This window comes from Miscanthus floridulus, chromosome 6 (genome assembly GCF_019320115.1).
Source record: "Miscanthus floridulus cultivar M001 chromosome 6, ASM1932011v1, whole genome shotgun sequence".
In the NCBI taxonomy this organism is placed as follows: Eukaryota; Viridiplantae; Streptophyta; class Magnoliopsida; order Poales; family Poaceae; genus Miscanthus; species Miscanthus floridulus.
Genome location: NC_089585.1, coordinates 9,149,855 through 9,221,943, shown reverse-complemented (window position 1 = coordinate 9,221,943; position 72,089 = coordinate 9,149,855). Strand labels below are relative to the sequence as shown.

Sequence of the window (72,089 nt, the reverse complement as noted above, 5' to 3'; positions counted from 1 at the left end):
ATGGAGCTCTTGGAGTTTTGACCAAATTTCATGTGCTGTATTTAAAGTGAATACTTGGTTAAAAACATCCACACTAAGTGATTCAAACAAGCAATTTTTAGCTCTAGCATTGAAGTGTATTTCTTTTTCATCACTCTTTGTGGGATTTTCAAGATTCTTGATGGGTTTCATCCTGTCACGAGTGACTCTCCATACACCCAAATCAACTATCTCAAGGTGGCAATCCATTCTAGCTTTATAGTATGGGAAGTTAGTGTCGTCAAAGTGCGAAGGCCTAGCGGTATCCATCCCAACCACTCTAAATAGCGTCGGCTCAACGACGGTTAAGCCAAAGGTCCAAATTGAGCCAACCAGCTCTGATACCAATTGAAGGGACCATGACGCCTAAAAGGGGGGGATGAATTAGGCAACTTAAAATTCTAACTCCAAAACTATGGCCTCTTTTTCTAACTCTAGCAAAACCTATGCAATAGATGAACTATCTAAATGTGCAACTATGGTTTTGCTAGTGAGTTGCTATCTCTACCACAAAACAAGTAATATAAACAATGTAAATGCGGAAGCTAAAGAGCAAGGTAGAGATATGCAAACTCCCGTCGACGACTCCGGTATTTTTACCGAGGTATTGAGAAGCGTGCAAGCTTCCCCCTAGTCCTCGTTGGAGCCCCTCGCAAGGAATACCTCACAAGGGCCAAGCTCCCGGTCGAGTAACTCCGTGGATAGCTTCAGGCCTTCCCCACGCGCAAGTGGGTCTCTAACGTGCCTTCCGGCAAGCCTCTCCTGGATGCTCCCCGCCGTCTTCACTATCAAGCTTTTGGCCAAAACACCGTGGGCCTTGTTCCCTCCAGTACACGGTGGCGGCCACACCACAAACGCGGTTGGTGTGATCTCACAAGACTTCAAGCCCCTCTGATGTACAACAATGGTGCTCGCAAGCACCGAGTGGTAAGAGGTATGCAAACCTCACTAAACACTAGGCGTAAACCTAGAGCAAGCGCATGAGCGGTGTTCTAATCAACCTAAGCACTTTGCAAAGCACCTACGCTAATCACCTAATGAATCACTAAGCTCTATGCAAGTGGAGATCACTAAAATGGTGTATCAACACCCTTGGTATGTTTCCTTGGCTCCACGCTTGCCAAATGGCCGGTTGGGGTTTGTATTTATAAGCCCCACTGAGAAAGTAGCCGTTGGGGTCGAACTCCTGCAATTCTGCTACTGACCGGACGCTGAATCATCTTGACCGGACGTGTCCGGTCGTCCCGACCGTTGAACCGCAAACCACTAATCGGACGCTGCCAGCGTCCGGTCACCTACCACCGGACATGTCCGGTCACAGTTTCGCCATTCTAGAACCTCTCTATACTCGATCGGACGTTGCTTCCCTACGTCCGGTTGGTTTCACCGCCCGTGTCCGGTCGTCTCGACTGTAGAGCCACCGGTCCAATGTTCGATCGTCCTGACTGCCGAGCCACCGGTCTAGCGTCCGGTCATCTCGACTGCCGAGCCACCAGTATCCGGTCCAGCGTCCGGTCGCCTCTACGAGCTCGTTTCTTCACGATCTTGCATATGGCTTGGTTCCAATCTTCATGCTTGGACTTTGCTTGATCTCTTGGGTCTTTTCTTGTGCTCCTAAGTTCTTGCTTAAGGTGTTGATCATCGGATCATCACATCGCCTTCGTCCAAGTCACGTCTTGCATCCTATTGAACTACAAAACAAACACTTGCAAATTCGTTAGTCCAATTTGGTTGTGTTAGTCATCAAACACCAAAATCCAAAGTAAATGGGCCAAGGGTCCATTTTCCTTACAATAAGGACATGAATACCCTCCTAACTACTCAGATCCTTAGGCATATTCTGCTTCTTCGAGGCACTTTTGGTCCACCTAGTCCACCTCGATGGACCTCCTTCTATGGGTCCACTGTCGGCCCCACCCCTTGGACTCTTCTGGCGAAATACAGGCCACGGATGATGACGTCCCTACAAAACAAACTTCCAACCAATGACAATTAGCCGGCTACCAAAGGGGCAAAAGCGTCAGTGAACACTCAAGAGCCTTTCGGCGGGGCGGAGGTGATGAAAGCCTTAGAGGCCTTTCGGCAGGGCAAATTCGATGGAAGCCTGGAGGCCCTTCTGGTAGGATGAAAGCATCGAAGGCATCAGAGTCCTTCTGGTAGGACGAATGAGTTGAAAGCACCGAAGTCCTTCTAGTCAGACAAATCCTTCGAAAGCGTCAGAGGCCTTTCGGTAGGACGATTGCACCGAAAGCATCGGAGTCCTTCTGGCAGGACAAATGTGTCGAAAGCACCGGAATCCTTCTGGCTAGACGAATCCTTTGAAAGCGTCAGAGGCCTTTCGGCAGGATGAATGCACCGAAAGCATTGGAGTCCTTCCGGCAGGACGAATGCACCGAAAGCATCAGAGTCCTTCTGGCAGGACGAATGCATCGAAAGCCAGAGCCAAAAGTATGGGGGAAACAAGCCCTAGGGTATCCCCCAATGGTAGCCCCTTGGTGTCCCCTTTCGCCATTTGTGCCGATAGGGGGCACCATGTTTCGCCTGTTGCTTCTGCCGCGGGCTCCTTCCCCCGAGGCACGAAACGTCTAGCGATTTGATTTCTTTGTTTTATTTTTTTGTTTTTATTTTATTTATTTGTTTATTACTATTATTATTTGTATATATATATAGGGTAAGGCTATTCTGCAGCTGGCCATAGAATAACTTATTCTATAGCCACCTTGATTTACGATAATATTTATACCAATTTACGATAACATGAATATGCATTTACGATACTCGTGTTACTACAACTCATGGTGATATTTACGATAATGTTATAGTAAATCACTTAGTAAGGAGTTACTGTAATCTCGTAAATTAGCATGGTAATTATCGTAACTCAAAGTGGCCACAGAATAAGTTATTCTATGGCCAGCTGCAGAACAGTAGTTCTATATATATATATATATATATATATATATATATATATAGGGACGTGGGCGAAACGGCTAATTGCACGCTCCCCTTGGGCTTCATGCCGCGCCCCTTGGGCCGCGTCGGTTGTAAAAATGGCAACGGGTAAAATCCGCGTGGATATAGGAATCGCAAACCCGCACCCGCGACAAGATATCTGTGCCTGCGCCCGCGCCCACCACCCACCACGGGCAGCACTATGCTCCCGCGCCCGCTATCCGTGGGCATGTTTTGCCCGTGGGCATACCCGCCAGAAGTATAAATAGATGACAGCTAACACAGAATGACAAAAGTATAAATAGATCACAACGTTCAATTATTCATCACACGTTCATAATCTCAATTTATCACAATCACAGATGACAAATCACACAGCACAGTTCAATAGTTCACCACGGTCCACACATTCAACAATACAGTACAGGGACTACAGGCCTACCATACAAGATTACAAGTACACATTGTTCAACTGCAAAGTCTTCCAAGTGATGCAAATAAAAGACATGAACAAGTAATTAGTTGGAATCCGCTCTAGTGATGCAAGATTCATCTTTCAGATCTTCTTCATTGTCTTCAAGGCATGACCAAAAGCTATTGAACCTTCCATCACCCTCATCTACATTCAAGTTCAAACATTAGTAGCTGCAGTATAAAGTCCATGTATTAATGAAAAGAATTCATTGTAAATGCACATTTTTATACCTTTGAGATTGTGACGAAGCCAACTTTGGCTGCACATCAAAGCTTCCAACATTTTAGGAGTAAGACGACTGCGATGCTCACTTAAAACCCTCCCACTAGTACTGAAAGCCGATTTAGAAGCTACTGTGGTGATTGGAATAGCCAAAATGTCACGAGCAATTATCCTCAAAGTAGGATAACGAGCTCCCTCTAACTTCCACCAGCCAAGGATATCAAAATAATCATTCTCATCATGAGGAAGAGTTTCCTCTTCCAAGTAGCGATCAAGCTCATTCTTACTTCTAACAAAGCTTGTAGTCTTCTTATTTGTAGCAAGGGGTTTTAATATGGACAACACAACAGCTGCACTTACTGTAGAAGGGGCACCACCAGAGGATGTAGCCACAAAGTCTTTCACATGATAATGTTTCATTAAACTAGTAAGCAATTCCTGGGCTTCTGTAACATATTTTCCAGCAGCCTCTTCTCCAAAAAGGGCAATATAGCAAGCATGTAACTCAATTTTGGAAAGGTCTTCTAAAAGGTTAGGGACAATTTTCTAGGATGTGGGACTTTCAAAACAAGAGATGTCTCACAAACTAAATTTCCAAGCCTATATAATATAGTTCATTACCCAAATGTCACTGTGGAGACTGTCATGAATCAAACCCTTCTCAATATCTCTTTTTGCAGTTATAAATTAGGTTTTGCTAGTTGGGTCTAGGTCTGGTTGAAGGTTCTTGTGTTGCAGCTATAAATTAAAGGATGAATGGTTGATGTTTAAAGACTGAAAATTGGACCATTAAAGAACCAGGAAGCAAAACAAAACATAGTTTGTAACCTCTTGCGGTCTTGCTATTCCTGACTGGCATGCATACATATTCAACTAAATGCATATGCTACTTGAATATAAGTCCTGATGAAGTTATTAGGAGCTTGTTTTACAACAAGAACAACGAGTCGCTTATCACCATTTCAGTTTATGAATCAGACCGTTTTAGTTCATTGAAGTGTAGATAGCAGATCTGCAATATGAAGACAAGCACCAAAAAGCACAAGATCTGCTTGGAGGCATCAAGAACAAGTGAACTTGCCTTTTGAAGTTGCTTGTCGGGGAAGATGGCAGCGGCCTGCGGGATGGAGACGGCAGCCTGCACGGCAGGGATGGTGGCCTGGGTCGAAGCCTCGGAGCAGGGAGGATGGAGGCTGGCGTCGAAGCCTCGGAGCAGGGAGGACGGCGGACAATGAAGGAGCCTCGGTGCGGGGAGGCCGGTGTCCGGCGACCAGCGTCAGAGGGGGGAGGCCAGCCGCTGTGGGGAACTGGGGGAGCCACGAGTTGGTAACTAGGGGCTGGGGGGCTGACCGTCTAAGGGAGGCCAGACCGTCAGAGTGGAGGAGCAACGGCGTTGGGGACTGGTTAGGCTAGGATCACTGGTCGCGTGGCCACGTGGGTGAGCTCGTGAGGGTGACGGTGGCTGATGGTCGCCTAGTCAGCTGGTGGGAGTGGGATGGGATTGGGAATTTGGGACGACGGATGAGTGAACTAAAACCCTAGAATCTAAAGATTATATAGCTCTTACGCAGTGGCCCCACATATTAGTGCGGGTTTCGTGGGTTTGCGGATGTGGGCATGCTCTTTTTTACCCGTTTACCTTTGCCCATTGGGCACAACTCTATGCCTGCGCCTGTGCCCGCGGGCACAGGTTTGCGCCCGTATCCGTGCCCACCTGGTCGGGTGCTCACGTGTACGTGGATTTTTTTTTGCCCGTTGACATCTTTATCTTTAGTCGGTTGGTCTTCCGATGTTGGGCTATTTATAGCCGCCCATCGACCACCGTTGGTGTGCTCTCGGGCTCTTGACCAGTCGTTTTTGCTTTCAAGCGCAAGGGTCTTCCGCAGTTTTCGCTCTCGTTTTGCACCTCTATAATTGGCTCAGAGCTTTTGGTGTTGTTTGCTTTTGCTCACGTACTGCTTTTGGCATTGTTTGCTTTCGCTCAGGTACTTTCTTATTGCTTGCTTGCTTTTCACTGGTTTCGATTTTCTTTTGTTTCGCTTGTTTGGTGATTTCACCATCTGTTTAGATGGATGGCTCGGTAGAGATCGTGTCATCAACGGAAGCGACTAGTGGAAGCGAAAGGGGTGCTACCAGTAACTCTTCCAGCAGTACGACAAATACGTCTTTCTCTACTAGCTCGGACGGATCTAGTGGCTCTTGCGATAGCTCTCTCGGAGCTTGGGGAGGGATGCATGAAAGGACAGACGCCGTACCGCCTCCGACGCCGATACATCCGAATTCGTCAGACGAAACGAGGAGCGTGTCTATAACCGAATCGATTGGAAATTCAACATCTTTGGCTCCAGTGGAGCATAGTTTCATCTTGGGCCAATCTAGAGTCAACCATAAGTAGATACAGGAGTTCATGAACAAGGGGTATCTAAATCCCAACAGCTTGGCCCGAAGTCTATTTCGTCCTCCTGGAAACGAAATCGTTCCACAGCCCTAGCCTTATGAGGCTGTCATGTTTCACGACTTTTTTGTCGCTGGCTTGAGGTTTCCGTTGGAACCATTCATCGCCGAAGTACTGGCCTTGTTTGAGGTGCAACTTCATCAACTAACTCCAAATGCCATATCTTGGGCCCATAGACATTGTGGTTGTGGAAACAGGAGGAGACTTGAGGGCACCCATTATCTTAGGCCGACCTTTCCTATGCACTGCTAAAGCCATTATCTACGCGGATAGTGCCAAGATCTGTTTCACCATCAATGATAGAAAGGAGAAGTTCTCATTCAAGAATCATATACACCACTCTCCTGTACATCCACAAACACCGTACCAGTCAACCAAGAAGAAGAACAATAGGAGAAATAGAAGAAACAAAGCTAGGCAGACACAAGGAGAATCAGTCAACATGATCAACACGCTCTGATCTGAGTACGACCACCTCCTCGCTTCACCCTTCCTTGAAAAGAAGGATGATTCTGGCGTACCAACGATCGAGTGCACCATTGGGTAAAGAATCTTCCACAAGACCTTCTACGACATTGGATCAGGGGTCAACATCATGTCCAAGGTAACGTATGAATACTTATTTGGTGACGCTCCTTTGTTCCCTACATACATGTAGCTGCAGATGACGGACCAATCAATCTGATTCCTAGAGGGGATAGCAAGAGACGTCATGGTAAGAATACATGACCAATTTGCCCCTGCTGACTTCATGGTTCTGGACATGGGTGAAGAAGATGATGATACACCCATCATCCTTAGAAGACCATTCCTCAACACCACCAATGCAATCATCTACATCAGATCTAGACAAGCCCACTTTCAATTTCGTGGAGAAAAGTACGCTGCTATTTTAATAGTTATACTACTTATGAGCAACCAAAGAAGTCACGCTCTAGGAGGAGACGTAGATCCCACAAATAGAAGGATCAATCTCCAATTAATGAGTGGGAGGAATACAAGGATACTGGAGCAGTTTGGAATGAAGCAACCTGGGAAGAAGAACCCGCTCCACCGGAATCAAACTCACAAACAAAGCAAGTATGGAAAGAGAAGGTAACCTCGTCGTCTGAGTCACAAGAAGTGCAACCACTAGAGTCTCCATCATTGAGACCGGATGATGCACCCGAAGAGTGAAAGATCTCTCTCCAAGCCAAGTCCTGTCTGGAGGACTTAAAAATCCGAACCCTAGCCGTGAGGTAACATTATCCATATTTACTTTCCCGCATTGCATGAATTATTTTCTTTTAGCATATTTACTTTTCTGCATTGCATAAGTTATTATCACTTAGAATTAGCATTACATTTAGAAAAGAAAAATAAAGAGTTTCATTACTACATCATTGCATGGCACCATCATTAGAAAATCTAAGCCCCATGTGAATAAATCTGCGGTGTGTAAAAGCCCGAGGGAATATTCACCGTGGTGGCATAAATATATATATATATATATATATATATATATATATATATATATATATATATATATATATATATATATAGCATGCATACATGTTTTCTTTAAAGTATTCTTGGCGCCGCATTATAAATAAGAAAATTAAAAAAATATATAAAAATATATTAATAGACATCCTGATAGGACTCTGTCAATGATAAAATATGTATAACCTCCAAGGACAACACAAATCTCTTATTGGCTGACCGCTAACCTCTTATCAAAATATATGCCTCGAGTTTTGGTGTTCTTGTTGGAATGTTTTGCAGGATGATCAAAAGTAGAACCATCCATCCGAAGTACGTTTCCCGAACCGCTGCTACACGAGGAACCCTACTTCTGGAAGGATGAAAGAGAGACCACGACAACATCTAGCTTGGGGGAGGAACACCCCCCATGTATCTAGCTAAGTATTTCTTTTCCCTTTTCAGCTTTATTATTTTTTAGTCTTTCCATATATTTATTAGAATCATAAAAAGATGCATAACAATTAAAAACAAAATAAAGATTTATGTTAGCAATATAATAGTAAGGTGTGATTTTAAATGGAGAAACAAAATAAAGTATGTGTCTAGTGTCTAGGAATAAATGGACTCTAAGGATAATCTTGCGGTAGAAATAATGACTAGATGTTCTGTCATAATTCCTTTCAAGTACCTGGTCTTCAACCTTGAGTTTCCCCGAGTTTTGGATATGACTGTTTTGACATGAGAATTTACTCTGAACTTGAAACTCGTGGGTAGCATATGCTTGACCTAAGTCTAGGTAATTGACGGAAATGATATGAGAAAGTCTGAGCTGCTATTTATCTTGTTTATAGTGATACTAGAGTTCTGGAGATTTATCTTTTGAAAATCATAAAATCTTACATGATGAGCTCCTGTATGACAAAGCTTGAATTCCTATCAAAGCCATATGTGATATTTAGATTAGAAAACCTTCCACTCATATATGCTGCTTGTTTTTGCATTGAGTTTAGTCAAGCTTTGTTGATGCCTTATGAGAGGTTTGTCATACTCTTAAAATCAAGATCACATACACACCACTCACATATGCACTATTCCTACACTGGGGGTAGGCGCAACAACATGCTTTTCATCTAGTTCCACCCAAAAATGTTTTACTCCTACACTAGCAGTGAACACCAAAAATATTCCCTATAGGATCTTAATCAAATAAATGCTCCAAGTTCTTGTTACTATCTCTCAACTTTTGTTGCAGAAAAGAGACATAGGGCTATGCAAAAGTTATTCATAAAAAAAGAAAAAAGTGAGATGAATAAGATAGCCCCTGTTCTCTAGCAAATGTTTTTCAAGTTACAAAAGAGAGGTATGTTTTCAAGGAGCATAGTAGAATTAGGTTAGCCACCATATATCCACTATATACATCCACACATATGCACATCTTGATTTGATTGTATGACTTAACTCTCTTTGGATCCATTGTTTGACTTTACAATATATGTATTGCAAGTATGCTCTTTTTATGCTTTCTACATACCTATGAACTCCACATAAGTTTTAGCTATAGGAAAGAGAAAGGCATAATATTGCTATTGCCTTGGTAAGGATCCACAAATACCACATATATTAAGAGACTTGAGGGTGTCATACAAAGGAAAGCTCTGAGTTTTATTTTGAAAATCTATCAAAACTCTAGAATAATGGTTGAGCAAAGGACTTGAGACATAGTGCTTGACTTGATTGTTTTGTCTTTCAATCACTCAAGGCCCAAGTGATAGCTAAAAGCCCCATGGTTGAAGGTAATATGAGTAAGTTTGAAAGTCAGATCAGTTTATTCTACTCAGGAGGAGGATTCTTGTTTGAACATATAAGTACTTAAGAGGAGTTGTTACAATATTTTCAAATTCTTGATACTCTTAGTTAAGTTTAGTTTTTGCTAAGAGACTAGTAAAAGGTAATCTTGGGGGAGTTGTTGACGGTAGTTAACAACCAATATAAATGGTCAAGTAAATATGAAAAAGGGCATAAATGTAATCACCAATGAAAGTCTAGGGTTTAAACTAACGAATTCCATAAGTTTTGGTAAATCTGTGTTTCCAGCAGGGTTTAATTTGAAAACCACCATGGACTTAAACATCAAAGGAAAATATGGAATTCCACCGCGGCACCTACGTGGTAAGCCTGTAGAAGGGTCCAGAAGCCATGTCACCAAAGCGGGGGACTAGAGGCCACCATGTGGGGCCTGCCGGCCTCCCCTGGTCCCACCTACTAGCCGTCTTGTGAGGTCGGTCTCCCACCGCCTTTGAGGACGCATCTCGGCCGTTGCTTAAGTCTGTTTGATCCAAGGGCTCACGTTGCTCCCTCAGGACTATATAACCAGCCCCTAGCCCCCCTTAAGGGCAGATCAGTTCAGATTAGAAGTCATCAATTCATCTATAGATAGAAACCCTAATCTCCTTAGAGCTCCTCCTCCATAGCATAGCTAGTTAGGATAGATCTAGAGGGAGGCAAGCAGGTCTTCGCTTGGATTCCCGACATTGTCTAGAGCGTGGTTTGGTATAAACTCTTGTACCCCTCTCTCTATTGTTTCTCCATTGTTCTTATATGCTTGATACAATTATTATGACAATATTCATCTTGTTCATGTTCTTCATTATGATGTTCATCGTCTACTTTGATTATATGTCTAGTATAGTTAGTTTATCATTATGTTTATGCATAAGTTCGTATAGCGCTCACTCTGATGTACACTAGGTGGGTGGCTGACATTGTGTAAGCATGGTGCTTATATGTTGTTTGCCTATGAATACACCCTATATTCTGGGCCATGTGGTAGATCGCGTATGTGACACTCCTATTCAGTCCTTTGTAGTCCACTCCCCGAATATAGGTGCACGTAGGGTCCGATTACGAAGGTAGAACAAGCTTGGCCCTCAATCTTCCTTCAGTAATATCCCTTCTATGTAGATATAATGATAATCTTAACCATGATTACTAGATGTAATTGCACTAATCAATGTATGCTTTGACTTATAATTAAGGATGACTTAGGAATTATTCCTCTAATATTCTACCTGACCATGCTAATGTTATAAGGAGTGCTCTGAGTGATTTATCCCTATCAATACTTATCATTTATATATATTATTCTATGACTTGTTCCTGTTATGAGTAGAGTATTGGATATGGTTTTACTCTCCTTCAATAGTATAAGTTAACAATACATATCCATGCTAGACCTTCCCAGTGGTAAAAATATAAATAACAATACCTGGAATACTCTCGGGTAAAATGCTATAATGGTATAATTATCTGTGTGCTTGCGGATACTTTTATTCATAGATATATATATTCTCTCTAGTCACTTGCAATAATAATAGCTGCTTAGTATTATTCTAGTAGTAATGATAGGTAGTATCCATACATATCTCTTGCATCTACACTAGGGATGACAACCTAGTTAAGCTAGGGGATATAGGTTTATAATAGGTGGCTAAGTACTTAGAACAACTGACACGATAATAAATACCAACAACGATCTACCACCAATCCAGAATGTAGGGTGCATCCGGGCACTACTATGTATAAACACCATGTTTACACAAAGTCTGCTACTTAGCCTGATTGATTACAAGCTAAGTGCTCCACGGTCCTATGCATAAGCACAAAGATAACTTCGACTACTTCTAAGTGTATAATAAATGTAAGCATAACCATGTAGATAAAAATATAATATGTAAGCATTAATGTCTCATAAGATATGAAAGTGTTGATACAATGGCTTACCAAGCCTCCGAGACTAGATCCGGAATCTAGACATGAGTCCTCTCGACCCTAACTCTCAAGATACTAATCTATTACATTGGAGAGTCTAGCCCTAATCCTCCTAGTGTATATTGATCTGAATGAGATGGCCTCCTAGAGGGGGTAGAGGGCTCCTTTTATAGGGGGCACCAGGGGTCCTGTGGGCCCATGAATCCATGGCAACATCAAATCTAGACCCTCGTTACAAACCGACCTTGGGCAATGGCGGAGATTGGATCTTAGAGGCGGTGGCACACCGACGTAGGAAGGAGGGGCTGACACGTGGGGCTAGGAGGTTGGCCAGCCTACAGGTGGGGCCGACCGACCCCACCCCCTCTGACGATATGGGTCGGGTCATGGTGGATTGCCTTCTACGGTGGATTAAGACTCTTCTAAGTCAGTTTTCTTGCGGATGGTCGTGATTTGCTTCGATGGATAGGTCCACTTTGACAGTTTCCTGAATAAATCCCTGGAAAAACACAGATTCACCAAAACTTGTGGAACTTATTAGTTTAAACCTCTAAACATATGTTGGTGATCATTTTCATGCATCTATACAAGTTTATTGACGGTTTATGATGAGTGTTAACTACCGTCAACACGTGTCGAGCACTCCAGCAGTGGTTCTAACCACTCCAACAGTGCTCTGACCACTCCAACAGTGGTTCCGACCACTCGCCCATGCCCTCATTATTGTCTCCCACTGCCTAGGCGCCGGTCATGGCGGCCCCTGCACCAGCACCCCCATCGTAGGCCTCTCGGATGGTCACCCGGTCACAAATCGGCACTCTTCATTCAGTCCAGCGCTACGGCTCCTCCACCACCCACTTCGTCGTCTCGCTGATACCGGCGAATTACTAGAGTGCTTTGGCCAACCCTCAGCGGAGGGTTGCCATGGCTGATGAGCACAAGGCGCTCATTGACAACAAGACATGGCGCCTCGTTCCTCGTCCTCCCAGCGCCAACATTGTAACGGGCAAGTGGATTTTGAAACATAAATCCCACTCGAATGGTTCCCTTGCCCGCCACAAGGTACGTTGGGTGGTTCGTGGATTCTCCCAGCGCCACAACATTGACTATGATGAGACATTCAGCCCTGTCATCAAGCATGCGATGATACATGTCATCCTCAGCATTGCTGCCCCACGCTCCTGGCTAATCCACCACCTTGACGTGAAGAATGCTTTTCTTCACGGTCATCTCATGGAGACGATGTACTGCCAGCAGCCTCCAGGCTTCATCAACCTTGCTCATCCTGATAATGTTTGCCTTCTGCAGCGCTCTCTTTATGGCCTAAAATCGGCTCCTCGGGCCTGGTACTAGCGCTTCGCCACCTATCTTCGATAGCTCAGCTTCGTTGCCTCTGTCTCCGACACATCCCTCTTTGTGCTCAAAGAGGGGGATGCCACTGCCTATCTACTCATGTACGTCGACGACATCATCCTTATGGTGTCATTGACCACCCTTCTATAGTGTATCATGGCACTTCTTCACTCTGAGTTTGCCATGACGGACCTCGGTGACCTGCACCACTTCCTCGGCATCTCCGTCACGCGCTTGCTAGAGGGCCTATTCCTCTCTCAGCACCGGTACGCTGTGGAGCTTCTACAGTGGGCGGGCATGGTCGAGTGTCACCCTACAGCCACACCAGTTGACGCTCGTGCAAAGCTCTCCACCACCATATCGGAGTATTGCCAGCGCTCTGTAGTACCTAACACTCACCCATCCCGAGCTCGCCAATGTGGTCCTGCAGGTGTCCCGTTGATTCATCAGTTCATAGACATCATGACCAAAGGCTTACCTGTACAATTGTTCACTGACTTTAGGTCCAGTCTTTGCGTTTGAGTTCCTCCCGCTGCGACTACGGGCGGGTATTAGATATGTATAGTCATGTATAGTCCTATATACGTTGTATCATCTTGTACTCCAAGCCACATTGGGCTATATATATGAAAGGTCACCCCCTAAGAGGGTGCGTGGTGTTTCCCTATCTCTCCACAGATAGATACAAGTGTGTCCTACATGTTAGTGACCAAATCAGCTTGGGCACACCTTGGCCCCTTGTGTCAGAGAGATGTTTTAGACTTTAGTTTGTTTCTTTGCACCTTATCTCTCTCCTGCCTCCATTATCGCTCCCTTTTACTCTGCTATCTGGGATGGCTGAGGTGGCAATTGCTGACAAATGGCGGAGGTAAGAACTAAACAATGGTACGCAACAAGCAATTGTGAGGTGAGTGACTAGGCAGGGAAGTGGACTCAAGCAGTGTTGAGGCTTTGGAGATAAAAACAGAGCAGAGGGTCTCAACAGTGAAATATGAGCTGTTGCTGCTTATCCACCAATTTCTCAGCAATTGCCTCTCATTAGCAGCACACTATCCACACTCTCTCTGCTTGTGCCACCACAGTCACCTAATGACAGCATGGAGCAACAAGGTTCTAAAACTCAATATCTGGAACTCAAGAAGTTGCTCAGCCACCTCACCTTGTGGTAACTATGCAGGAATAAGACTTAACCAACTTTTCAATTTAGGATTTGGACTTCTATATTTATTCATTTAGTGCTTTTCTAATAAAAAATGCACATTCATATAGTGCCAAAATGCTAACATATATTGCATATCTTTTGACTACCAAATAATTATTAACAATGGGATGCAAATGAACAAAGGTGGAGGAGTATAACTGGTTTAATATAGTTGATTGTTTGCTAAAGCCATGTGGGAGGATTATATAGGAGTACATTGCTCAGGGGACAAGAAGTTTGCCTTAGAGATAAGGCAAGCTAGGATTGCAAAGGATCCTAATCTATCATATCTAGAGATATCCCAATATACTCTAACATCCTCTGCTGTGGTGCCGTCATAGCAGGAGTGGCACAAATGCTGAGACTGGAAAACAAGACGAGTGTTGTAAGTCGACAAGCTAACATCCCGTCCCTCCCCTTCCTCCCGCGTCACGAGTGATTGGTGTCGAGGAAGCCAAGAGTGATGGAAAGGAGCTATGGTCAATGATTTGATATCCATGATCCAGATAGCATCATCGACGAAGCGCATAGCTAGGTAAGCGCTGGTTTTACCAGCTTGTCGTCCATGATCGGCACTATGCATCGCTAGCATCAGCTTGTACCCACTGCTTCTGTCGCTCAATTGGTGTTTTTAGTTAGTTACAACCAAGTGTAATCCATCGTCTAGCAGTGCCTTGTGTCCGTATTTACCCAATCACCAATGGCATCTCATCATGAAGTGAGGTTGGGCGTGTACTTATTTTTCTAACTTCTCTTAATGAAATACGTGCTAAGCACACTCTAAAAAAATGAACCAGATAGCTGCACAAGGGGACGCCATGATATAGTGGCGCATAGGAAAAGGAAATGTATGTTGGATATAATATGAGCTTGGCCCATATAATATTTAATAATTAAATAAAACTCTATGGTACATAACATTAAGTGTTGTATGGTTTAGTATCATACGGGATTTTGACTGAACGCTGACTTAGCTTATATGGTTGGAAATTATTCATCTAAATTGAGAAGCTGAGAAAAGGATAATGCGCACGCGCGCGTCGCCACCGCCGGCCGGGCCGTGGCGTGGCAGGCAGGCAGGCGGTGAGCGGGCGGGCGTGGCCAGTCTTTTGCCACTTAAATCCACATTATCACGGGAGTTTCGCTCCTTGATGGTGGAGGCGAACTGACAGCGTCAGTTACCGTCCCTTCTGCTTCCCTTCTCCTGGGATTCTCCGCTGCCTTCATCCCCTTCCCCTGCCGCAGCCATATATCCGCAGTTCTCTATCAGTACAGACCCAGTCTTCCGCAACCGCTCCTGAGAGAATCCATATCTTCACAGCCCTCTGTCTTCCCCGTCCTATACCTCTGCGCGCATGGAGTAGCGGGAGAGCAGGTGCCTCCGGAACCCTCGTCCGCTGGAGAACCTTGCACGTGGTGCGCGGCGATTAGGTTTTTGGGGAGCGATCCGTGACTGCTCGTCCACGTATGCCTTCTTCTTGGTGGCCGATCTCGTCTTCTTCCCGGTGATTGCCTACGGAACCGCAAGCTGTCTTCTTCCTGGTGATCCGTTCGTGGGACTACACTGCGAACATCGTCCTGCACCGACTATGGTCTGCGACTTCGAGCAACGCACTATGTCGACTGGTGCGAATGGAGCCTCCAATGCCCTTGGCATGGGACCCTCCGCTGGGTACACTCTAATCTCTGTGATTACTGTACTCGCCGCTATTGTATTGGTCTGTATGTCATCTCTGCATACTGTAGCGTTCATTAGAGAAATACACATGCACATATTTGCTATCACGAACCTACTGATGTTATTTTTCTAGATTAAACTGATAATGAAAATACCTAAATTTTTGACATTCCAAAAACCTAATGTTAGGCAATTTTCTGTCAGTGGTTTTGCTGCTGCTTTGAAGCCAAATAATTTTGATGGCAAGAATTTCATGATATGGCGTGCCAAGATGGTATTGTGGTTGACTGCGATGAACTGCTATCACGCCACGCAGGGGAAGCCTAAACAGTTTACTCCTGAGGAGGAGCAAAAGTTCTTGGATGCCGATAACCTGTTTCGAGGCGCCGTGATTAGTGCATTTCATCCCAAGTATGAGAAAAACTACATATCTTGCACATCAGGCAAAGAGTTATGGGATGCTCTTGAGGCAAAGTTTGGGGTTTCTAATGCTAGCAGTGAGCTGTACCTTATGGAGCAGTTGTATGACTACAAAATGGTTGAAAACCGTTCTGTGGTCGAATAGGCTCATGAGATACAAGCGCTAGCGAAGGAACTAGAACATTTCCCATGTTTATTGCCCGATAAGTTTGTGGCCGACGGTATAATCGATAAGCTGCCACCCTCTTGGAGGGATTTTGCTACTTCTCTAAAACACAAGAGACAAGAGTTTAGCGTGGCTGAGCTTATTGGATCTCTTGATGTTGAAGAGAGGGTGAGAGCAAAAGACAACTATGGAAAAGGATTTGAGTCTTCCGCTGCCAATATAGTGCAGAAGAAAAACTCATTTGCATCTCGTAATAAAAAGAAGAACATGCAAGAGAACAACAATGCAAAGCCTAAGCGGACTGCATAGTTTAAGAAGAAAAATAACAAGAAAGGTGGAGGTTGCTTTGTTTGCGGAAGTGATGAGCATTGGGTAAGTGCGTGCCCAGACCGCAAATATAAGCAAGAAAAGAAATCAGCAAACATGGTGATTAGCGAGACTAGAGGAGGAACATCTAGGTATGGTAATTCTTTACTTTTTGTTCTCTCAGTTTGTCTTTCACCTGAGTGGTGGATGGACAGTGGTGCTAATATTCATGTGTGTGCTGATGTTTCTCTGTTTATTTCCTATCAGGCCGGCAGGAGTGGAGCCTTGCTGATGGGAAACGGTTCACATGCGCGTATTCTTGGTGCTGGTACAGTCGTTCTGAAGTTTACTTTGAGAAAGGCGGTGCTATTATAGAACGTGCAACATGTCCCCTCCATAAAAAAGAACCTTGTTAGCGCTTCTTAGATGTGTCGCGATGGTTTTAAAATTGTGCTTGAGTCCAATAAGTGTGTTGTATTGAGACATGGAACATTTGTTGGAAAAAGGTTATGATTGTGGAGGCTTGTTCCGCTTATCTTTGCTTGATGATGCGTGTAATAAAGTAGTGAACAATGTTAATGTTTCAGATGAGTCGAATATATGGCATTCACGACTTTGTCACATTAATTTTGGCTGTCTCACGCGGCTTGCAAATCTGAATTTAATCCCGAAATTTAACTTAGTCAAAGATTCTAAGTGCCAGGTGTGAGTGCAATCGAAGCAACTGTGCAAGCCTCACAAGACTACCGAGGCAAGGAACTTGGCACCATTAGAACTCGTTCATTCTGATTTATGCGAAATGAATGGCGAATTGACTAAAGGCGGTAGACGATACTTCATGACATTTATAGACGATTGTACTAGATTTTGCTACGTGTATTTATTGAAAACAAAAGATGAAGTGTTGCATTATTTTAAGGTCTATAAAGCTGAGGTAGAAAATCAACTTGAGAAGAAAATCAAGCGTTTGCGGTCCGATCGCGGGGGGGGAGAATATTTCTCAAATGAATTTTCTGAGTTTTGCGCGGTGCATGGAATTATTCATGAGAGGACGCCACCATACTCACGATAGTCCAATGGGGTTGTAGAGAGAAAGAACCACACTCTAACTAATTTGGTTAATGCCATGTTGGAGACTGCGGGACTATCTAAGGAATGATGGGGTGATGCTATATTGACAGCGTGTTATGTCCTAAATAGAGTGCCCACAAAGAACAAAGAAATTACACCATTCGAGGAATGGGAGAAGAAGAGATTAAATCTCTCTTACCTACGAACTTGGGGTTGTTTGGCAAAGGTGAATGTGCCAATAAACAAAAAGCAAAAGCTTGGACCAAAGACTGTTGATGTTGTTTTTCTTGGTTATGCTATTCACAGTGTGGGTTATAGATTTTTAATTATAAACTCTAGTGTTCCTGAGATGGCTGTTGATACAATCATGGAATCTAGAGACGCTACATTCTTTGAGAATGAGTTTCCCATGAAAAATGCACCTAGCACAACTGGTCATGAATTTATAATTCCCCATGAGCATGAAAATTTTACTCCGATAGAACAAATTGAGGAACCCTATGTGCAAAACCCTAAGGAGGATGACACTATAGTCACCAAGAAAAGCAAGAGACAGAGGACTGCAAAGTCTTTTGGTGATGACTATATTGTGTACCTTGTGGATGACACACCAATAACCATTGAAGAGGCATATTCCTCTCTCGATGCTGACTTATGGAAGGAAGCAGTATGGAGTGAGATGAATTCTGTTATGTCTAATGGAACTTGGGAAATAGTTGATCATCCCTATGGGTGCAAGCCTATAGGTTGCAAATGGGTGTTCAAGAAAAAGCTTAGGACTAATGGTACTATTTGTTGGAACCGGTGGTGACCACCGAGTTCACGATCTTGGAGCTGGCTTACAGCCGGCCCGGCTCGTTACGAGCCTGCGCTCCCCTAGGTCCCAGGTCCACCGGAGCTACAACATATAAGGCCTTGGGCCTTTCCAACCCAAAAGACTAGCCTGATAGGTGGGGGCTTCTCCCACCTTATATGTTGTGCTCCCCCACCATCGCTATACACGATGTGGGACTAAACCCCAACAATCTCCCCCTTAGTCACACATCGGGGTGCCCCCGCCATATGTGATGCTCGAGATTTTTTTATCGGGTTTAGCTTTTTCTGACCATGGGCTCATGATACCAATTGTTGGAACCGGTGGTGACCACCGAGTTCATGATCTTGGAGCTGGCTTGCAGCCGGTCCGGCTCGTTACCACGAGCCTGCGCTCCCACAGGTCCCAGGTCCACTGGAGCTACAACATATAAGTCTTTGGGCCTTACTCAACCCAAAAGACTAGCCTAATAGGTGAGGGTTCTCCCACCTTATATGTTGTGCTCCCCCACCATCGCTACATGATGTGGGACTAAACCCCAACAATCTCCCCCTTAGTCACACATCGGAGTGCCCCCGCCATATGTGTGACGCTCGAGATTTTTTATCGGGTTTAGCTTTTTTTGACAATGGACGGCTTTGATACCAATTGTTGGAACCGGTGGTGACCACCGAGTTCACGATCTTGGAGCTGGCTTGCAGCCGGCCCGGCTCGTTACGAGCCTGCGCTCCCGCAGGTCCCAGGTCCACCGGAGCTACAACATATAAGGCCTTGGGCCTTTCCAACCCAAAAGACTAGCCTGATAGGTGGGGGCTTCTCCCACCTTATATGTTGTGCTCCCCCACCATCGCTATACACGATGTGGGACTAAACCCCAACACTATTGAGAGGTACAAGGCAAGGCTTGTGGCCAAGGGTTATACTCAAAAGCAAGGTGAGGATTTCTTTGATACTTATTCACCGGTTGCCCGATTGACCACAATTCGAGTTTTGCTTTCCCTGGCAGCCTCTTATGGTCTCATCGTTCATCAAATGGACGTTAAGACAACTTTCCTAAATGGAGAGTTGGAGGAGATCTATATGGATCAGTCTGATGGGTTTGTAGAAAATGGTCAAGAAGGCAAGGTGTGTAAATTATTAGTCATTATATGGCCTAAAACAAGCTCCTAAGCAGTGGCATGAGAAGTTCAACAGAACTTTAACATCTGCTAGCTTTGTTGTGAATGAAGCTGACAAATGTGTGTACTATCGGTATGGTGGGGGTGAAGGAGTCATTTTATGCTTATATGTTGATGACATACTGATCTTTGGATCCAGCCTCAAAGTGATCGAGGAGGTGAAGGAATTTCTATCTAAAAATTTTGAGATGAAAGATTTGGGAGAGGCTGATGTTATTCTTAATATCAAGCTTCTAAGAGAAGGTGATGGTGTGGTAACTCTTTTACAAACCCACTATGTGGAAAAGATGCTGAGTCGCTTTGGGTTTAGTGACTGTGCGCCTGCTCCTACACCTTATGACCCTAGTGTGCTATTGAGGAAAAATCGGAGAATAGCAAGGGATCAGTTGAGATATTCCCAGATCATTGGTTCGCTCATGTATCTTGCTAGTGCAACAAGTCCCGACATCTCATTTGCTGTGTGCAAGCTGAGCCGGTTTGTGTCAAACCCGGGAGATGATCACTGGCGTGCTCTTGAGAGAGTGATGCGCTATCTAAAAGGCACTATGAGCTATGGTATTTGTTATACCGGACATCCGAAAGTGCTGGAAGGCTATTGTGATGCCAACTAGATTTCTGATGCTGATGAGCTTTATGCCACAAGTGGATATGTGTTTTTGCTTGGAGGTGGTGTTGTTTCCTGGAAGTCTTGCAAGCAGACTATCTTAACGAAGTCTACAATGGAAGCAGAACTCACAACATTAGACACTGCTGGATCTGAGGCTGAGTGGCTTCATGATCTCCTTATGGATTTACCGGTCGTTGAAAAACCCATACCAACTATTTCTATGAACTACGATAACCAGATTGTGATTACAAAGGTTAACAGTTCTAAGGACAACATGAAGTCCACAAGACATGTTAAGAGACGACTAAAATCTGTTAGAAAATTGAGAAACTCCGGAGTAATAGCGTTGGACTATGTTCACACGTCTAACAATCTGGCAGATCAGTTCACTAAGGGTCTGTCACGCAATGTGATAGAAAGTGCATCGAAAGAGATGGGTTTGAGACCCACTTGAAATTTACTATAGTGGTAACCTGTTCTATGTGATCGGAGATTCCGTGAAGTAGAACGGTGAAACAAGCTAGTAGTAAATTGTGAGGAAAGATCCTTAGTAAGACTCATTTCTGATGCATATCGTTCCTTTCTGTAAGGCAGGCTGGCTTTTGCCTTAATGTGTTCCAAGTGGCTTAGCAAAGCAAAGATTTTGTCCTACAGAACATCTTTTGAGGAACACACCTATATGAGTCAGACTTCTGGTTACAGTCTATGAGATTTGGGTGATCTCTAAATACTCATGAAAGGCACTGAAGTATGACTTATATGCTTCAAATAGAGGGGATGCCTTTTGCTGTCCAGTATCAGCTAAGGACTTTAGTGACATTTACCTCATGCAAAACTGTCAATTCAAGGCTTAGTCCATTGTTCAGTTGTGACTGAGTGAAACTATTGTTCTAGATGGATGTTCAACTTAACAGTCTCCATCGAAACATTGGTATATAAAAGAAATATGGTTCTAAGACTACTTTGTTACAAACCCTAGAGTTTGGTGGGGATTGTTAGATATAATATGAGCTTGGCCCATATAATATTTAATAATTAAATAAAACTATATGGTACGTAACATTAAGTGTTGTATGGTTTAGTACCATACGGGATTTTGACTGAACGCTGACTCAGCTTATGTGGTTGGAAATTATTCATCTAAATTGAGAAGCTGAGAAAAGGATAAAGGCGTGCCACACGCGCGCGCGCCGCCGCCGCCGCCGGCCGGGCCGGGCCGTGGGCGTGGGCGTGGGCCGCCACGCCACGCCACTTAAATCCACATTATCATGGGAGTTTCGCTCGATGGTGGAGGCGAACTGACCGCGTCAGTTACCATCCCTTCCGCTTCCCGTCTCCTAGGATTCTCCGCTGCCTTCGTCCCCTTCCCCTGCCGCATCTATATATCCGCAGTTCTCCGTTAGTACAGACCCGGTCTTCCGCAACTGCTCCCGAGAGAATCCACATCTCCGCAGCCCTCTGTCTTCCCCGTCCCGTACCTCTGCGCGCACGGAGTAGCGGGAGAGTAGGTGCCTCCGGAACCCTCGTCCGCTGGAGAACCTTGCACGGGGTACGCGGCGATTAGGTTTTTGGGGAGCGATCCGCCACTGCTCGTCCACGTACGCCTTCTTCTTGGTGGCCGATCTCGTCTTCTTCCCGGTGATTGCCTACGGAACCGCAAGCTGTCTTCTTCCAGGTGATCCGTTCGTGGGACTGCACTGCGAACATCGTCCTGCACCGACTGTGGTCTGCGACTTCGAGCAACGCACTATGTCGACTAGTGCGAATGGAGCCTCCGATGCCCTCGGCATGTGACCCTCCGCTGGGTACACTCTGTACTCGCCGCTATTGTATTCGTCTGTATGTCATCTCTGCATGCTGTAGCGTTCATTAGAGAAATACACATGCATATATATGATATCACAAACCTGCTGATGTTATTTTTCTGGATTAAACTGATATTGAAAATGCCTAAATTTTTTACAATGTAGATGAAGATGGCGATGCATCAAGGGCAAAGGTCGATGTTGGGGACAAAGTCGAGTCACCATGGACTAAGCATGCATCGGGTTCACCAGGCTTGGGAACACGTCGTGGATGAAGGAACGCACTAATGTTGCCTATACCAGACATACTAGAGAGAGGGCCCAAACTATGTGTCAGCATTTGAGGGACGAGCAGAAAAGACCTCCACAACGGTTGTGGTGTGCAGAATAGCAAGGATAGAAGGTGCCTGTGCAACCCATGGTAGTCAGGGTAGATGAAGTAGGAGGGGAGAAGACATCGACATTGGCAACAAGGTTGTGCTAGATGAAACAAAGAGGTAGGTCCAGATGATCTAGCACAAGGCCAATGATCCGAATGTCAGCGAAGAACGTGAATATGTCAAAGACTGACAGTGAAGAACTGAAGATGCAATGGAAGAGAAGACCATCGGTGGCGATGCAGTAGCAGCCCCATTGCTTGGAGAGGCACACAACACTTGGGGATGATGGAGGTGACAACGAGCTGGCGTTGAGCGACGTACGCATGCAAAGGCATGGAAGCGCCACATGCGAGTGTCCCTGAAACACACCGTGTCATGCCATGCCGAACAATCTAAGACAAAGAGGAGGCTAGCGTAGTGGAGACCAATGTCTAAGTAGAGCATGCGAAGATGACTGGCAGTGGGCGATGCAAACCAATATTAGATCCAAGAAAACAAAAGAAACGCTGATCAATTGATCGGCAAGAGAGAAATCCCAATCAACAGATTGGAAAAGAGATATCTGGGGCAGTCGATCAACGCAATCAATAGCACAGGCCCTATGGGCGACGATGCCACTGGCGGAGATCATCATGGCGATCTCCATGGGGGAACACTAGGAGGCCAGTGTTGAGGCACGCTGTGGAGGACAGATGACTGGCAGCGCCCAGATCAGTAGCGAACAATGGAAGGCTATGCCTTGTGGCCTAGGATCAGAACCTAAACCCATGACCATCTAGGATACTAGAATTGGTTTAATGTGGTTGATTGTATTGCTGAACCTCTTGTGAGGATTATACAAGAGTACATCGCTTAGGGGGGCAAGAAATCTCCCTTAGAGATAGGCAATGTTCATCATGAAACTGTAAATTGGTTAATTAAATATTCAGGAACAAAATTACTATCGTCAATTCATCATGGCATTCCAATTTTTTTTAAAAAACTAACCCAAACAATGCAAAAACTCCGAATCATGAGATATGGATAGTGGCAAAAAGACAAATCTCATGAATGTAAGTGCAAGCATGAACTGAAATTTTTCGCTAACACATGCTTTCTCAGGAAGCACAAACTGCATGCATGCAAACATCTGGACCAAAACGTGTGCGTCAACATACAACCAAGCAAAACCCAAAGGGTTGGTTGGAGGGGGGAACCTTTGCGAAGAGACGCGGAGGGGCTGCATGTGGCGCTCTCGACCGCGGCGACACCCGGCGCGTTGGTCGGCGGCGCTGCCTCCCGCTTTGCAAACCACAAGATGTAGCCGCTAAGCGTCCGGACCTCCCAAGACTTGCCGATCGTCTACAGCGCGCGTAGCGCTGCCGCCTTGCTGAGTTCCACGAGCTTGCGGCACGCCAAGCCGTCTGCCACTTGCCCCAGCTGGGCCTCGAGCCGTGCCAGCTCCGCCGCCACCGCCGGTGCACTACCGGAAACCGGCACTTTGTCGAGTGCCGGAGGCTTTGCCGAGTGTATTTTATCGGGCACTCGGCAAAGACGGTCTTTGCCGAGTGTCAAATAAAATACACTCGGCAAAAAAAAACACTTGACAAAATGCGTCTTTGCCGAGTGTCTTTTTTCTGGCACTCGGCAAGTATGTTTTTTGCCGAGTGCTATTTTTCGGCACACGGAAAAATGCGTCTTTGCCGAGTGCCTTTTTTCTGGCACTCGGCAAATATGTATTTTGCCGAGTGCTATTTTTCGACACACGGCAAAATGCGTCTTTGCCGAGTGCCTTTTTTCTGGCACTCGGCAAAGATGTATTTTGCCGAGTGCCTTTGTTTTGGCACTCGGCAAAGAGGCATTTTGCCGTGTGCATTTTTTTGGCCCTCGGCAAATCAGTTTTTCAAAGCAATTTTTGAGGCCCTAAATGAATTCAAATGAAAAACTTTTCAACTACAAAGTTGTATAACTTCTCAAGATCTACAAAGTTTATTTTGGTCATTTCTTCATTTGACAAAGCGACAATAACGTTGTTCATAAAATCTACATCTCTCATATTTAATTTCATGAAAGTAGAAGAGAGATATATAAGATTTGTGAACAATGTTACTACCACTATGTCGGATGAACAAATGACCAAAATAAACTTTGTAGATCTTGAGAAGTTATGAAATTTTGTAGTTGGTAACATTTTGATTTGAAATCATCTTGTCATGCAAAAACGACGTTTGAATTTGAAAATTTTAAAATTTGAATTTTTCAAAATACCTTGGATGGGAAAACTTCCTAAATAAAAATTGTAGATCTCCAAAAGTTATGAAACTATGTAGTTGACAACTTTTTGATTTGAAATCATCTTATCATGCAAAACTACGTTTGAATCTCTCAAATTTGAAATTCGATTTTTTCAAACGACCTCGGATGGAAAAACTTCCTAAATGAAAATTGTAGATCTCAAAAAGTTATGAAACTTTATAGTTGACCACTTTTTGATTTGAATTCGTTTAGGGCCTTAGACAAGCAATTTACTCTCGATTTAGTATAATATATGAGGATAGATAACGGAATCTAGACACAAGTGACAGTGTAGTGCAGTGGTAGAGCAGCAGACACGCGAGGGAGAGGTCGTGAGTTTGAATCCCGCCGGCCGCATTAGCCACGAATTTAGCGCAAAAAATGCACCAACTTCGATGAAGACGGGCGGGCGCTGGCTGGTGGCGGAGTCCCCCGAAAAAAAAATTCAAAAATTTTGCTATTATTTTTAGGTTTTTTTTCGCATTTTCATTTTGCCGAGTGTAAATCTTTGCCGAGTGCTTTTGCGGCACTCGGCAAAGACTTTGCCGAGTGCCCAACAAAAAAAACACTTGGCAAATAGCTGTTTGCTGATAAAAAGATGCCGTATGTTGTATGCCGAGTGTTACATTCGGCAAAGCAGTTGCCGAGTGTTTTTGGACCATTGCGGAGTGTCCCTGGCACTCGGCGAAACGACTGTATCCCGTAGTGGGTGGCAGCATCGGCGCCTGGGTCCGCGCGGCACTACACGACAGCATTATTGTGACGACACGGGCGTTGGCTGGGTACCGGCCGGGAAGGGGGCGGCTGCGGTGAAGCAGCGCGGCAGGCAGTGGTTGTTTGCTTGAGCAGCGGACGCAACGGCCGTGACTTGTGCGCGTCGCCTCGAATCAAAATCCAAACGGGTTAGAGCACAACGCTTCTAGTGCCAGTGGGCGTGGGCTGTTTGGTTGCCCACCACAGTTTGCCACACCTCAAGTTAGGCTCGCCACAGGTGTTTAGGTAGGTGTTTGGTTCATTGTTCAAGTAAGGCTCGCCACGCCTGATAGAAGCGTTCGCCACAGCTTTCTTGAGTCAGATGTGTGGCGTGCTTTTTCTCCGCCTCCGCCACAAAATGCTCGCCTCCTACTCCGCGGACAGTCGGACACGGTTGGCCCCAACGACGCGGAACCAGTTGCACGCGTTGGCTGGGAGCGCAAGCGCGGCTGCCGGGAAGGGGCTAGCAGGAGAGCGCTGCCGGGAGGGCACGCAGCGCCGCAGCGGGCTGGAGGACAGGCGGCAAGCAAGAAGGATGGGAGGGCGGTGGCCGGTGGGAGAAGCGCGCATCTACCGTAAGCTGCAAGCACCGGCCACATTGCGATGTTGGGTTTTAACTGGACTCCTATCTGAGCTGTGAGCTCTACTGGTGGCCGACCATGGCGGATGGAAGGCCATGGCTCAAAGCCGCATCGGCTGCCTAAAAAATTTCACATGTAAGTGGCTTCCTCCGTGAACAATCCTATACTCGGTAACACCCTCAGTGTTACTTAGGGAATCATTTACTAAACAGGTCATGAACATCATACTTAAGTGATATTGCATGTGGTGTGATGAACAGGTAAAGCATTGTAACTTAAACGAACCGTAAAAATATAAAACGAAAAGTTAGTTCACGATTTATAAAATTAGCAAGTAAGGGTGTTAACTAATTTTTATTAAGCAAAAATGCTATAAAACATGTCCGTGACACTCAAATAAAGTTTGAATTGTGAACATTGTAGAAGGCAATGGAATACTTGGTGTTGATAAATAATATTGTTAAGTACTATTTTCGATAGCTTAGAAATGCAACTAGAAATAGAAATTCATTCACTACTTAGAAAAATTTCATAAACTTTTGGTAGGCTAGACATTGCTATGTTTGGTAATTTTTATAAGGAAATTGAGTTAAGGAATAGTAAAGTATTATGGCTTGTTTTAGTAGCCTAATGGACCCCCTAAGGTGTAGCGTAGTTGGTTTGGGGATTGGAGCAATTGGTTAGAGGTTTCGAACGCTTTAAAAACCGTGCACAACACATTCTCGACCGACTTCTCAGTCTGTGCGCGGTCACCGGGCCCGCTGCCCCGATGTCGCGGTGTCGGCGCGTGCACGTGCATGCGTGGCCACGCTCTGGCCAGCCGCTGCTACCGTAGGCTGCCTGCTCGGGTGCGCCAGCAAGCCATCAACGCGAGCCGCCGCGCCCCGGCCCCCTACGCCTGGCTGCCCACCGCGCTATGACGTTGCTGCTGTCGTCCCATCACCGCGCTGCACGCCTAGTTGCTTCACTGTGCCTCGCTGCCACTGCACCGCCATGTGCTCCTACACCGCATCGTTGCTGCCTTGCTGCCGTGCACGTGGGATGCCGCCCTGTGGCGCCGTTGGCTCGCCATTAATGGCGCTACGGTGCGCGGGCCAGCGCCAGCCATGGCCGCTTGCGCTCGTCGCTTGCGCCTGGTGTGTGTACCCCGGTTGTGCGCCCGTGTCCTGCCAAAGAGCACCAGCCGCGTCACTGCTCGCCACTGTTTCCACCGCTGTGCCCTCCCCTGCTTCCCGTCACGGTCACGTCGTGACCCCGGTGAGCCAGAGCGCGGGAGCTTGCCTTAAATCTCACATGCTCGTGTCTCCGCCTTGGCGTCCCTGTGCCAACTGTCCCCATCCCACCTTGAATTGCATCATGACGTGCTCCAATTTGGAGTTTTCCCTCCGCCGTGCCATTAAGGCCGGGTTCGGCCGTGGACGAGGGCAATCACTCTCCGTACCATCCCACGCCCAGCCAACTACGGCATGAGCTTCGCCTCCACCTCCACCTCCACTGCACCTTGTGTGCCTCACTTGCACCTCTACTGCCTCGCTGGTGCTGCTGATGCGGCCGCGTCGTCGTGAAGCGTCGCCGCCTCCCGCTGGCCGCACGTGGCCAGTCTTGCTTGGGGTATCTCCGACCGAACCATCACTGCAGCCGTGACTAGGCTAAGCTAGTGATGCTCTCGTGCTAGCCAGTAGCTGCACGGTGGTCTAGGGTGGCCGGTACAGTCGTGCCACCGTCGCATACGGCCGCTCACCGTGGCTGTCACTCCCGCAAGCTCCGCCGCTACCGTAGCTTCGACTAGTGTAGGCGCTAGGGCTATAGGTGCGGGCTGGCCCGCTAACGGGGCCAGGGCGGGTCTTGATTGGTCGGTGTGGCCGTCCAATGCCGTGTCTGCCGCGCCGACACGCGTAGGGGTGGCCAGGGACCTAGCCATGGTAAAGGCGATAGATTGCAGGGTCCTATTCGCATAGTCTCTCTCTCGGGAAATAGTGTCATAGACTATGGGTTAATTCGGTCTTAACGTGGGGGCATTTTTGCGAAGTTGGCAGTGCGTGCGGGTCTCCCCATCGTGGGCCACCTCGTGGTGGGTCGCGTTCGCGCAGGCCGTGCGGTGGTGGGCCACGGAGTGGAATTCCTTTTTCTTTTTACTAAAAAATAGGAATAGACTTTATATTTTATATTCTGAGCTGAACTTTGAAAATTAATATCAATTCACCTAGGTGTCCAAAAATTGTGAAATAAATTTTGTTGAGTTCCTAAAAATGTTGTCTGTCTACTGGTATGATTAGAGTATGTAGGTCTAAGTTGAGGCTAAGGCTTATTAATTCATTTAAGAATGTTTAGAATTATTTAGATTAATATTGTAGAAATTTTTGTGGCAAATTGGTAAAAGCTTTGACCATAAAATTTTTATAGTAGGTTCATTATATTATTATGTGCTCACTGTAATTTTTGTAGCCTTAGAATAGATTGAGAAATATGGTAGCTAAGTACTCCTTGTTTTAGTATATATATTAAATCGGTAATAAAAATAAGGATGCCTTTAGTTGCTAAGATAATGCTTGAAAGGTTTCATACCTGTTTAGTGGGAATAATAGGTAACTTAGTATCTTAGTCATTAGAGTTAGCTTAGTAGCTTGGTAGATGTATTTTTATTTTAAGAGATGTTGTTGCCGTATTACTAAGTATTGCATCATCATTTCATGCATGTAGAGAACGAGTTGGAAGAGTTCGTGACCACGGGCGAGTAGGAGTACGAGGAGGTGATCGAGGAGTACGAGGAGGAGATCTTCGTAATAGAAGGAGCCTTGGAGCCACCGATGACTGACATAATTGACCACCTATCTGCCCAAGGTAAGCCCTAGTGCATAACCCTTATTTTGAATAATCACTGGATATATATATATATATATATATATATATATATATATATATATATGATGTGTATTTACGTTACAGGCTTATTGTTGAAACTACATGCATAGATATACCTATCTATGAGTCCTACTAGCTTAGGTCGAGTAGCTGCCATGCTTAGGTTTTTCGGTAGCATGAGTAACATGCCGTTACTCACAGTGGGTGATTATTATTACTGCTCTCATAATAAAATGGTGAAAGGAAAATGAAGACCGGGCAGGGATATGGTACGGGTATTGGTGGGTGTAATAGGTTGTGTCCCGCGACCAACGGGCATAGCTTGGTTACATTGTTTTCTCTGTCCGTGTCGGTTAAGGACCGTCCATTGCTGTGGATGGTAGTCAGGTCATAGACTTATTATCCTAAGCACATAGTTGCTTATGAGAGCAGGAAGGTTTGTCATTTTCTTGTCATGGGTTCCAGCTCTTTTGGACTGACTGATTGGAGGTCTAAGCACCGCACTAAGTCCAGGACTCAGGAGCGGGGGCTTTGAGTCCAAGTTTGGATGGTGACCTAGACCCCATGACAGTAGAGTGGTAGGTTTCTCTTGCTTGTGCTTGGGGTACAAGCGGGGCGTGTGTTTCGGGGTACCTAACTGGGATACATTGGTTTGTGAATCGCCGCGTGATGCGGTACGACAAGACTATGATCTAGCACCGTAGTAAGAACTAGAAGATGAAGGATGATGAAATGATCTGATTGCTCAACCCATGCTTGGAAGTAGAACAGTTGCTTACCTAGAATGGCTAGATAATGAACCAATCATGACTGCTAATAAAATGAACACATAAGGATTCACGATTAGTAATGCTTTCTGCTAAAAGAAAACCTACAAGCCATAAAGCCTATCATATCCTTTAGAGTTAGGAAACTATTCTCACTAGTCAGGTAAGTCTTGCGAGTACATTGTGTACTCAGGGTTTATTTACCCTTGTTGTAGGTGCAGCTTAAAGATGGCTTTTGAGTGGAGGATTTTTCTGGTGGGCACAGATGGATCCTTGTATCTTATCGCTAGATGTTTATTTTAATTCCGTTGTTTAATTTCCGCACTCTAAACTCTGATATTGTAATAATTTATTTCCAAGAACTCTTGTTGTATGAAATGGACTAAGTATTATAAGCTCATTCTCATTATTGGATCCTGGATGAAAAATATGGATTATTCGGGTTCTCCCTTGGGGTGTGCCCGACAAAACTGCCGATGTAACTCCCTTCCTGGGCACTTAGTGTCTAGCGGAAGACGAGCACCTCCGTGAGTGTGTTACTTCATGTGGTTCTACCATAGGTGGTATTAGAGCCAATAATGAGCAAAGAGTTTTATAACTCTTTTCAAAAACCTAAAATTTGACCAACAAAAGTTTTGCGAAAAAGTAGGATGCGATAAATTATGTAAATAATTATAAACCCTAGCAATATGGTCTATCTAGGATAGTGGCACTGGTTTTATCTAATTAGTTTTTTGCAGGTACACTAACTTACGTTGCGTAGATTCGACTAGTATGCGGTAATGAGTGTACGATGTGCCAAAATTTTTCGAATGCCGCTATATTCTGTCTTGAGTGAACGTATAGGCCGATGCATGCATCATGATAAGAGAATCTTGTTTAAATTAACCTTCCTCACGCGTATAACTTTGATTAGTAAATTGGTAAGATAACTAAAAAGAACGCTGTAGAAAAACCTCATTATTTCTCTAAGTCTCCTGACCCCACTTTGGAGGAGTTATCCCTAATGGTTGGTTCTTATCTGTTTATAGATGAACCTAAGGTCTGGTCACGGGAATACCAGCGCTGGGGCAGATCAGGGTGAGAATGGCCGTGGCAAGGATAATGGCACCAATGGGGACAGCCATGAGGCCCCACTATTGGCTCCTCCCCTTCCTCCTCCGCCACCACCACCTCTGATGACTCATGCAGAGATAATGGCAGAGATGCTGACTTCTCATCGCGAGTCAGCCCGTGCCATGGAGCTGTTAGCATAGGCTATCGGTGGCTTCGCTCGTGGAGGCCACGGAGGCAATGGCAGGAATGGGGGTGGTGCCCGTGGTCCTGAGGGGCCCTATTCTTACCAGGACTTCTTGAAGATGCACCCACCCATGTTCACACCGGCTGCTAAGCCTCTAGATGCAGAGCATTGGCTTCATATTCTGGAGCAAAAGTTCTAGCTGCTCAATATAACTGATGAGCAGAAGGTGCGCTTTGCAACGCAATAGCTTCTAGGTTCTACTAGTGCATGGTGGGACATGTTCAATGCCATGCAGCCGGTGGACCATTGTGTGACTTGGCTAGAGTTTACAGCTACTTTCAGAGAGTACTACATTCCTGCTGGTTGGCTGAACAGGAAGCTGACTGAGTTCCTAGACATAAAGCAAGGGAGTATGTCTGTGATGGATTATGTGAACAAGTTCAATCATCTGGCATAGTATGCTGGGATCCACGTCGACACTAATGAGAAGAAGAGGGATAGTTTCTATCACGGCCTCTCTTGCAGTCCATAGAAAGAGCTATACATAGGGAACTACCAGACTTTTGGTGCCATGATGAATGCTACTATTACCATGGAGGGACTTCAGCGTGACTCTCAGGCCAAGTGGAAGCGCAAGTGGGTGACCACTGGGTCTTCTAGTCACTCGCAGGCTCAGAAGGTATAGGTTATCAGATGGGTGCCTTATCAGTCTTTAGGTGGGCAGTCGTTTTGTCAGCCTCAGTAGACCCACCAGGCACCTCCCACGTAGTACCGTGCACCTATTCAGCAGGTGCAACCGTAGCCTCAGGGACAGCAGGTTCCGCCTCGTCTAGGATAGGGGAACAAGCCTGCCACTTGTTTCAAGTGTGGCTAGGAGGGCCACTATGCTCGGTAGTGTCCGCAGAGCCAGCTTGCATAGTCTTCCTAGCCATTAGCTAACTCACCTCTAATCAAGCGGACGATCATCAAGAAGAAGGTGCTAGTGAGCCGCTCGGGGCAAGTCAACTTCACCGAGGCTGAGGAACTCTTGCAGAATGAACCTGTTATGGCTGGTATGTTTACCCGTTGATTCCCACCTAGCATTTGTGTTGTTTGATTCTGGTGCATCACATTCATTCATGAGCATGGGGTTCGTATAGAAGCACAATATATCTCTTATGGCTATCCCTATCGCATATAGAATCAGCACTCTAGGGGCGTAGTTGTGCGTTAATACTTGGACAAACATAGTCAAATTGGTGTTAGCCACTCACACTTATCGTCTCCAGTTCATGGTGCTGCCTGGGCAAGGCATAGATGCAATTCTAGGTATGAACTGATTACGAGTTTATGGGGTAGTTTTGAACCTTAAGCAGAGAGTTATTGAGTTACGACTTCCTTCTTCAGAGGATAGAATGTCTCTTCTTATGCTTTTTGAGCCAGCTACAGTAGTTGTTGCTCATGCTAAAGCTTCACCTGATCTTGCCTCTATTCCCGTGGTCTGTGAATTTTTGGATGTCTTTCCTAAAGATCTACCTAGGTTACCACCAGATAGGGATGTGGAGTTTACTATTGAGTTAGAACCTAGCACTGCTCCTATTTCTCAGCCCACGTACTGCATGGCCCTGAAGGAATTGGCAAAGATGAAGAAGCAGTTAGAGGAGTTGTTGGAAAAGGGATTCATCTGTCCTAGCTCTTCACCATGGGGTTGTCCAGCCATTTTTGTGAAGAAGAAGGATGACACTCTTTAGATGTGTGTGGATTACTGCCCTCTCAATGCGGCAACCATTAAGAACAAGTATCCTTTACTTCGTATTGATACTTTATTTGATCAGTTGGCTGGTGCAAAGGTGTTCTCCAAGATCAACCTTCGTTCAGGTTATCATCAAATTAAGATCAGACCCTAAGATATACCAAAGACAACTTTCTCTACTAGGTATGGGTTGTATGAGTACCTAGTCATGTCTTTTGGTCTCACCAATGCTCCTGCATTCTTCATGTATCTCATGAACTCAGTCTTCATGCTAGAGTTGGACAAGTTTGTGGTGGTGTTCATTGATGATATTTTGATCTACTCCAAGAACAAAGAAGAGCATGCCCAGCATCTCCGAATAGTGTTGACTCGATTGAGGGAACACAAGCTGTATGCCAAATTCAGTAAATGTGAGTTTTAGTTGGATCAAGTGCAGTTTTTGAGACATGTGTTGACTCCTGAAGTTGTCTCGGTGGATCCAAACAAGGTACAAGATGTGTTAAATTAGAAGTCTTCCAAGTTAGTACATCAGATCCATCAGTTCCTTGGTCTAGCAGGATACTATCGGCGCTTTATCCCTGACTTCTCCAAAATAGCTCTACCTATGACCAAGTTACTCTAGAAAGACGCCAAGTTTGTATGGAGTCCAGCGTGCGAGGAAGCTTTTCAAGCTCTGAAGCATTTTCTTACCACTGCTCCTATTCTAGCCCAACCAGATATTGATAGACCTTTTGATGTATATTGTGATGCCTCGAAGATGGGGTTGGGATGTGTGCTTATGCAGGATGGGCGTATGATAGCTTATGCTTCACATCAGCTAAAAAGGCACGAGGTGAATTATCCCACCCATGATTTAGAGCTAGCTGTTGTGGTGCACGCTCTAAAAAATTAGAGGCATTATTTGTTGGGAAACAAAGTTCATATTTTTATGGATCACAAGAGTCTCAAATATATTTTCACTCAGCCTGAGTTGAATATGAGGCAAAGGAGATGGTTGGAATTAATCAAGGATTATAATTTGGAGGTTCATTACCATCCTTAAAAAGCTAATGTGGTAGCTGATGCTTTGAGTCGGAAGTCATATCAGGTTGAAGAAGCAGCTTTGTCTCTCAATCATGCTGAGGTGCTAGCTCACATTGCTCTAGTCTCGGATTTAATTGAGCAAATTATTAGCGAGCAAAAGCAAGATACTTGAGAAATTCCTCACATAAAGAAGTTGATTGACGAAGGGCGTGGTCCTCATTTTAGTATTGATGACCAAGGGGTAGTGAGGTTCAAGAACAGATTGGTAGTTCCGTCAAATGAGGAGCTTAGGAGGAAGATTTTGGATGAGGCCCATAATTCCAAGTTGTCCATCCATCTTGGCAGTAACAAGATGTATCATGATTTGCGTCAGTTGTATTGGTGGTCCAATATGAAGCAGGATATCACCAAGTACGTCATGGAGTGCGATACTTGTGGAAGAGTTAAGGCGGACCACATGCGTACGCCTAGATTTTTACAGCCCTTGCCTATTCCTGTTTGGAAATGGGAGGATATTTCCATAGATTTTATTATGGGTTTGCCTCGTACTTCCAAGGGCTACGACTCTATTTAGGTCATTGTGGATCGCCTCACTAAGTTCGCTCATTTTCTTCCGGTGGATACTAGATATTCAGCCAAAAAATATGCCAAGCTGTATTTTGATCAGATTATAACTCTACATGGGGTTCCTCTTACTATCGTCTCCGATAGAGGGTCAGTCTTTGTCTTCCGTTTCTAGGAGCAACTCTAGAAATGTCTCGGTACTCGTCTCCTTCGAAGTTTAGCTTATCATCCATAGATGTATGGACAAATAGAAAGGGTAAATCAGGTACTTAAAGATATGTTGAGAGCTTGTGTCATCTCTTTCCCTAAGAAGTGGGACAAATGCTTGAACTTAGCTGAGTTTTCTTACAACAATAGCTATCAAGAAAGTATTCGTATGGCACCTTTTGAAGCTCTGTATGGAAAGAAGTGTAGACCCCGCTTAATTAGGTCGAAGTGGGTGACCGTGGATATTTTGGACCTGATTTTATCAAGGAAGCTCAAGAACAAGTTAGTATTATTCAGAGCCATTTGAAGGTAGCTCATAGTCGATAGAAAATTCATGTTGACAAGCGAAGAAGGCCCTTGCAATTTGAAGTTGGTGATCATGTGTATCTCAAGGTGTCTCCCATGAGAGGTGTGCATCGATTTGGTGTCCGAGGAAAGCTAGCCCCTCGTTATGTGTGTCCTTATAAGATTTTGGGGCGATGTGGTCCTATTGCTTATCGTCTCTAGCTTCTAGATATTTTATCAGCAGTGCATAATATCTTTCATGTTTCCTAGTTAATGAAATGTCTGAGGGTTCCTGAGGAAGTAATGGAAATTGATGGACTTTCCCTCCAGCCCGACTTGTCTTATATTGAGCATCTCATCAAGATCTTAGATGAAAAAGAAAGAGTGAGTAGAAACAAGGTGGTGAAGTTCTATAAAGTTCACTCGAAGGACGAAACAACTTGGGAGCAAGATAGTTATATCTCAAAGCATTACCCTCATCTTCTTGCTAGTTCGTTGAGGTAATTGTTTAAATCAGAATTTATTTCTTATCTCTTTTCCCACACTAGGCACATGAAAATCTCGGGATGAGATTTTGTTTAAGGGGGAGAGCTGTAACACCCTCGGTGTTACTTAGTGAATCATTTACTAAACAAGTCATGAGCATCATACTTAAGTGATATTGCATGTGGTGTGATGAACAGGTAATGCATTGTAACTTAAACGAACCGTAAAAACGTAAAACGAAAAGTTGGTTCACGATTTATAAAATTAGCAAGTAAGGGTGTTAACTAATTTTTATTGAGCAAAAATGCTATAAAACATGTATGTGACACTCAAATAAAGTTTGAATTGTGAACATTATAGAAGGCAATGAAATACTTGGTGTTGATAAATAATATTGTTAAGTACTATTTTCGATAGCTTAGAAATGCAACTAGAAATATAAATTCATTCAACACTTAGAAAAATTTCATGAACTTTTGGTAGGCTCGACATTGCTATGTTTGGTAATTTTTGTAAGGAAATTGAGTTAAGGAATAGTGAATTATTATGGCTTGTTTTAGTAGCCTAATGGACCCCCCCTAAGGTGTAGTGAAGTTGGTTTTAGGATTGGAGCAACTGGTTAGAGGTTTTGAACGCTTTAAAAACCCTGCACAGCTTGTTCTCGGCCGATTTCCTAGTCTGTGCGTGGTCACTAGGCCCGCTGCCCCGATGTCGTGGCGTCGACATGAGGATGCATGCGTGTGGCCATGCGCTAGCCAGCCGCTACTGCCGTAGGCTGCCCGCTCGGGTGCGCTAGCTAGCTGTTAACGCGAGCCCCCTACGCCTGGCTGCCCGCCATGCTATGACACTGCCGCCACTATCCCATCACCGCGCTACATGCTTGCTCGCTATGCCATGCCTCACTGCCACTGCACCACCATGTGCTCCTGCACCTCGTCGTTGCTGCCTTGTTGCCACGCACGTGGGATGCCGCCCTATGGCGCCATCGACCCACATTTAATGGCGCTATGGTGTGCGGGCCAGAGCTAGCCGTGGCCGCTTACGCTCGTCACTTGCGCCTAGCATGTGTACCCTAGTTGTGTGCCCATGTCCCGCCAAAGAGCGCCAGCTGCATCACTGCTCGCTGCTATTTCCACCGCTGCGCCCTCCCCTGCTTCCCATCGTGGTCACGTCGTGACCCCGGTGAGCCCAAGCACGGGAGCTTGCCTTAAATCTCGCATGCTCGTGTCTCCACCTTGGTGTTCATGTGCCAACCATTCCCACCCCACCTTGAATTGCATCACGACTTGCTCCAATTTGCAGTTTTCCCTCCTCCGTGCCATTAAGGCCAGGTTCTACCATGGCCGAGGGCAATCACTCACCGCACCATCCCACTCCCAGCCAACTGTGCCATGAGCTTTGACTCCACCTCCACTACACCCTGCGCACCTCACTTGCACCTCTACCACCTTATCGATGCTGCTGACGCGGTTGCACCATCATGGAGCACCGCCGCCTCCCGCTGACCGCATGTGGCCAGTCCTACTCGGGGTATCTCCGACCGAACCATCACCGCAGCCGTGACTAGGGTAAGCTAGTGATGCTCTCATGCTAGCTAGTAGCTGCGTGATGGTCTAGGGTGGCTGGTACGGTCACGCCACCATCACATGTGGCTGCTCACCATGGCCGTCACTCCCACAAGCTCCGCCGCTACCGTAGCTTCGTCTAGTGTAGGTGCTAGGGCTGTAGGTGCAGGCTGGCTCGTTAGCAGGGCCAGGGTGGGTCCTGGATGGCTGGCATGGCCGTCTAGTGCCGCGCCCATCGTGCCAACACGTGCAGGGGTGGCCAGGGGTCTAGCCGTGGTAAAGGCGATAGATTGCAGGGTCCTATTCGCATAGTCTCTCTCGGGAAATAGTGCCATGGACTGTGGGTTGATTCGGTCTTTGCATGGGGGCATTTTTGCAAAGTTGGCAGTGTGCCGTGGGTCTACCCATTGTGGGCCGCCTCGTGGTGGGCCGTGTCTGCACGGGCCACGCGGTGGTGGGCTGAGGAGTGGAATTTGTTTTCCTTTTACTGAAAAATAGGAATAGGCTTTATATTTTATATTCTGAGCTGAACTTTGAAAATTAATATCAATTCACCTAGGTGTCCAAAAATTGTGAAATAAATTTTGTTGAGTTCCTAAAAATGTTGTCTATCTACTGGTATGATTAGAGTATGCATGTTTGAGTTGAGGCTAAGGCTTATTAATTCATTTAAGAATGTTTAGAATTATTTAGATTAATATTGTAGGAATGTTTGTGGCAAATTGGTAAAAGCTTTGACCATAAAATTTTTATAGTAGGTTCATTATATTATTATTTGCTCACTGTAATTTTTGTAGCTCTAGAATAGGTTGATAAATATGGTAGCTAAGTACTCCTTGTTTTAATATATATATTAAATCGGTAATAAAAATAAGGATGCCTTTAGTTGCTAAGATAATGCTTGAAAGGTTTCATACCTGTTTAGTGGGAATAATAGGTAACTTAGCATCTTAGTCATTAGAGTTAGCTTAGTAGCTTGGTAGATGTATTCTTATTTTATGAGTTGTTGTTGCCGTATTACTAAGTGTTGCATCATCATTTCATGCATGTAGAGAACGAGTTGGTAGAGTTCATGACCGCGGGCGAGCAGGAGTACGAGGAGGTGATCGAGGAGTATGAGGAGGAGATCTTCATACCAGAAGGAGCCTCGGAGCAACCAACGACTGACATAGCTGACCACCCTGCCCAAGGCAAGCCCCGGTGCATAACCCTTATTTTGAATAATCATTGGATATATATATGTGATGTGCATTTACATTACAGGCTTATTATTAAAACTACATGTATAGATATACCTACCTATGAGTCCTACTAGCTTAGGTCGAGTAGTTGCTATGCTTATGTTTTTTGGTAGCATGAGTAACCTGCCGTTACTCACAGTAGGTGATTATTATTACTGCTCTCATAATAAAATGGTGAAAGGAAAATGGAGACCGGGCAGGGATATGGTATGAGTATTGGTGGGTGTAATAGGTTGTGTCCCGCGTCCAACGGGCATAGCTTGGTTACACTATTTTCTCTGTCCGTGTCGGTTAAGGACCGTCCATTGTTGTGGATGGTAGTTAGGTCATAGACTTATTATCCTGAGCACATACTTGCTTATGGGAGCAGGAAGGCTTGTCACTTTCTTGTCATGGGTTCCGCCTCTTTTTGGACTGACTGATTGGAGGCGGGGATGGTGGAGGTCTAAGCACCGCACTGAGTGGGGGCTTAGAGTCCAAGTTTGGACGAGGACTGGACCTCGTGATAGGAGAGTGGTAGGTTGGTCTTGCTTATGCCTGGGGTACAAGCGGGGCATGTGTTTTGGGGTACTCAGCTGAGATACATTGGTTCGTGAATCGCCGCGTGATGCGGTATGGCATGACTATAATCTAGCACCGTTGTAAGAACTGGAAGATGAAGGATGATGAAACGATCTGATTGCTCAACCCATGCTTGAAACTAGAACAGTTGCTTACCTAGAATGGCTAGCTAATGAACCAATCATGACTACTAATAAAATGAATACATAAGGATTCACGATTAGTAATGCTTTCCGCTAAAAGAAAACCTGGAAGCCATAAAGCCGATCATATCCTTTGGAGTCGGGAAACTATTCTCAATAGTCGGATAAGTCTTGTGAGTACATTATGTACTCAGGGTTTATTTACCCCTGTTGCAGGTGTAGCTTAAGGATAGCTTTTGAGTGGAGGATTTTTCAGGTGGGCACAGCTGGATCCTTGTATCTTATCGCTAGATGTTTATTTTAATTCCGCTGTTTAATTTCCACACTCTGAACTATGGTATTATAATAATTTATTTCCAAGAACTCTTGTTGTATGAAATTTACTAAGTATTGTAAGCTCGTTCTCATTATTGAATCCTGGATGAAAAATGTGGATTATTCGGGTTCTCCCTTGGGGTGTGCCCGACGGAACTGCCAATGTAACTCCCTTCCGGGACGCTTAGTGTTTAGCAGAAGACGAGCGCCTCCGTGAGTGTGTTACTTCGGGCGGTTCTGCCACATACTCCCTCCATCCCAAATTATAAGTCATTTCAAGAATCTTGGAGAGTCAAACCATCTCAAGTTTGACCAAATTATAACACCCTAAATTTTGCACCTTTAAAAATATAGTTAAAATGATTTATTTATGTATTTTTTGGTTGCTCATGAAACGTAGGAAAATAATATTTTCACTAAATTAAAAATTCCTCATATGGTGTAGCAACATGGTTGAGCATTCATGATGGTGCATTTTCTTCTTTGTATTGTGTGGATTTGATTCAAATTCAAACCAGTTCAAAATGCCTTTGAAAAGGGAAAAGAAATTTAAAAAAAAGAAAACTCCCCTCTCTCTTTGGCCTGAGTATGGCAGCAGGCCCACTCCCTCTCCTTTCTCTCAGCCTTGCGCCTGGGTTAGCCCACTCCTCCCTGCTTTCTTGCAACGTAGGCCCAGCAGCCCAGCCGCTCTCTCCTTCTCTTTGGGCCCGACTAGCAAAGCCCACTCGCACTCCCTCCCTCGGCTCCTTAGTCCAGCAAGCCTCGGCCCTCTCTCTCGGCCTGACTCCCCTTCCCCTTTCGCGCAACCGGCCTAGCTCGGCTGGAGCCGGCATGGAGCGTTCTACTCCCTCTCTCTGTCGGTGGGCCTTGCCCCTTCACCCGCTGATGCCGTGGCCCCGCATGCCAGCCACACCTTCCTCCACTCGTCCCCAAGCAGGACTCTACCGTCGTTGCTCGATCCCGATTTGCATGGGATTCGGTGTGACCTCCACACCAAGCCCCCTATAAATCCCTAAGACCCCTGCCGTGGCCCAGACCCCATCAACGTGTTGCCTTAATCCTAGCTGCAGCAGCCACCACCCCCGCTAGCCCTAGCGTGCGCCACCGCTTCACCGAGGTCCCGCCACCATCGCTCTCCTCCCCTACAGCGTCTGCGCTGACGAGAACCACCGCCCGAGCTTCACGTGAAGGTGAGGATCACGCCGCTACCTTCACTGCTCCTTCTCCCCCTCTCAATTCAGTGCTAGCGCCAGTCGAAGCCCGCCACTGTGCCGACCCGCTCCGTCGTGCTTGCTCTCATCTCCGGTCACCAGTGGACGACGCGAGCACCCCGTTGAGTTTGTGAGGCTAAGACCTACCTACCCGTGCCCTCGCCTTGGCCACCCGAGCCCCACAACACCTTCCACCATTTGTCGGTGAGCATGCCACCGACATCCATGGCGCTTCGCTGTGTGCGCCGTCTTTGTTGCCCTGCGGCAGTCGCAAGGAGCCACACCGGCGAACTCGTCGCGTCTCTATCTCCCTTCCGGTGCCTTCCCACACTGAGCCAAGCCCTCTGGCTTGCATCCCGCCAAGCTTCGGCGAGCTCCCACCGTCTCCCGTGGCAGCACCGCCGTGCTGACTACCGTCGCGGTCGGTTAAACCTCGCCGAGCCGACCTAAGCCATCCGATCCGCAACCGAGGGCCCAGATCCGATCCAGTAGTGCTGGTCAACGCAGTTAGCGGTGCTGACATGGCCACCACGTGTGTGCCACATAGGTAGCGATCGAGTCAACTCGGTCAGTCACCGGTCAGCTCTGCTAGTTTTGCAAAAGAGCCTCCGGAGTTCTTTAAAATCAACCCACAGTCCAGATCCTGTTGAAAGTAATGCGAAATAGGCCCCTGGTTCTTTCGCTTTAGCCCCTAAGCTTTTAAGGAATAGTACCCACGGTCCAAAACCTTTTATAATTCAATTTTATTTGTTTTTAAAATGCAAAAATAGTTTCAACAAATCACAGTTTTGCCACTAAACTTGTTTTGGCCATAGAAACTCTGTTTTAGCTCCGACTGGACTCGTTCGAGTTGCGTTAGATTCATAATGACGTAATCTACGCATTAGTAATAATGTTTACTATGTTGCTAGCTATGTAATTTCATGGTTTGAATGCTAACTTAAATAATGATTATGTAACCCTATTTATAAATAAAATATGATTAATTCTACTTTAATTTTCTAATTCAAATATAAATTTAACTTAATTCAATTTAGATGTTTCTTTGAAATATCTTACACATGTTTTTATGTAAGCATTAAAATAAATAAGGCATATAGTTTTCTTTTCAGAGTAAATCCTTCGGTAGTTGTTTCTTTTTCACCGTAGCTCCGATTAGCGTGCTTTTCGTGCCTATGTTCGTAGCGACGTGTAGAACATATTTAAAACCTTTTTACTTGTTGTTTCGTATAATTGGTGTACTGTTCTAATAACTATTTTTTATGTTATGCATGTCTCTGTTTGGATGCTTGTGTGGTGTTCTATGATCATGTCCGGTCGAGGAGTGTTGCGTTGGTGATCAAGAAGCAATCCTTTGGGGGTTGAGAACCAGAAGAAGGATCTGATTTTAAGGCAAGTATAGCATGGGATCATCCTTGTTACCTATTCACTTTTTAATCACTATTAACTCATGTTGCATGTGTCGAATCCTGTTACCCTAAGGATTGATCTAGCTAATTGTACCTTCTACCTTGTCACCTATGGGTTTACTTGCATTGGTTAGCGTATTGCTAGTGCTCAAATATAATAACCATGTCTAGTAACTTGACTAATGGCGTATGCAATGATGTAAAAGATGCTTTTTAGCAACATGGACTCAGGGGCTAGAGTATTGGGTTGTTCTCATGGTGCTCTAGATTCCCCTCCCTAAGGACTTATCTGTTGGCAAAAGCTGGGACTTACAGTACAACCGTGAGGGCTATATGGCTCTAGCTTTAGTCAAGTATGAGGACCTTTTCTAGCTTGTTAGAGGTTACCCGAAAGGGCGCAAATGGGGTGTGTTCTGGGTTGGGTATAGTGCGGCCTCTGTCCTTATGTGTATAGTCTATGAGAAAATGTGTCATTCTGAAGGGGGCTCTACACCTGCAGGCCACAGAAACCTAGCGGCTCTAACTTATTAGACGAACCTTTCAAAGACTTCATAGTGAACCCTGCCGACCGTCCTTGGAAGTGGGTCAAGAGGCTAGCTACCTCGGGCGAAAGGGCAAATCACGACTCATGAGTAAAGATGTACAACCTCTGCAGAGTGTTAAAAATTGTTATAACAGTCGTGCTCATGGTCACGAGCGGCCTGGAAAACTCACGGAATAGGTAATGAACAAATATGGTGAACGAAACATGTGTTGAACAGAATTGATGACAGTTATTATGCTTACTCATTGTCATATTGCCATTACTCGTAATCACGTGGTTATTTGGGGTTTAAGCTAAACTTGCTATGCTCTAACGCTAAAACTAGTCACTAAAAATGCTAACCGCAGTAAACCAGTGTCAACCTTTTTTTGAGCTTCATAACCCCATGTTATTTTTGTTGACTATGAGATGTACTTACGCTTGTTATTTTTACTACTTGGATAAAAATTTCGAATGGGTACCAGATTGCTAGATTGTGGAGCAGTTAGGCTTAGTTGTCCCTATAGAGTTGGAGTCTTCACCTAAAGATCAGAGTTGTCTTTTCACTGTTTGCTATCTAAGGTTATTCTTTGTATTAATACGTTATGTAATAAAGCATTGTCTTTTGGTATTACCCTTATTTGTAGCTGTATGTGATATTTGATTTCCTGGGCTCACATATGGTGTGTATCTAGTTTTGTCTTTAAAACCGGGAGCTATACAAATACATGTGGTAAGATAATAACATTTATGATGTTAAATAAATATCATTAGATTCTTCATTAATTATATTTTCATAGTATACCTATTTGATGTCATAAATCTTTTTAATCCTCTCTATAATTTTGGTCAAACTTGAGATTGTTTGACTCTCTAAGATTCTTAGAATGACTTATAATTTGGAATAGAGGGAGTAGCTTCTAGTACTGATCTATTTGTTGATCTGATTCACCATAATATGATTCTGTTGACGATTATTTACCATGTCTACTGATGATAAAAAATATACACTACTAATGGAAGAGAACACGATAATTTTGTTGATGATTATTTACCTTGTTTACTCATGATAAAAAAAATATAATTTTGTTTATTTTATGGGATGATTTGTTTTTCTATAATTTCTTGAGAGCTAAGCATGCTTAACACTATGATTAAGTACCTGCACCGTTGTCAAATATTTGTGGTAGTTATCCTAATGAACGGAATTGGGGCATTTTAACCAACATGTGGCTGCAATCCAAACGGTTACCACAACTTTTTGCCTAACAAGTATAGCAATAAACCAAACAATAGCCACAATGTTTCTGCGACATCTTAGTTGCCAATCAAACACTCCTAATTTGCCACAGATTGGGGCTAGCCACAAGTGTAGCTTGTACCTAACCTTAGGCGTGGTAACCTGTGGCCCATATACAACTTGTACTATCCATATATATGTAGGAGTAGGCCAGAAAAGTGAGCGTAGGCGCGGGCGCGTGGCGCGTATGTGATGGGAGGCTTTGGCGGCCGGGCATGGGAAATGACACTGGCGCGTATGTGATGGGAGGCTTTGGCTGCGGGGCATGGGAAATGACACCACGAGTCACCACCACTCACCAGCGCGCTTTTGCTTCTGTTAATGTGAAATGATTGGATTTTTTTCTTTTTTTCCTTTTTTTGGCGACCTTGCTTTTGCTTCAGTATTTCATTAAGATTAAGTATAATAACAAGTTGTAAGCAGGCTGAATGCTAACGTGGATAAGAGAGAAAAGGAGAGAGATGAGAAGCAGGCTGTAGCTTATAGTCGGCGTAGACACAAAAATAAAAAAACTTTGTGAGAGAGACAAGTGAGCCACGTATTACTCCCTCCATTATCTTTTGTAAGGCGTGGAGAAGAGTTTTTCGGATGGAATTTTAGAGAACGAGGTGGAGGATTAATGGAGCATTGAGCATCGTGTTATATTCACGCAAGCATGCATGTCCAAAAACTCCGGTTCAACCAACTAGCGCGTGGTCTGCCCGCCAAAACGCCCAAAAATCCTGATCTGCGTTCAAAAGATGCTTCGTATTTAAATTGGCGAAGCTAGCCCTTCCATTTACACGTACCCCGCGACTTAGGGTGCGTTTAGATGCAAAAAATTTTGGGTTTTGGTTACTGTAGCATTTTTCGTTTGTATTCGGCAATTAGTGTCTAATTATGGACTAATTAGATTTGAAAGTTTCGTCTCGCGATTTCTCACCCAACTGTACAATTAGTTTTTTTTTCGTCTATATTTAGTACTCTATATATGTACCGCAAGATTCGATATGATAGGTACTGCGCAAAAATTTTTGAGAACTAAACGGGCCCTTATATATCGTCAAAACCGTGAAATCACCGTACGCCCTATAAATGATAACCTATCCATTATGGAGTCTTGAAGAGCAGTTGAGGCTTATTAAAATTAATTGCAGTACATTGCCGAATATAAACTTTTGCTATTCTTGGTTCCCACTCACCCAACGACATGAATACTAGTTCAGTTCAAATACATGAATTAATTGCATGGCTTATTAGAATTAATTGCAGTACATTGCCGAATATAAACTTTCGTTATTCTTGGTTCCCACTCACCCAACGACATGATTAGTTCAGTTCAAATACATGTATAGATCAAACAGAAAAGGAAATAGATAATATGATGATTTGCAAACACACACAAAGTTCCAGATGTGGCACATCCCTTCACTTATTTTAGTCATCTTCTACCTCCGTTCTAGGTAGAGGTGATGTTCACTTCAACATGATCACCATCTAGGTACCAGGTGATGTTCACTAAACTGTCCTTTCTAGGTACCAGGAGATGTTTACTTCAACTTGATCACCATCAACTTCTCTTTCTTGAGTCGTAACTCTACGGGTGAATTCTAGACAGAATTTCAAATTCTTACCCTCTTCTTGGCTGTCGCAGGTTGTGATTACTCTTAGGTCCACCTCTATGTGGAGTTTGAAATGTCGACGATAGGGCAATGCAATCATATATGGAGTCAGTGGAAGAATGCATGTGGAGCCACAGGGAAAGGACAAGCTCCTCCCTCGGTAACTACTGAAGAGATGGACGCTTTCGCTACCATAGTCAATGGCGCTTGCCTTGATGCTACCATACACGGCGCGGCTTCTCGAACCGAGGTCTTTGAGGTTCAACCTGACCTCAACATGGGTCTCAATTGCGTTGGGAATCACCAAGTATGTGATCTCCAACTTGCGGCCAAGGCCTCCATCAATGGTTTTTGTGTGTTCCTCAACTTCATCATCCTCCATAATAACACTCCAACCTTCATCGATGACACCGGTGCCATCGGCTGGGAAAACCTTAAAGCCCAAGGTGCCGTAAGCCTCTAGAATCCTAACTGGTCCAATGGGTACCAAATCCACCATTCCTTCCTACACATGAAAGCATGAATGTGAAGGGTTTTAATTTATAACAATATATAAAGTATGTAAGAGGCATAAAGCATATATATAGTAGATATAACATATGGTAGCTAGTATATACCTCTTGTAGTTCCCCCTCCCGCGCCCTGTAGATGTACAGGTAGTTGCGCCAGTCAAAGCCGTTGATACCTCTGATACGGTAGTTTGCACGAATGGACAATAATTGCACCGCTCGTGGACCAAGTGTAACTGTATCCTCATCCGATCCACTGCTGCTAACATCCTCAGGGCCATCCCCATGATCGGATCCATCCCCGTGATCGGATCCAGTGCTGCTGCCATCCTCAGGGCCATCCCCGCGATCCTCCGGGAGAGCTGTAGCATCATCCTCGCCTCCGTCCCACACTTTACCCATCAGCTGATTCCTCGAGCGAGAGGGGAAAAAAAGAGAGATTAGCAAATAGGATGTCACTACAGAATGTCATCAATCACCACAAAGTATTTTGGGACATATCTATAGTACAAACAATAATACAGCAAAGATTTAGCAAAGATCAGATTAGTTGAACTATTAAAGTAAAAAGGAACCCACTGACAATATTATCACCAAAAAGTTCACTAACAAGATCTATGACATTTATTGGAGCATAAAAAAATTAGCTACCCTGACCATAACTGAAGTGAACACCACCCAGAAAATGCCATGCATCAAAAGTCCAGGCTAAAAATGCAAAAGGAAGCAATGCATTTACACATCAACTAGAAAACCAGCGTGGCTTTGCCGCGCCATCTGTTGAGTGAGCCTGCAAGTTTTTAGAGGTTTTGTTGCTCCTCTTTGCTCTACCCATGTATAATCCTACATATGAAAGGAAGGAAATGGTTGATTATATTAGATACAACAAAGAAAATCCCTTTCGAAAATAATAAATTCAAATTGCAGATTAGTGAAAAAGCTTAACAAAACTGATGGCAGGTACATGAGAGAAAAAACTGAGAGATGATAATAGGTATCCTCGAGAAACCCATCAGTTATAGACATTCTTAAAGATCAAGGAATAGAAAGCCGGTTAATCAATAAATCACTGTTTTTCTTTTTGAGATAATGAAGTGATCGTCGGCCATAGCTCCCTTATGTTTTGAAACTGTATAGTTCTAACTGCATTTATTTTGGTAGTTTATATTACAATTTCACTTAGTAGTTGGAGAATTATATGTACACAGTTAATATGCTGAAACTGTATTGGCCAAAATTCATTTTGACCTATAAGTTACTGTGTTATATCAACATTGGCTATTGCAATAGGCAAGATATTAAGTTTGTAGTATAAATACAAGTATTGTAAATCCGAGTAGCATAGAATATTTAAGCTGAATTGCTTCAGTTAAGCTGTTGGGCAAATATTTGTAAGAAAATGAACCAAGATTAGTAATTAACTAATTATAGAGATTCACGTGCCCATGTAAACTGAAAAGAAAAAATGAATACAAGGTGTTATGAAAATAACTAACGGGTAATTACAAAGCAGATAGCAAAGGTTAGTTCCACAAAGGATCAATCTAGTACTACGGTTCATATATATCTTCGTGATAAGACAGTGCTACTTTTTTTATTGGTTTTAAATCCTTGTATTTGAGAGAAAACAGTAATATATGGTTTATCTCACCTCAAGGGAGTTAGCAGTATCTGCTGAGAACCTGAGATTTGCACCTGAAATGACAATCAAGAGTAGAGAGTTGAGAGCTAAGTATTGTGCTGAGGTGTTGAATTTCAAGCAGAAAAACATTTGAGAAATAAATGTAAGCAGTAGTACTTGAGGAGATTCCAAAACAAGATGATTTATCAATCATCATATATATATAAGAAATTAATTTTGTATAAATTATGTGATGAAAATATGCCTCTTGTTTTCTTCCCTTTTTAATTATGAATAGAGGCCCTGTTTGTCTTTTCTTTTTCTTGCAGCTTCAGATAAAAAGATTAGTGAGGATCGTGGGTTCATATATCATTATCTCCATAAACTATTGTAATAATTTGATTTACACCGAAAGGCATCAGTAGAGACGCAAAGCAAACTATCAGGAGCCAAGGCAGAAGTTAATCCTATTTCTTAGGTTTAATGTAATATACTTTGTAAACCAGTTCACTTGTTGTATCAGTTTTAATATGGAATCAGGACATTATAGTCGTACAAAAATAAGATATGCTAGTGTATAATAAAATTTCAGATTTCAGAAAGCAAAGATCATGCTACCATAAATTTTAAGAATAGAAATATAAGGTGCAAGATAACATTTTTAGAAATTAGATTAGCGTTTGCACCGTACTATATTTCAGGTTTTGAAAAGCAAAGATTCTGCTACTGTAAATTTTGAGGAATAGAAATTTAAAATGTAATATAACATATCTAGAAATTAGATCAGGCTTTGCACCATATTATATTGCTATAACATAGTCAATCTGAAGAAAATAAGTCACAGAACAGCTGCATGTTAGCACTTGCATGTAGAGGAGTTCATATTACATATTTTTAGATTTCATAAATAGAAATGAAATGTGTGGACTGGAAATTAAGTTTTCAAAGGGTCTGAATATTGGATCAGGAAAGTACATATATGTAGTTGCTATTAAAGTAGTAGAGAACCTATTTCAAATTCAGTGTGCACTTTTGAGGATTTGCCCGATTCTCATTCATATTAGAGCTTGAAGCATGTAGAGTTGAAAGTGGTTTCTTAATGTAAGAACATCAAATTAATCATAAGAGATGGAGTAGAGGAGTTTAGATTATAGATTGCCATATTTTAGACAATATGGCTCTAAAGCATTGAATCAAACAGATTGTGTGCATGAATGTACGGTGCATGAATGTATGGCTGCAAGCATGCAACAGCGGTGGTCACTGTGATGCAGTCCCATGATTGATTTGCTTGTACGATTCAGGCCTTGGCTTTTATGCGGCAGAACATAAGATTCAGATCTGAGCATCAGCTACGGGCTCGTGCAGGACGGGTCATCGCGGTGTCCACGCATTGACGCACATCAACGCCAAGAGGAGAGCATGTACTAACCGATTGCGGACGCGCGAGGAGAGTTCGCCGAGCTATGCAACCGTCTGGTCCAGAGTTGTGCTTCAGGTGGCGGCAGCGTAGAGGGGGCCCTCACGGTGCTCAAAGACGCAGTGTATGCTGAGATTGAAGCGCAAGAGAGGGGAAGTGGAGGCCAGATCGGAGCGCCGGTGTCAGTCGCGCCGCCTGGGGATGTGGTCGCTCGTGAGGCCTTCCCTGCGCCGGCCGGCGGATCCCCGCCCGCGGAGGCGCGTTCGGTGGGCGTGCGGTCACCACCCCCGCCCATGTGGCCAACGCTGCGGGCAGTGGGGGCCGCGACGTGGGAGGCAAGCGGCACGGGTGCGACGTGCCTGCAGGTCGAAGGCGCGGCCCGGCGTTGGCGCGGGCTCAGCAGCGGCAGAGGGGGAGGGTCCGGGACGGAGGGAGACGACAGAGGGGAGAGAAGTGGTATAGGCAGACTTGGGGTTTGGATGGATCATGAAGCTCCTGGAATAGGGGATAGGCCGGCCCATTTAAAAGACATGGATTGATGGTTGATTTCGGTAAAGTTTGAGGGTTTTTTTAAAAAACAAAATGAGAGGAGGCCTGGACTGTGGGTTGATTCGATTAAAGTTCGAGGTTTTTTTTACAAAAAGACCGGAGCTCGCACGATCTAGCCGTCCGCGTGGCCGATCCGATGGTCGGGAAAAGCGGACGACGTGGCCACGCTGCCTGGCCCTCTTTTGGTAGCAGGATTCATATGGTAAGATATCAAATTCAGAGAATGATTTAGTAACTAATGTGCTCACCGACGAATGGCGGAAGGCGCTGCAGGGCTCGGGTGGCCAAGGTGAGGGCACGAGTAGGTAGGTCTCGGCCTCGCGAACTCGACGGGGGTGCTCGCGTCGTCCACTGGTGACCGAAGACAAGAGCAAGCGCGGCGGAGCGGGTCGGCACGGTGGCGGGCTTCGACTGGCGCTGGCGCTGAACAGAGAGCGAGAGAGGGAGCGGCAAAGGTAGCGGCGTGATCCTCACCTTCACGCGAAGCTCGGGCGGTGGTTCTCGTCGGCGCAGACGCTGCAGGGGAGGAGAGCGACGGCGGCAGGACCTCGGTGAAGCGGCGGCGCACGCTAGGGCTAGCGGGGTGGCGGCTGCTGCGGCTAGGATTAAGGCGATGCGTTGATGGGGTCCGGGGCCGCGGCAGGGGTCTTAGGGATTTATAGGGGAATAAGAAAGAGACCGAGCAAGCCTACCATAAGATATACCTAGTGTATGCATGACGAAAGATATAAGCGTGCAAATGCAAACCTAGGCATGAAGAGTAACTAGATGCTTAAGATATCAATTTGTAAGAAATACCAATTGAAAGATGTACCAATTAAAAAGTAATAACATCTAGTTACCTAACATGGGAAGGGAATTTTGGGTCTATAGTATTCACTAACCCACTTGGCAATGATTTTGTCCATCATGATGCACCCCATGAAATGCACCCACACTTTGCCAAGTCTCCAAATTGCCCGAAGTCCAATGGACTTCTCACTTCCCTTTCAGGATCCAAACCTTCTTGGTGCTCTTCATGTTTGAAATGATTTCCTTTGGCACCCAAAAGCGTTTGACCCCATTGTTGGCTTGCTTGTTCACCTTGATGGCCACCACCTTGTCATTTTTCTTCTTCTTCAAGAGATAAGGTGTGGAGGCCTTCTTGTCCACCTTGTTGATGTAGGTGTTGGAGAGCTTGCTTGTTTGCTTTTTCTCCTTCTTCTTTGCTCCTCCCCCATTCTTCACCTTGCACTCATAGGACTTGTGACCTTCCTTGTGGCACATGTAACAAATCACTGGTTTGTCCTTCATCAAGCTTCTTCACTCCCTTGATGGTGTTATCTTGATGAAGTTGGGTTTGCTTCGCCTTGCCTTTCACTTGAGTCAAGTCCTTGGTGAGGCGAGCTACTTCTTGCTTGAGTTGCTCATTCTCCTTTGCAACCTCTTGTGTGCATGTATCTACAACAACTTTCTCAACACAAACTTGGTTGCACAAAGGTGAGTCTAAACATAAATCATTACAAGAAGTAGAGGCATCCTTTTTAGACATGTTAAAGATAGAACTTTTCCTTTTAGATGCCTTGGTGGGGGTTGTGCTAATGGCTTCAAGATTAGCAACTTTATTAGTTAGCTTATCACAATGTTTGCACATGGTTTCCATTTTAGCAAGCAAACTATTATATGCTTCTTGTGAGCTAGCTAACCTTTCTTTTAATTTTTTATTTTTCTTTAAGAGTTGCTCATCATTGATTGTGCATGCATTTGTTGTTGCACTAGTCTCAAGTTTCTCAATTTTAGTAGATAGTTCAACATTGAGATTAGCAAAGTTCTCATATTGTTCAAGCAAGTTTTTGTACGCTTTTTGTGAACTATCTAGCTTTTCTTTTAAACTTTTGAGCTTCTTTTGTTGACTAGTGCAAGCTTTAGCATAATTAAGATTTTCTTACACAAGTTCATGATAAGAAGGCATATCATCATCACTATCACTCTCACTAGAGGAAGAGCTTTCGTTACCTCATGCCATAAGGCACACACTGAGAAGAGCTTGATGATGAGTGCTTGCGGCCTCGCCTCTTATGATGGGATTCTTCTTCACTTGAAGAATCATCCCATGATCTTATTGATGTGAGGGCTTGGTTCTTGCATGCCTTCTTCTTTGTCTTGGGTGTGGGCTTGTTTGGACAAACTTCCATAAAGTGCCCCAACTCGCCACATCCATAACATCCTCTCTTTCTTTGCTCTTTTCTTTGATTTGTGAAAACTGAAATCTTGAATTTGGATGGGCACACCCTTGACATTGAGCCTTTAGATCATCTTCTCCACCTTGTTGATCACTTTGATTAATTCTTCATCAAGATCAGAGGTGGAGGAGGGAGATTGATCATCACTTGAATCTTCATCATCATCATCATCGTCCTCATCTTCTTCTTCATCTTCACTTGAGGAACTTGAGCTTGAGTTTGTCTCAACTTGCTTGCCCTTCATCTTCTTTTTCTCACTACAAGCGAGAGCTTTGCCTTTGCTTGATGAAGAAGCTTCTTCTTGACCCATCTTACGTGACATTTCAAATGCCACTAACTTGCCAATGGCTATGCCCAGGGTCATGTTGCTCAAGTCCTCCATGTTGTGAAGGATGGTGATGATGCTTGTATATTTCTTTTGTGGTAGCACAGAGATGATCTTCCTCACGATGTCCGCATCATCTAGCTTTAATAATCCTATAGAATGGAGCTCATTGATAATTAGATTCAAACGAGAATACATATCACGAACAAGCTCATCATCATTCATAGTAAAGGAATCATAGTTTTGCTTTGCTAGACAATGTTTTTGCTCATAGACATTGCTTGTGCCGTCATGGAGCTCTTAGGAGTTTTGACCAAATTTCATGTGCTGTATTTAAAGTGAATACTTGGTTAAAAACATCCACACTAAGTGATTCAAACAAGCAATTTTTAGCTCTAGCATTGAAGTGTATTTCTTTTTCATCACTCTTTGTGGGATTTTCAGGATTCTTGATGGGTTTCATCCTGTCACGAGTGACTCTCCATACACCCAAATCAACTATCTCAAGGTGGCAATCCATTCTAGCTTTATAGTATGGGAAGTTAGTGTCGTCAAAGTGCGAAGGCCTAGCGGTATCCATCCCAACCACTCTAAATAGCGTCGGCTCAACGACGGTTAAGCCAAAGGTCCAAATTGAGCCAACCAGCTCTGATACCAATTGAAGGGACCATGACGCCTAAGAGGGGGGATGAATTAGGCAACTTAAAATTCTAACTCCAAAACTATGGCCTCTTTTTCTAACTCTAGCAAAACCTATGCAATAGATGAACTATCTAAATGTGCAACTACTGGTTTTGCTAGTGAGTTGCTAATCTCTACCACAAAACAAGTAATATAAACAATGTAAATGCGGAAGCTAAAGAGCAAGGTAGAGATATGCAAACTCCCGTCGACGACTTCGGTATTTTTACCGAGGTATCGAGAAGCGTGCAAGCTTCCCCCTAGTCCTCGTTGGAGCCCCTCGCAAGGAATACCTCAGCAAGGGCCAAGCTCCCAGGTCGAGTAACTCCAGTGGATAGCTTCAGGCCTTCCCCACTGCGTAAGTGGGTCTCCTACAGTGCCTTCCGGCAAGCCTCTCCTGGATGCTCCCCGCCGTCTTCACTATCAAGCTTTCGGCCAAAACACCGTGGGCCTTGTTCCCTCCAGTACACGGTGGCGGCCACACCACAAACGCGGTTGGTGTGATCTCACAAGACTTCAAGCCCCTCTGATGTACAACAATGGTGCTCGCAAGCACCGAGTGGTAAGAGGTATGCAAACCTCACTAAACACTAGGCGTAAACCTAGAGCAAGCGCATGAGCGGTGTTCTAATCAACCTAAGCACTTTCGCAAAGCACCTACGCTAATCACCTAATGAATCACTAAGCTCTATGCAAGTGGAGATCACTAAAATGGTGTATCAACACCCTTGGTATGTTTCCTTGGCTCCACGCTTGCCAAATGGCCGGTTGGGGTTTGTATTTATAAGCCCCACTGAGAAAGTAGCCGTTGGGGTCGAACTCCCGCAATTCTGCTACTGACCGGACGCTGAATCGTCTTGACCGGACGCGTCCGATCGTCCCGACCGTTGAACCGCAAACCACTAATCGGACGCTACCAGCGTCCGGTCACCTACCACCAGACGTGTCCGGTCACAGTTTTGTCGTTCTAGAACCTCTCTGTACTCAATCGGACGTTGCTTCCCTACGTCCGGTCGGTTTCGCCGCCCGTGTCCGGTTGTCTCAACTGTAGAGCCACCGGTCCAACGTTCGATCGTCCTGACTGCCGAGCCACCGGTCTAGTGTCCGGTCGTCCCGACTGCCGAGCCACCAGCATCTGGTCCAGCGTCCGGTCGCCTCTGCGAGCTCGTTTCTTCACGATCTTGCATATGGCTTGGTTCCAATCTTCATGCTTGGACTTTGCTTGATCTCTTGGGTCTTTTCTTGTGCTCCTAAGTTCTTGCTTAAGGTGTTGATCATCGGATCATCACATCGCCTTCGTCCAAGTCACGTCTTGCATCATATTGAACTACAAAACAAACACTTGCAAATTCGTTAGTCCAATTTGGTTGTGTTAGTCATCAAACACCAAAATCCAAAGTAAATGGGCCAAGGGTCCATTTTCCTTACAATAAGGACATGAATACCCTCCTAACTACTCAGATCCTTAGGCATATTCTACTTCTTCGAGGCACTTTTGGTCCACCTAGTCCACCTCGACTGGACCTCCTTCTATGGGTCCACTTGTCGGCCCCACCCCTTGGACTCTTCTGGCGAAATACAGGCCACGGATGATGATGTCCCTACAAAACAAACTTCCAACCAATGACAATTAGCCAGCTATCGAAGGGGCAAAAGCGTCAGGTGAACACTCAAGAGCCTTTCGGCAGGGGCGGAGGTGATGAAAGCCTTAGAGGCCTTTCGACAGGGCAAATTAGATGGAAGCCTAGAGGCCCTTCTGGTAGGATGAAAGCATCGAAGGCATTCAGAGTCCTTCTGGTAGGACGAATGAGTTGAAAGCACCTGAAGTCCTTCTAGTCAGACAAATCCTTCGAAAGCGTCAGAGGCCTTTCGGTAGGACGATTGCACCGAAAGCATCGGAGTCCTTCTGGCAGGACAAATGTGTCGAAAGCATCGGAATCCTTCTGGCTAGATGAATCCTTCGAAAGCGTCAGAGGCCTTTCGGCAGGATGAATGCACCGAAAGCATCGGAGTCCTTCCGGCAGGACGAATGCACCGAAAGCATCAGAGTCCTTCTGGCAAGGACGAATGCATCGAAAGCCAGAGCCAAAAGTATGGGGGAAACAAGCCCTAGGGTATCCCCCAATGGTAGCCCCTTGGTGTCCCCTTTCGCCATTTGTGCCGATAGGGGGCACCATGTTTCGCCTGTTGCTTCTGCCGTGGGCTCCTTCCCCCGAGGCACTGAAACGTCTAGCGATTTGATTTCTTTGTTTTATTTTTTTGTTTTTATTTTATTTATTTGTTTATTACTATTATTATTTGTATATATATATATAGGGTAAGGCTATTCTGCAGCTGGCCATAGAATAACTTATTCTATAGCCACCTTGATTTACGATAATATTTATACCAATTTACGATAACATGAATATGCATTTACGATACTCGTGTTACTACAACTCATGGTGATATTTACGATAATGTTATAGTAAATCACTTAGTAAGGAGTTACTGTAATCTCGTAAATTAGCATGGTAATTATCGTAACTCAAAGTGGAAGTGGCCACAGAATAAGTTATTCTATAGCCAGCTGTAGAACAGTAGTTCTATATATATATATATATATATATATATATATATATATAGGGACGTGGGCGAAACGGCTAATTGCACGCTCCCCTCGGGCTTCAGTGCCGCGCCCCTTGGGCCGCGTCGGTTGTAAAAATGGCAACGGGTAAAATCCGCGTGGATATAGGAATCGCAAACCCACACCCGCGACAAGATATCTATGCCCGCGCCCGCCACCCACCACGGGCAGCACTATGCTCCCGCGCCCGCTATCCGTGGGCATGTTTTGCCCATGGGCATACCCGCCAGAAGTATAAATAGATGACAGCTAACACAGAATGACAAAAGTATAAATAGATCACAACGTTCAATTATTCATCACACTGTTCATAATCTCAATTTATCACAATCACAGATGACAAATCACACAGCACAGTTCAATAGTTCACCACGGTCCACACATTCAACAATACAGTACAGGGACTACAGGCCTACCATACAAGATTACAAGTACACATTGTTCAACTGCAAAGTCTTCCAAGTGATGCAAATAAAAGACATGAACAAGTAATTAGTTGGAATCCGCTCTAGTGATGCAAGATTCATCTTTCAGATCTTCTTCATTGTCTTCAAGGCATGACCAAAAGCTATTGAACCTTCCATCACCCTCATCTACATTCAAGTTCAAACATTAGTAGCTGCAGTATAAAGTCCATGTATTAATGAAAAGAATTCATTGTAAATGCACATTTTTATACCTTTGAGATTGTGACGAAGCCAACTTTGGCTGCACATCAAAGCTTCCAACATTTTAGGAGTAAGACGACTGCGATGCTCACTTAAAACCCTCCCACTAGTACTGAAAGCCGATTTAGAAGCTACTGTGGTGATTGGAATAGCCAAAATGTCACGAGCAATTATCCTCAAAGTAGGATAACGAGCTCCCTCTAACTTCCACCAGCCAAGGATATCAAAATAATCATTCTCATCATGAGGAAGAGTTTCCTCTTCCAAGTAGCGATCAAGCTCATTCTTACTTCTAACAAAGCTTGTAGTCTTCTTATTTGTAGCAAGGGGTTTTAATATGGACAACACAACAGCTGCACTTACTGTAGAAGGGGCACCACCAGAGGATGTAGCCACAAAGTCTTTCACATGATAATGTTTCATTAAACTAGTAAGCAATTCCTAGGCTTCTGTAACATATTTTCCAGTAGCCTCTTCTCCAAAAAGGGCAATATAGCAAGCATGTAACTCAATTTTGGAAAGGTCTTCTAAAAGGTTAGGGACAATTTTCTAGGATGTGGGACTTTCAAAACAAGAGATGTCTCACAAACTAAATTTCCAAGCCTATATAATATAGTTCATTACCCAAATGTCACTGTGGAGACTGTCATGAATCAAACCCTTCTCAATATCTCTTTTTGCAGTTATAAATTAGGGTTTGCTAGTTGGGTCTAGGTCTGGTTGAAGGTTCTTGTGTTGCAGCTATAAATTAAAGGATGAATGGTTGATGTTTAAAGACTGAAAATTGGACCATTAAAGAACCAGGAAGCAAAACAAAACATAGTTTGTAACCTCTTGCGGTCTTGCTATTCCTGACTGGCATGCATACATATTCAACTAAATGCATATGCTACTTGAATATAAGTCCTGATGAAGTTATTAGGAGCTTGTTTTACAACAAGAACAACGAAGTCGCTTATCACCATTTCAGTTTATGAATCAGACCGTTTTAGTTCATTGAAGTGTAGATAGCAGATCTGCAATATGAAGACAAGCACCAAAAAGCACAAGATCTGCTTGGAGGCATCAAGAACAAGTGAACTTGCCTTTTGAAGTTGCTCGTCGGGGAAGATGGCGGCGGCCTGCGGGACGGAGACGGCAGCCTGTGCGGCAGGGATGGTGGCCTGGGTCGAAGCCTCGGAGCAGGGAGGATGGAGGCTGGCGTCGAAGCCTCGGAGCAGGGAGGACGGCGGACGATGAAGGAGCCTCGGTGCGGGGAGGCCGGTGTCCGGCGACCAGCGTCAGAGGGGGGAGGCCAACCGCTGTGGGGAACTGGGGGAGCCGCGAGTTGGTAACTAGGGGCTAGGGGGGCTGACCATCTAAGGGAGGCCAGACCGTCAGGAGTGGAGGAGCGACGGCGTTGGGGACTGGTTAGGCTAGGATCACCGGTCGCGTGGCCAGCGTGGGTGAGCTCGTGAGGGTGACGGCGGCTGATGGTCGCCTGGTCAGCTGGTGGGAGTGGGATGGGATTGGGAATTTGGGACGACGGATGAGTGAACTAAAACCCTAGAATCTGAAGATTATATAGCTCTTACGCAGTGGCCCCACATATTCAGTGCGGGTTTCGTGGGTTTGCGGATGTGGGCATGCTCTTTTTTACCCGTTTACCTTTGCCCATTGGGCACAACTCTATGCCTGCGCCTGTGCCCGTGGGCACAGGTTCGCGCCCGTATCCGTGCCCACCTGGTCGGGTGCTCACGTGTACGTGGATTTTTTTTTTGCCCGTTGACATCTTTATCTTTAGTCGGTTGGTCTTCCGATGTTGGGCTATTTATAGCCGCCCATCGACCACCGTTGGTGTGCTCTCGGGCTCTTGACCAGTCGTTTTTGCTTTCAAGCGCAAGGGTCTTCCGCAGTTTTCGCTCTCGTTTTGCACCTCTATAATTGGCTCAGAGCTTTTGGTGTTGTTTGCTTTCGCTCACGGTACTGCTTTTGGCATTGTTTGCTTTCGCTCAGGTACTTTCTTATTGCTTGCTTGCTTTTCACTGGTTTCGATTTTCTTTTGTTTCGCTTGTTTGGTGATTTCACCATCTGTTTAGATGGATGGCTCGGTAGAGATCGTGTCATCAGCGGAAGCGACTAGTGGAAGCGAAAGGGGTGCTACCAGGTAACTCTTCCAGCAGTACGACAAATACGTCTTTCTCTACTAGCTCGGGCGGATCTAGTGGCTCTTGCGATAGCTCTCTCTGGAGCTTGGGGAGGGATGCATGAAAGGACAGACGTCCGTACCGCCTCCAACGCCGATACATCCGAATTCGTCAGACGAAACGGGGAGCGTGTCTATAACCGAATCGATTGGAAATTCAACATCTTTGGCTCCAGTGGAGCATAGTTTCATCTTGGGCCAATCTAGAGTCAACCATAAGTAGATACAGGAGTTCATGAACAAGGGGTATCTAAATCCCAACAGCTTGGCCCGAAGTCTATTTCGTCCTCCTGGAAACGAAATCGTTCCACAGCCCTAGCCTTATGAGGCTGTCGTGTTTCGCGACTTTTTTGTCGCTGGCTTGAGGTTTCCGTTGGAACCATTCATCGCTGAAGTACTGGCCTTGTTTGAGGTGCAACTTCATCAACTAACTCCAAATGCCATATCTTGGGCCCATAGACATTGTGGTTGTGGAAACAGGAGGAGACTTGAGGGCACCCATTATCTTAGGCCGACCTTTCCTATGCACTGCTAAAGCCATTATCTACGCGGATAGTGCCAAGATCTGTTTCACGATCAATGATAGAAAGGAGAAGTTCTCATTCAAGAATCATATACACCACTCTCCTGTACATCCACAAACACCGTACCAGTCAACCAAGAAGAAGAACAACTAGGAGAAATAGAAGAAACAAAGCTAGGCAGACACAAGGAGAATTAGTCAACATGATCAACACGCTCTGATCTGAGTACGACCACCTCCTCGCTTCACCCTTCCTTGAAAAGAAGGATGATTCTAGCGTACCAATGATCGAGTGCACCATTGGGTAAAGAATCTTCCACAAGACCTTCTACGACATTGGATCAGGGGTCAACATCATGTCCAAGGTAACGTATGAATACTTATTTGGTGACGCTCCTTTAGTTCCCTACATACATGTAGCTGCAGATGACGGACCAATCAATCCTGATTCCCAGAGGGGATAGCAAGAGACGTCATGGTAAGAATACATGACCAATTTGCCCCTACCGACTTCATGGTTCTGGACATGGGTGAAGAAGATGATGATACACCCATCATCCTTAGAAGACCATTCCTCAACACCACCAATGCGATCATCTACGTCAGATCTAGACAAGTCCACTTTCAATTTCGTGGAGAAAAGTACGCTGCTATTTTAACAGTTATACTACTTATGAGCAACCAAAGAAGTCACGCTCTAGGAGGAGACGTAGATCCCACAAACTAGAAGGATCAATCTCCAATTAATGAGTGGGAGGAATACAAGGATACTAGAGCAGTTTGGAATGAAGCAACCTGGGAAGAAGAACCCGCTCCACCGGAATCAAACTCACAAACAAAGCAAGTATGGAAAGAGAAGGTAACCTCATCGTCTGAGTCACAAGAAGTGCAACCACTAGAGTCTCCATCATTGAGACCGGATGATGCACCCGAAGAGTGAAAGATCTCTCTCCAAGCCAAGTCCTGTCTGGAGGACTTAAAAATCCGAACCCTAGCCGTGAGGTAACATTATCCATATTTACTTTCCCGCATTGCATGAATTATTTTCTTTTAGCATATTTACTTTTCTGCATTGCATAAGTTATTATCACTTAGAATTAGCATTACATTTAGAAAAGAAAAATAAAGAGTTTCATTACTGCATCATTGCATGGCACCATCATTAGAAAATCTAAGCCCCATGTGAATAAATCTGCGGTGTGTAAAAGCCCGAGGGAATATTCACCGTGGTGGCATAAATATATATATATATATAGCATGCATACATGTTTTCTTTAAAGTATTCTTGGCGCCGCATTATAAATAAGAAAATTAAAAAATATATAAAAATATATTAATAGATATCCTGATAGGACTCTGTCAATGATAAAATATGTTTAACCTCCAAGGACAACACAAATCTCTTATTGGCTGACCGCTAACCTCTTATCAAAATATATGCCTCGAGTTTTGGTGTTCTTGTTGGAATGTTTTGTAGGATGATCAAAAGTAGAACCATCCATCCGAAGTACGTTTCCCGAACCGCTGCTACACGAGGAACCCTACTTCTGGAAGGATGAAAGAGAGACCACGACAACATCTAGCTTGGGGGAGGAACATCCCCCATGTATCTAGCTAAGTATTTCTTTTCCCTTTTCAGGCTTTATTATTTTTTAGTCTTTCCATATATTTATTAGAATCATAAAAAGATGCATAACAATTAAAAACAAAATAAAGATTTATGTTAGCAATATAATAGTAAGGTGTGATTTTAAATGGAGAAACAAAATAAAGTATGTGTCTAGTGTCTAGGAATAAATGGACTCTAAGGATAATCTTGCGGTAGAAATAATGACTAGATGTTCTATCATAATTCCTTTCAAGTACCTGGTCTTCAACCTTGAGTTTCCCCGAGTTTTGGATATGACTGTTTTGACATGAGAATTTACTCTGAACTTGAAACTCGTGGGTAGCATATGCTTGACCTAAGTCTAGGTAATTGACGGATATGATATGAGAAAGTCTGAGCTGCTATTTATCTTGTTTATAGTGATACTAGAGTTCTGGAGATTTATCTTTTGAAAATCATAAAATCTTACATGATGAGCTCCTGTATAACAAAGCTTGAATTCCTATCAAAGCCATATGTGATATTTAGATTAGAAAACCTTCCACTCATATATGCTGCTTGTTTTTGCATTGAGTTTAGTCAAGCTTTGTTGATGCCTTATGAGAGGTTTGTCATACTCTTAAAATCAAGATCACGTACACACCACTCACATATGCACTATTCCTACACTGGGGGTAGGCGCAACAACATGCTTTTCATCTAGTTCCACCCAAAAATGTTTTACTCCTACACTAGCAGTGAACACCAAAAATATTCCCTATAGGATCTTAATCAAATAAATGCTCCAAGTTCTTGTTACTATCTCTCAACTTTTGTTGCAGAAAAGAGACATAGGCGCTATGCAAAAGTTATTCATAAAAAAAGAAAAAAGTGAGATGAATAAGATAGCCCCTGTTCTCTAGCAAATGTTTTTCAAGTTACAAAAGAGAGGTATGTTTTCAAGGAGCATAGTAGAATTAGGTTAGCCACCATATATCCACTATATACATCCACACACATGCACATCTTGATTTGATTGTATGACTTAACTCTCTTTGGATCCATTGTTTGACTTTACAATATATGTATTGCAAGTATGCTCTTTTTATGCTTTCTACATACCTATGAACTCCACATAAGTTTTAGCTATAGGAAAGAGAAAGGCATAATATTGCTATTGCCTTGGTAAGGATCCACAAATACCACATATATTGAGAGACTTGAGGGTGTCATACAAAGGAAAGCTCTGAGTTTTATTTTGAAAATCTATCAAAACTCTAGAATAATGGTTGAGCAAAGGACTTGAGACATAGTGCTTGACTTGATTGTTTTGTCTTTCAATCACTCAAGGCCCAAGTGATAGCTAAAAGCCCCATGGTTGAAGGTAATATGAGTAAGTTTGAAAGTCAGATCAGTTTATTCTACTCAGGAGGAGGATTCTTGTTTGAACATATAAGTACTTAAGAGGAGTTGTTACAATATTTTCAAATTCTTGATACTCTTAGTTAAGTTTAGTTTTTGCTAAGAGACTAGTAAAAGGTAATCTTGGGGGAGTTGTTGACGGTAGTTAACAACCAATATAAATGGTCAAGTAAATATGAAAAAGGGCATAAATGTAATCACCAATGAAAGTCTAGGGTTTAAACTAACGAATTCCATAAGTTTTGGTAAATCTGTGTTTCCAGCAGGGTTTAATTTGAAAACCACCATGGACTTAAACATCAAAGGAAAATATGGAATTCCACCGCGGCACCTACGTGGTAAGCCTGTAGAAGGGTCCAGAAGCCATGTCACCAAAGCGGGGGACTAGAGGCCACCATGTGGGGCCTGCCGGCCTCCCCTGGTCCCACCTACTAGCCGTCTTGTGAGGTCGGTCTCCCACCGCCTTTGAGGACGCATCTCGGCCGTTGCTTAAGTCTGTTTGATCCAAGGGCTCACGTTGCTCCCTCAGGACTATATAACCAGCCCCTAGCCCCCCTTAAGGGCAGATCAGTTCAGATTAGAAGTCATCAATTCATCTATAGATAGAAACCCTAATCTCCTTAGAGCTCCTCCTCCATAGCATAGCTAGTTAGGATAGATCTAGAGGGAGGCAAGCAGGTCTTCGCTTGGATTCCCGACATTGTCTAGAGCGTGGTTTGGTATAAACTCTTGTACCCCTCTCTCTATTGTTTCTCCATTGTTCTTATATGCTTGATACAATTATTATGACAATATTCATCTTGTTCATGTTCTTCATTATGATGTTCATCGTCTACTTTGATTATATATCTAGTATAGTTAGTTTATCATTATGTTTATGCATAAGTTCGTATAGCGCTCACTCTGATGTACACTAGGTGGGTGGCCGACATTGTGTAAGCATGGTGCTTATACGTTGTTTGCCTATGAATACACCCTATATTCTGGGCCATGTGGTAGATCGCGTATGTGACACTCCTATTCAGTCCTTTGTAGTCCACTCCCCGAATATAGGTGCACGTAGGGTCCGATTACGAAGGTAGAATGAGCTTGGCCCTCAATCTTCCTTCAGTAATATCCCTTCTATGTAGATATAATGATAATCTTAACCATGATTACTAGATGTAATTGCACTAATCAATGTATGCTTTGACTTATAATTAAGGATGACTTAAGGAATTATTCCTCTAATATTCTACCTGACCATGCTAATGTTATAAGGAGTGCTCTGAGTGATTTATCCCTATCAATACTTATCATTTATATATATTATTCTATGACTTGTTCCTGTTATGAGTAGAGTATTGGATATGGTTTTACTCTCCTTCAATAGTATAAGTTAACAATACATATCCATGCTAGACCTTCCCAGTGGTAAAAATATAAATAACAATACCTGGAATACTCTCGGGTAAAATGCTATAATGGTATAATTATCTGTGTGCTTGCAGATACTTTTATTCATAGATATATATATTCTCTCTAGTCACTTGCAATAATAATAGCTGCTTAGTATTATTCTAGTAGTAATGATAGGTAGTATCCATACATATCTCTTGCATCTACACTAGGGATGACAACCTAGTTAAGCTAGGGGATATAGGTTTATAATAGGTGGCTAAGTACTTAGAACAACTGACACGATAATAAATACCAACAACGATCTACCACCAATCCAGAATGTAGGGTGCATCCGGGCACTACTATGTATAAACACCATGTTTACACAAAGTCTGCTACTTAGCCTGATTGATTACAAGCTAAGTGCTCCACGGTCCTATGCATAAGCACAAAGATAACTTCGACTACTTCTAAGTGTATAATAAATGTAAGCATAACCATGTAGATAAAAATATAATATGTAAGCATTAATGTCTCATAAGATATGAAAGTGTTGATACAATGGCTTACCAAGCCTCCAAGACTAGATCCGGAATCTAGACATGAGTCCTCTCGACCCTAACTCTCAAGATACTAATCTATTACATTGGAGAGTCTAGCCCTAATCCTCCTAGTGTATATTGATCTGAATGAGATGGCCTCCTAGAGGGGGTAGAGGGCTCCTTTTATAGGGGGCACCAGGGGTCCTGTGGGCCCATGAATCCAGTGGCAACATCAAATCTAGACCCTCGTTACAAACCGACCTTGGGCAATGGCGGAGATTGGATCTTAGAGGCGGTGGCACACCGACGTAGGAAGGAGGGGCTGACACGTGGGGCTAGGAGGTTGGCCAGGCCTACAGGTGGGGCCGACCGACCCCACCCCCTCTGACGATATGGGTTGGGTCATGGTGGATTGCCTTCTACGGTGGATTAAGACTCTTCTAAGTCAGTTTTCTTGCGGATGGTCGTGATTTGCTTCGATGGATAGGTCCACTTTGACAGTTTCCTGAATAAATCCCTGGAAAAACACAGATTCACCAAAACTTGTGGAACTTATTAGTTTAAACCTCTAAACATATGTTGGTGATCATTTTCATGCATCTATACAAGTTTATTGACGGTTTATGATGAGTGTTAACTACCGTCAACACGTGTCGAGCACTCCAGCAGTGGTTCTAACCACTCCAACAGTGCTCTGACCACTCCAACAGTGGTTCCGACCACTCGCCCATGCCCTCATCATTGTCTCCCGTTGCCCAGGCGCCGGTCATGGTGGCCCCTGCACTAGCACCCCCACCGTAGGCCTCCCGAATGGTCACCCGGTCACAAATCGGCACTCTTCGTTCAGTCCAGCGCTACGGCTCCTCCACCACCCACTTCGTCGTCTCGCCGATACCGGCGAATTACCAGAGTGCCTTGGCCAACCCTCAGCGGAGGGTTGCCATGGCTGATGAGCACAAGGCGCTCATTGACAACAAGACATGGTGCCTCGTTCCTCGTCCTCCCAGCGCCAACATTGTAACGAGCAAGTGGATTTTGAAACATAAATTCCACTCGAATGGTTCCCTTGCCCGCCACAAGGTACGTTGGGTGGTTCATGGATTCTCCCAGCGCCACAACATTGACTACGATGAGACATTCAGCCCTGTCATCAAGCATGCGACTGATACATGTCATCCTCAGCATTGCTGCCCCACGCTCCTGGCTGATCCACCACCTTGACGTGAAGAATGCTTTTCTTCACGGTCATCTCATGGAGACGATGTACTGCCAGCAGCCTCCAGGCTTCATCAACCTTGCTCATCCTGATAATGTTTGCCTTCTGCAGCGCTCTCTTTATGGCCTAAAATCGGCTCCTCGGGCCTGGTACTAGCGCTTCGCCACCTATCTTCGATAGCTCAGCTTCGTTGCCTCTGTCTCCGACACATCCCTCTTTGTGCTCAAAGAGGGGGATGCCACTGCCTATCTACTCATGTACGTCGACGACATCATCCTTATGGTGTCATTGACCACCCTTCTATAGTGTATCATGGCACTTCTTCACTCTGAGTTTGCCATGACGGACCTCGGTGACCTGCACCACTTCCTCGGCATCTCCGTCACGCGCTTGCTAGAGGGCCTATTCCTCTCTCAGCACCGGTACGCTGTGGAGCTTCTGCAGCGGGCGGGCATGGTCGAGTGTCACCCTATAGCCACACCGGTTGATGCTCGTGCCAAGCTCTCCACCACCATATCGGAGTATTGCCAGCGCTCTGTAGTACCTAACACTCACCCATCCCGAGCTCGCCAATGCGGTCCTGCAGGTGTCCCGTTGATTCATCAGTTCACTAGACATCATGACCAAAGGCTTACCTGTACAATTGTTCACTGACTTTAGGTCCAGTCTTTGCGTTTGAGTTCCTCCCGCTGCGACTACGGGCGGGTATTAGATATGTATAGTCATGTATAGTCCTGTATACGTTGTATCATCTTGTACTCCAAGCCACATTGGGCTATATATATGAAAGGTCACCCCCTAAGAGGGTGCGTGGTGTTTCCCTATCTCTCCACAGATAGATACAAGTGTGTCCTACATGTTAGTGACCAAATCAGCTTGGGCACACCTTGGCCCCTTGTGTCAGAGAGATGTTTTAGACTTTAGTTTGTTTCTTTGCACCTTATCTCTCTCCCGCCTGCATTATCGCTCCCTTTTACTCTGCTATCTGGGATGGCTGAGGTGGCAATTGCTGACAAATGGCGGAGGTAAGAACTAAACAATGGTACGCAACAAGCAATTGTGAGGTGAGTGGCTAGGCAGGGAAGTGGACTCAAGCAGTGTTGAGGCTTTGGAGACAAAAACAGAGCAGAGGGTCTCAACAGTGAAATATGAGCTGTTGCTGCTTATCCACCAATTTCTTAGGCCCACCATCGTGGGGCCTCACTTTTCAGCAATTGCCTCTCATTAGCAGCACACTATCCACACTCTCTCTGCTTGTGCCACCACAGTCACCTAATGACAGCATGGAGCAACAAGGTTCTAAAACTCAATATCTGGAACTCAAGAAGTTGCTCAGCCACCTCACCTTGTGGTAACTATGCAGGAATAAGACTTAACCAACTTTTCAATTTAGGATTTGGACTTCTATATTTATTCATTTAGTGCTTTTCTAATAAAAAATGCACATTCATATAGTGCCAAAATGCTAACATATATTGCATATCTTTTGACTACCAAATAATTATTAACAATGGGATGCAAATGAACAAAGGTGGAGGAGTATAACTGGTTTAATATAGTTGATTGTTTGCTAAAGCCATGTGGGAGGATTATATAGGAGTACATTGCTCAGGGGACAAGAAGTTTGCCTTAGAGATAAGGCAAGCTAGGATTGCAAAGGATCCTAATCTATCATATCTAGAGATATCCCAATATACTCTAACATCCTCTGCTGTGGTGCCGTCATAGCAGGAGTGGCACAAATGGTGAGACTGGAAAACAAGACGAGTGTTGTAAGTCGACAAGCTAACATCCCGTCCCTCCCCTTCCTCCCGCGTCACGAGTGATTGGTGTCGAGGAAGCCAAGAGTGATGGAAAGGAGCTATGGTCAATGATTTGATATCCATGATCCAGATAGCATCATCGACGAAGCGCATAGCTAGGTAAGCGCTGGTTTTACCAGCTTGTCGTCCATGATCGGCACTACGCATCGCTAGCATCAGCTTGTACCCACTGCTTCTGTCGCTCAATTGGTGTTTTTAGTTAGTTACAACCAAGTGTAATCCACCATCTAGCAGTGCCTTGTGTCCATATTTACCCAATCACCAATGGCATCTCATCATGAAGTGAGGTTGGGCGTGTACTTATTTTTCTAACTTCTCTTAATGAAATACGTGCTAAGCACACTTCTAAAAAAATGAACCAGATAGCTGCACAAGGGGACGCCATGATATAGTGGCGCATAGGAAAAGGAAATGTATGTTGGATATAATATGAGCTTGGCCCATATAATATTTAATAATTAAATAAAACTCTATGGTACGTAACATTAAGTGTTGTATGGTTTAGTATCATACGGGATTTTGACTGAACGCTGACTCAGCTTATATGGTTAGAAATTATTCATCTAAATTGAGAAGCTGAGAAAAGGATAATGCACACGCGCGCGTCGCCACCGCCGGCCGGGCCATGGCGTGGCAGGCAGGCAGGCGGTGAGCGAGCGGGCGTGGCCAGTCTTTTGCCACTTAAATCCATATTATCACATGAGTTTCGCTCCGTGATGGTGGAGGCGAACTGACAGTGTCAGTTACCGTCCCTTCCGCTTCCCTTCTCCTAGGATTCTCCGCTGCCTTCGTCCCCTTCCCCTGCCGCAGCCATATATCCGCAGTTCTCTATCAGTACAGACCCAGTCTTCCGCAACCCCTCCCGAGAGAATCCACATCTCCGCAGCCCTCTGTCTTCCCCGTCCTATACCTCTGCGCGCACGGAGTAGCGGGAGAGCAGGTGCCTCCGGAACCCTCGTCCGCTGGAGAACCTTGCACGGGGTGCACGGCGATTAGGTTTTTTGGGAGCGATCCGTGACTGCTCGTCCATGTATGCCTTCTTCTTGGTGGCCGATCTCGTCTTCTTCCCGGTGATTGCCTACGGAACCGCAAGCTGTCTTCTTCCTGGTGATCCGTTCGTGGGACTGCACTGCGAACATCGTCCTGCACCGACTATGGTCTGCGACTTCGAGCAACGTACTATGTCGACTGGTGCGAATGGAGCCTCCGATGCCCTTGGCATGGGACCCTCCGCTGGGTACACTCTAATCTCTGTGATTACTGTACTCGCCGCTATTGTATTGGTCTGTATGTCATCTCTGCATACTGTAGCGTTCATTAGAGAAATACACATGCACATATTTGCTATCACGAACCTACTGATGTTATTTTTCTAGATTAAACTGATAATGAAAATACCTAAATTTTTGACATTCCAAAAACCTAATGTTAGGCAATTTTCTGTCAATGGTTTTGCTGCTGCTTTGAAGCCAAATAATTTTGATGGCAAGAATTTCATGATATGGCGTGCCAAGATGGTATTGTGGTTGACTGCGATGAACTGCTATCACGCCGCGCAGGGGAAGCCTGAACAGTTTACTCCTGAGGAGGAGCAAAAGTTCTTGGATGCCGATAACCTGTTTCGAGGCGCCGTGATTAGTGCATTTTATCCCAAGTATGAGAAAAACTACATATCTTGCACATCAGGCAAAGAGTTATGGGATGCTCTTGAGGCAAAGTTTGGGGTTTCTAATGCTAGCAGTGAGCTGTACCTTATGGAGCAGTTGTATGACTACAAAATGGTTGAAAACCGTTCTGTGGTCGAATAGGCTCATGAGATACAAGCGCTAGCGAAGGAACTAGAACATTTCCCATGTTTGTTGCCCGATAAGTTTGTGGCCGGCGGTATAATCGATAAGCTGCCACCCTCTTGGAGGGATTTTGCTACTTCTCTAAAACACAAGAGACAAGAGTTTAGCGTGGCTGAGCTTATTGGATCTCTTGATGTTGAAGAGATGGTGAGAGCAAAAGACAACTATGGAAAAGGATTTGAGTCTTCCGCTGCCAATATGGTGCAGAAGAAAAACTCATTTGCATCTCGTAATAAAAAGAAGAACATGCAAGAGAACAACAATGCAAAGCCTAAGCGGACTGCACAGTTTAAGAAGAAAAATAACAAGAAAGGTGGAGGTTGCTTTGTTTGCGGAAGTGATGAGCATTGGGTAAGTGCGTGCCTAGACCGCAAATATAAGCAAGAAAAGAAATCAGCAAACATGGTGATTAGCGAGACTGGAGGAGGAACATCTGGGTATGGTAATTCTTTACTTTTTGTTCTCTCAGTTTGTCTTTCATCTGAGTGGTGGATGGACAGTGGTGCTAATATTCATGTGTGTGCTGATGTTTCTCTGTTTATTTCCTATCAGGCCGGCAGGAGTGGAGCCTTGCTGATGGGAAATGGTTCACATGCGCGTATTCTTGGTGCTGGTACAGTCGTTCTGAAGTTTACTTTGAGAAAGGCGGTGCTATTATAGAACGTGCAACATGTCCCCTCCATAAAAAAGAACCTTGTTAGCGCTTCTTAGATGTGTCGCGATGGTTTTAAAATTGTGCTTGAGTCCAATAAGTGTGTTGTACTGAGACATGGAACATTTGTTGGAAAAAGGTTATGATTGCGGAGGCTTGTTCCGCTTATCTTTGCTTGATGATGCGTGTAATAAAGTAGTGAACAATGTTAATGTTTTAGATGAGTCGAATATATGGCATTCACGACTTTGTCACATTAATTTTGGCTGTCTCACGCGGCTTGCAAATCTGAATTTAATCCTGAAATTTAACTTAGTTAAAGATTCTAAGTGCCAGGTGTGAGTGCAATCGAAGCAACCGTGCAAGCCTCACAAGACTACCGAGGCGAGGAACTTGGCACCATTAGAACTCGTTCATTCTGATTTATGCGAAATGAATGGCGAATTGACTAAAGGCGGTAGATGATACTTCATGACATTTATAGACGATTGTACTAGATTTTGCTACGTGTATTTATTGAAAACAAAAGATGAAGTGTTGTATTATTTTAAGGTCTATAAAGCTGAGGTAGAAAATCAACTTGAGAAGAAAATCAAGCGTTTGCGGTCCGATCGCGGGGGGGGAGAATATTTCTCAAATGAATTTTCTGAGTTTTGCGCGGTGCATGGAATTATTCATGAGAGGACGCCACCATACTCACGATAGTCCAATGGGGTTGTAGAGAGAAAGAACCACACTCTAACTGATTTGGTTAATGCCATGTTGGAGACTGCGGGACTATCTAAGGAATGGTGGGGTGATGCTATATTGACAGCGTGTCATGTCCTAAATAGAGTGCCCACAAAGAACAAAGAAATTACACCATTCGAGGAATGGGAGAAGAAGAGATTAAATCTCTCTTACCTACGAACTTGGGGTTGTTTGGCAAAGGTGAATGTGCCAATAAACAAAAAGCAAAAGCTTGGACCAAAGACTGTTGATGTTGGTTTTCTTGGTTATGCTATTCACAGTGTGGGTTATAGATTTTTAATTATAAACTCTAGTGTTCCTGAGATGGCTGTTGATACAATCACGGAATCTAGAGACGCTACATTCTTTGAGAACGAGTTTCCCATGAAAAATGCACCTAGCACAACTGGTCATGAATTTATAATTCCCTATGAGCATGAAAATTTTACTCCGATAGAACAAATTGAGGAACCCTATGTGCAAAACCCTAAGGAGGATGACACTATAGTCACCAAGAAAAGCAAGAGACAGAGGACTACAAAGTCTTTTGGTGATGACTATATTGTGTACCTTATGGATGACACACCAATAACCATTGAAGAGGCATATTCCTCTCTTGATGCTGACTTATGGAAGGAAGCAGTATGGAGTGAGATGAATTCTGTTATGTCTAATGGAACTTGGGAAATAGTTGATCATCCCTATGGGTGCAAGCCTATAGGTTGCAAATGGGTGTTCAAGAAAAAGCTTAGGACTGATGGTACTATTGAGAGGTACAAGGCAAGGCTTGTGGCCAAGGGTTATACTCAAAAGCAAGGTGAGGATTTCTTTGATACTTATTCACCGGTTGCCCGATTGACCACAATTCGAGTTTTGCTTTCCCTAGCAGCCTCTTATGGTCTCATCGTTCATCAAATGGACGTTAAGACAACTTTCCTAAATGGAGAGTTGGAGGAGATCTATATGGATCAGTCTGATGGGTTTGTAGAAAATGGTCAAGAAGGCAAGGTGTGTAAATTATTAGTCATTATATGGCCTAAAACAAGCTCCTAAGCAGTGGCATGAGAAGTTCAACAGAACTTTAACATCTGCTGGCTTTGTTGTGAATGAAGCTGACAAATGTGTGTACTATTGGTATGGTGGGGGTGAAGAAGTCATTTTATGCTTATATGTTGATGACATACTGATCTTTGGATCCAGCCTCAAAGTGATTGAGGAGGTGAAGGAATTTCTATCTAAAAATTTTGAGATGAAAGATTTGGGAGAGGCTGATGTTATTCTTAATATCAAGCTTCTAAGAGAAGGTGATGATGTGGTAACTCTTTTACAAACCCACTATGTGGAAAAGGTGCTGAGTCGCTTTGGGTTTAGTGACTGTGCGCCTGCTCCTACACCTTATGACCCTAGTGTGCTATTGAGGAAAAATCGGAGAATAGCAAGGGATCAGTTGAGATATTCCCAGATCATTGGTTCGCTCATGTATCTTGCTAGTGCAACAAGTCTCGACATCTCATTTGCTGTGTGCAAGCTGAGCCGGTTTGTGTCAAACCCGAGAGATGATCACTGGCGTGCTCTTGAGAGAGTGATGCGCTATCTAAAAGGCACTATGAGCTATGGTATTTGTTATACCGGACATCCGAAAGTGCTGGAAGGCTATTGTGATGCCAACTAGATTTCTGATGCTGATGAGCTTTATGCCACAAGTGGATATGTGTTTTCGCTTGGAGGTGGTGCTGTTTCCTGGAAGTCTTGCAAGCAGACTATCTTAACGAAGTCTACAATGGAAGCAGAACTCACAACATTAGACACTGCTGGATCTGAGGCTGAGTGGCTTCATGATCTCCTTATGGATTTACCAGTCGTTGAAAAACCCATACCGACTATTTCTATGAACTGCGATAATCAGATTGTGATTACAAAGGTTAACAGTTCTAAGGACAACATGAAGTCCACAAGGCATGTTAAGAGACGACTAAAATCTGTTAGAAAATTGAGAAACTCTGGAGTAATAGCATTGGACTATGTTCACACGTCTAACAATCTGGTAGATCAGTTCACTAAGGGTCTGTCACGCAATGTGATAGAAAGTGCATCGAAAGAGATGGGTTTGAGACCCACTTGAAATTTACTATAGTGGTAACCTGTTCTATGTGATCGGAGATTCCGTGAAGTAGAACGGTGAAACAAGCTAGTAGTAAATTGTGAGGAAAGATCCTTAGTAAGACTCATTTCTGATGCATATCGTTCCTTTCTGTAAGGCAGGCTGGCTTTTGCCTTAATGTGTTCCAAGTGGCTTAGCAAAGCAAAGATGTTGTCCTACAGAACATCTTTTGAGGAACACACCTATATGAGTCAGACTTCTGGTCACAGTCTATGAGATTTGGGTGATCTCTAAATACTCATGAAAGGCACTGAAGTATGACTTATATGCTTCAAATAGAGGGGATGCCTTTTGCTGTCCAGTATCAGCTAAGGACTTTAGTGACATTCACCTCACTGCAAAACTGTCAATTCAAGGCTTAGTCCATTGTTCAGTTGTGACTGAGTGAAACTATTGTTCTAGATGGATGTTCAACTTAACA

At 44.4% G+C, this 72,089-nt stretch overlaps 2 protein-coding genes and 1 pseudogene across 2 annotated transcripts; 2 read left to right on the top strand and 1 right to left on the bottom strand.

Annotated features, from left to right (window-relative positions):
* Positions 1 to 16,121: 16,121 nt before the first annotated feature.
* Positions 16,122 to 16,955, top strand: LOC136457581 (uncharacterized; annotated as a pseudogene).
* A 27,656-nt stretch (positions 16,956 to 44,611) lies between these two features.
* Positions 44,612 to 49,721, bottom strand: LOC136457580 (uncharacterized). Its single transcript, XM_066457613.1, has 4 exons — positions 49,550 to 49,721; positions 47,137 to 47,180; positions 45,594 to 45,890; positions 44,612 to 45,481 (listed from the first exon to the last, which is right to left on the bottom strand). Exons 3-4 carry the CDS (start codon positions 45,885 to 45,887, stop codon positions 44,873 to 44,875), a joined length of 903 nt encoding a protein of 300 aa, XP_066313710.1. The 5' UTR covers positions 45,888 to 45,890; positions 47,137 to 47,180; positions 49,550 to 49,721; the 3' UTR covers positions 44,612 to 44,872.
* Positions 49,722 to 64,047: 14,326 nt separating this feature from the next.
* Positions 64,048 to 64,458, top strand: LOC136460185 (uncharacterized mitochondrial protein AtMg00820-like). Its single transcript, XM_066459990.1, has one exon. The coding sequence runs from the start codon at positions 64,048 to 64,050 to the stop codon at positions 64,456 to 64,458; it is 411 nt and encodes a 136-aa protein (XP_066316087.1).
* Positions 64,459 to 72,089: the final 7,631 nt, after the last annotated feature.

Excerpts from the sequence above, each read along its gene's own strand:
- LOC136457580 (XM_066457613.1), bottom strand. The coding sequence starts at position 45,887 with ATGGGTAAAGTGTGGGACGGAGGCGAGGATGATGCTACAGCTCTCCCG. Across the intron at positions 45,482-45,593 it reads GGGAGGGGGAACTACAAGAG|GAAGGAATGGTGGATTTGGT; the intron begins GTATATACTAGC and ends TTTCATGTGTAG.
- LOC136460185 (XM_066459990.1), top strand. The coding sequence starts at position 64,048 with ATGGTCACCCGGTCACAAATCGGCACTCTTCGTTCAGTCCAGCGCTAC.